Genomic DNA, 66286 nt, shown 5'->3' on the forward strand with positions numbered 1-66286 from the left:
AAGATGTTCGGCAACGTATACTCAGTATTAAGCTTCCTAGCTCTATTAGCACATGTGCCTTGTATAGACTGTGGCGTATCCCTTGGCCTGTCGAGGGAAGCGCCTAATGAGGGACACTGTTGTACTATACTTTCTTCTTAATGAAAATTACACTTACCCAAAAAAAAAAAAAAGAAACTTACATTTACCAAAAAAAAGAATATTGGACTACTAATGGATTGAGTACGGTTGCTAGCGGAGTGGGTAGACCTCTTTACCCGGATGCAATAACGAGAGCATGCACGAGATTGGATTTCGCCCGTGTATATGTGATGATTGATGTTGCACAAACGTTGCCAAAACATATCATAGTCATGACAACGGATGAAAATGGAGGGGAAAGACCTTGTAAAGTTGATGTTGAATACGAATGGCTCCCTCCAAAATGCACAAATTGTATGATTTTGGGGCACATGACAAAGGATTGTCCGCTGAACAAAATTCACAAACAGAGTAAACCACCAGTAGCTATGTATGTGGCAAAAACAAACACTCCTCTACCACAACCAAACAATGAAAAGAGCAGAAAACCGATGAGACAGAGTTGCTAGCGGAGTGGGTAGACCTCTTTACCCGGATGCAATAACGAGAGCATGCACGAGATTGGATTTCGCCCGTGTATATGTGATGATTGATGTTGCACAAACGTTGCCAAAACATATCATAGTCATGACAACGGATGAAAATGGAGGGGAAAGACCTTGTAAAGTTGATGTTGAATACGAATGGCTCCCTCCAAAATGCACAAATTGTATGATTTTGGGGCACATGACAAAGGATTGTCCGCTGAACAAAATTCACAAACAGAGTAAACCACCAGTAGCTATGTATGTGGCAAAAACAAACACTCCTCTACCACAACCAAACAATGAAAAGAGCAGAAAACCGATGAGACAGACAATGGTTGACATACCAAGACGTGAGGAGGGAGAAGTGCTTAGGGAACGCAAACCTGACAAACACGATGATAGGGGTAAGGCATTGGTTATTTATAATGCCTTTGATGCTTTGCAATTAATTGATGATGCAGGTGAATCCTCGAGGGGTCCTAACACAAGCAGCCCCATTAATCATGATCCATGTTGAACCTAGCAGTGTGGAATGTCCGTGGGGCTGAACAAACGAGACCATCAACTTTTTTTTTTTGGGTAAATGTAAGTTTCATTAATAAAAGGAAGTAAAGTACAACAATCATGTGGTGGCTCCCCCGACAGACCAAGGGATACGCCAAAGTCTGTAGAGTGCACATGTACTAATAGAACTGGAAAGATTAATACTAATAATCCTCTGTTTAACGTCTTCTATGATGCAAGTAGCTAATACACTTTCCGACCGATGGGTTTGCTCAAATCGTCTCAAGTTCCTCTCTCGCCATAAATGGTATATGCATGCACCAAGTAATGCTCGATAGGCAACATTGACAATATGCTTCCCCCTCCACTTCCTCGATGCCCATTCCACGTCTCTTGTCCACTCACAATTTGGCCAAGCAAATCGAATATGTTGTCGTATAGCTTCAAGGCATCCTCTGCTAAACCGACATCGGAAGAACATGTGAGTGTGTGTCTCCACTGTACCCTCGTCACACAGAATACATCCCCCTAGATGGGTCATCCATGGTTTATCAGTTGTCGGTAGCTTCTCCTGAATTGCTAACCATAGGATGAAGTTATGTCGGGGAATCTTCAAAGTACCAGAAAGTAGTGAAGACCATCCTACTTTCGGTCCAGGTGGACAGAAAAGTCTGTATAGGGATTGTGTAGTGGGTCATCCCTCTGAAAACCGCCAGTTGATCATGTCATCCCCTCCATGAATCTAAGGTAAAGTGTAAATGATTTCCATACATTCCAAATCAGTAATGAAAGGCCACTGCCATTGTCCCTCATCAATGACTACTTGAAGTTTGGCGGATTCATCAAGTCCTAGGAGGCTCGGTCCTCGTGGGAATCTAGCAATAAGTGGGCCCAAGTGGTGCCATGGATCCTTCCACAAGTAGAATGATCTCCCCTCTCCAATAAGGAATTCCGTCATAGGTAGGATAGAGCTGCGATGTCGGAGCATTTTTCGCCATCCCCATGATCCTCCCTTTTCATTAATAGTCCAAATTGAAGTGTTGTGCAATTGTCCCTGCTTCAACCACTCAACCCATATAGATGTTCGGTCACATTTGATGACGTCACATAACTTTTTTGCTATTAAGGAACGGTTAAGGATACCGATGTCCTTAATTCCTTGGCCTCCTTCATTAAATGGTTTACACACATCCTTCCACGCTACCTTGGCGTATCCCGACGTAGAAGTGCCTTTCCATAGAAAAGTTCTGAAGCGTTTCTCAATTTGTTTAATAATAGCCTTCGGTAGGATGAATGCAGACGCCCAATAGATGCTCATTGCTGATAGTACGGATTTAATGATTTGTACATTAAAGGACCTTGTCTCAGAATTCAGGTTACATTTCTTGGGCATACTTGAAACGCGTGTTCAACAGAATCATATTATGCATATACAGTCCTATTTGCTACCTCAATGGAACTGGTTTACTGATTATAATTTCATTGGAAATCGTATATGGCATGGGATGAGAATTTTATTGATGTCCATGTACTTGACCTGGGTGATCAATTCGTGCACTGTCGTATCACTAGTAGAGCTGCCAATGAAACTGTCTTTGTTACTATTGTATATGGTGCATCTGAGGTGATTGACCGTCGGATTTGTGGACTACACTGGAGACACTCGCACAGCAGTGCTCAGACATCCCGTGGCTGGTGGGAGGGGGACTTTAATGCAGTGCGAGAACTTAATGAGGTATGTGGCATTTCAGGAGATATAAGGATGGCCACAGAAGAATTTAACACCGGAATTCTGGAGGCGGGCCTGATTCCACTTCCAATGCAAGGTGAATGGTTCACATGGCATAATTGCAGTACAACCGCGCGAAGTTTATGGAAGCGGTTGGATCGGATCCTTATTAATGATCGTTGGCTGACAAGGTTCCCTACCTCATCCTATCACAGCCTTACACCACGGACGTCTGACCACTCGCCACTGGTTCTACATGGGGATACACAACAACATAATGGAGGGGGTATGTTTCGATTTGATAACTATCTGGCCCGTTCACCTAATTTCATTCCCAATGTGCAGAACATTTGGCATCATGAGGTTGTTGGTATACCTATGTATGCCGTAACCCGTAAACTGAAGGCACTTAAACCGGTCTTCCGACTACAGAGGAGGAATAAGGGGGATCTGACTCTGAACGTCCAATTAGCAAAAAGTTTTCTCGATGAGGCACAACAATTGGTGAGCTCTAACAGACAGAATGAGCTCTACTTACTCCTGGAACATTGGTATCGAATAATTTATGCTAAAGCAGCAAAACTCGAACAAATTATGTTGCAACAAAGAGCTAAGATGCAGTGGATGAAAGATGGAGACCAATGTTCCCGGGTTTTCTTTCGTAAGATCGCTCAGAGACGAGTAATGAGGAGAATCTTGCAGATCAATGATGAGAATGGTACCACACACATGGATCAAGGAGAGGTCGCCCATGAGTTTGTCTCATACTTTCAGAACCTTTTAGGAGGTACCAGACGACAGGTCACAGTGGATATTCGATACCTTAGACCATGGGCGAGGCACTGTATTACTGATGAGGAAGCTAGCCACTTACTGCTACCATTCTCACCGGATGATGTGAAGCAAGCAGTGTTTGATATCGCTGAAGACAAAGCGTCGGGACCTGATGGTTACTCGTCAGGGTTTTTCAAGGCGGCTTGGCTTGTGGTGGGGGAAGAAGTAACGAGGTAAAACAGATCAACTCCACGATTTTGACTCTAATACCAAAGGTACACACTCTTATGTCGGTTAATGATTTTAGACCGATTTCATGCTGCAATGTTTTATACAAGATCATTGCAAAACTACTTGTTCAGAGACTGAATAGCTTGCTAGACAAGATTATTAGCCCCTGTCAGACAGCTTTTATTCCGGGAAGAAGCATTGGTGACAACATTACGCTAGCCCAGGAACTATTCTCAGGCTATAACCAGATGCGCCTACCTCCCAGATGCGCGCTTAAAGTGGATATCAGAAAGGCCTATGATACGGTGGAATGGGACTTCTTGTTAGCAGTTTTATAGTTATTCGGATTCCCAACTAAGTTCACAAGGTGGATCGAGGAGTGTGTTTTCACGACATCATTCTCGATTGGTCTCAATGGAAAACCTCATAGGTTCTTTACTGGAGCAAGAGGATTACGACAGCGAGACCCACTATCTCCTTACCTGTTTGTTGTGTCGGCGAGCAGATGAGGGGGGACTTGGCTTCAAGGACATTTCTACCTTGAATCGCGCATTAATGAGCAAGAAATTATGTGATATTATCCAGTGTGACAGGACATCCATCTGGGTTCAATGGCTTTACCAAGACCGGTTACGGGACACATCAATTTGGACTGTCCGTGAACATGGAGGTTCTTGGGGATGGCGGAAAATACTCAGGCTCCGTCCTTTTCTTCGCTCTATCGTGGATTATCAGATTGGAAATGGAGACAGATTCTTTATTTGGCAGGACCCGTGGCATCACTTGGGTCCACTTATTGAGCGGTTCCCTCGTGGACCACGCCATCTTAGACTTGAAGAATCAGCAAAACTCAGTTCGGTGATTTCAGCCAGAGAATGGCAATGGCCTACCATCACGGACTTTGAGTGTTTACCACTTATTCTTGGAGGTGAGGATCGGGTGATATGGAGATGTGACGAAGGGCAACCTACTACTCAGACACTCTATCGATTATTTGACCCCCCTGAGCCAAAACTAGGATGGTCTTCACTACTTTCGGGCTCCATGAAGATTCCTCATCATTCATTCATCTTATGGCTCGCAATCCTCGGCAAACTACCTACCATGGACAAACCGTGGCTATCCCACCTGGGGGTATGCATATTGTGCGATGAGAGAGCTACGAAATCTCATTCACATTTATTCATCCGATGCAGATTTAGTCGTCAGTGCCTCTTTGAGATTCGCAGATGGATTCGTTTTCACTGGCCCAACAGGGATTGGACGCGGAAATGGAGGGAAAGAAACTTGAGGAGATTTGAACACACTGCGCGGACACCGGCCACTTTGAGTATCCTAATCGTAGATGACGTCAGGCAGAGGATTCTTAGTGTTGATTTAGCTTCGTCAGTCAGTACACGAGCATTGTATAGATTATGGCGTATCCCTTGGGTTAAAGGAGAAACCATTTGATGATCACATGTTATACTGTACCATTACTCTTTATTAATGAAATTTACATTTACCCAAAAAAAAAAATTATAATTACGCTTAGAAATTTAACACACAAATTCTTGGATCTAGACCTACGTTTGGGTCAAGTTTCGTCGAATTCTGAGAATGCTCAAAATTTAGCTGTTTTGCACGGTTTTATTAAAACAAGTTTGTTTCCTTTTTATACTAACTTGTAGTCATTATTACGCTTAGCAAATTACAACACATATGCTTTGGTCTAGACCAACGTTTGGGTCAAGTTTCATCGAATTTTGAGACCGTTCAAAATTTAGTTGGTTTGCACGGGTTTATTAAATCAAGTTTGTTTCCTTTTATACTAACTTGTAGTCATTATTACGCTTAGCAAATTTACAACACAAATGCTTGGGTCTAGACCAACGATTGGGTCAAGTTTCGTCGAATTCTGAGTACGTTCAAAAGTTAACTGTTTTGCACGGTTTTATTAAAACAAGTTTGTTTCCCTTTTATACTAACTTGTAGTTATTATTGCGCTTAGAAAATTTAACACACAAATACTTGGGTCTAGACCTACGTTTGGGTCAAGTTTCGTCGAATTCTGAGAAGGCTCAAAATTTACCTGTTTTGCACGGTTTTATTAAAACAAGTTTGTTTCCGTTTTATACTAACTTGTAGTTGCTATTATGCTTAGCAAATTTACAACACAAATGCTTGGGTCTAGACCAACGTTTAGGTCAAGTTTCGTCGAATTTTGAGAACGTTCAAAATTTAGCTGTGTTGCACGGTTTTATTAAAGCAAGTTTGTTTCCATTTTATACTAACTTGTAGTATTATTATGCTTAGCAAATTTACAATACAAATGCTTGGGTCTAGACCTGCGATTGGGTCAAGTTTCGTCGAATTCTGAGAACATTCAAAAGTTAACTGTTTTGCACGGTTTTATTAAAACAAGTTTGTTTCCTCGTCGAATTCTGAGAATATTCAAAATTTAGCTGTTTTGCACAGTTTTATTAAAGCAAGTTTGTTTCCATTTTATACTAACTTGTAGTATTATTATGCTTAGCAAATTTACAATACAAATGCTTGGGTCTAGACCTGCGATTGGGTCAAGTTTCGTCGAATTCTGAGAACATTCAAAAGTTAACTGTTTTGCACGGTTTTATTAAAACAAGTTTGTTTCCGTTTTATACTAACTTGTAGTTGCTATTATGCTTAGCAAATTTACAACACAAATGCTTGGGTCTAGACCAACGTTTAGGTCAAGTTTAGTCGAATTTTGAGAACGTTCAAAATTTAGCTGTGTTGCACGGTTTTATTAAAGCAAGTTTGTTTCCCTTTTATACTAACTTGTAGTATTATTATGCTTAGCAAATTTACAATACAAATGCTTGGGTCTAGACCTGCGATTGGGTCAAGTTTCGTCGAATTCTGAGAACGTTCAAAAGTTAACTGTTTTGCACGGTTTTATTAAAACAAGTTTGTTACCCTTTTATACTAACTTGTAGTTATTATTACGCTTAGAAAATTTAACACACAAATACTTGGGTCTAGACCTACGTTTGAGTCAAGTTTCGTCGAATTCTGAGAAGGCTCAAAATTTAGCTGTTTTGCACGGTTTTATTAAAACAAGTTTGTTTCCGTTTTATACTAACTAGTAGTTGCTATTATGATTAGCAAATTTACAACACAAATGCTTGGGTCTAGACCAACGTTTGGGTCAAGTTTCGTCGAATTCTGAGAATATTCAAAATTTAGCTGTTTTGCACAGTTTTATTAAAGCAAGTTTGTTTCCCTTTTATACTAACTTGCAGTATTATTATGCTTAGCAAATTTACAATACAAATGCTTGGGTCTAGACCTGCGATTGGGTCAAGTTTCGTTGAATTCTGAGAACGTTCAAAATTTAGTTGTTTTGCATGGTTTTATTAAAGAAAGTTTGTTTGCCTTTTATACTAACTTGTAGTTACTATTACGTTTATCAAATTTACAACACAAATGCTTGGGTCTAGACCTGCGATTGGGTCAAGTCTCGTCGAATTCTGAGATTGTTCAAAAGTTAACTGTTTTGCACGGTTTTATTAAAACAAGTTTGTTTCCCTTTTATACTAACTTGTAGTTATTATTACGCTTAGAAAATTTAACACACAAATTCTTGGGTCTAGAGCTACGTTTTGGTCAAGTTTCATCGAATTCTAAGAATGCTCAAAATTTAGCTGTTTTGCACGGTTTTATTAAAGCAAGTTTGTTTCCATTTTATATACTAACTTGTAGGTAGTATTACGCTTAGAAAATTTATCACACATATTCTTGGGTCTAGACCTACGATTTGGTCAAGTTTCGTCGAATTCTGAGAACGTTCAAAAGTTAGCTGTTTTGCACGGTTTTATTAAAACAAGTTTGTTTCCCTTTTATACTAACTTGTAATTATTATTACGCTTAGCAAATTACGAACACAAATTCTTGAGTCTAGACCAACGGTTGGGTCAGGTTTCCTCGAATTTTGATAACGTTCAAAATTTATCTGTTTTGCACGGTTTTATTAAAGCAAATTTGTTTTCCTTTTATACTAACTTGTAGTATTATTACGCTTAGCAAATTTACAATACAAATGCTTGGGTCTAAACCTGCGATTGTGTCACGTTTTGTCGAATTCTGAGAACGTTCATATGTTAGCTGTTTTGCACGGTTTTATTAAAACAAGATTGTTTCCCTTTTACACTAACTTGTAGTTATTATTACGCTTAGAAAATTTACCACACAAATGCTTGGGTCTATACGTTTGGGACAGGTTTCGTCGAATTTTGAGAACGTTCAAAATTTAGTTGTTTTGAACGGTTTTATTAAAGCAAGTTTGTTTCCCTTTTATACTAACTTGTAGGTATTATCACGCTTAGAAAATTTACCACACATATTGTTGGGTCTAGACCAACGATTGGGTCAAGTTTCGTCGAATTATGAGAACGTTCAAAAGTTAGCTATTTTGCACGGTTTTATTAAAACAAGTTTGTTTCTCTTTTATACTAACTTGTAGTTATTCTTACGCTTAGCAAATTTCCAACACAAATGCTTGGGTCTAGACCAACGTTTGGGTCATGTTTCGTGGAACTCTGAGAACGTTCAAAATTTACCCGTTTTGCACGGTTTTATTAAAGCAATTTTGTTTCCCTTTTATACTTACTTGTAGTTATCATTACGCTTAGCAAATTTGCAATACAAATGCTTGGGTCTAGACCTGCGATTGGGTCAGGTTTCGTCGAATTCTGTGAACATTCAAATGTTAGCTGTTCTGCACGGTTTTATTTAAACAAGTTTGTTTCCCTTTTACACTAACTTGTAGTTATTATTACGCTTAGCAAATTTACCAAACAAATGCTTGTGTCTATACCAACGTTTGGACAAGTTTTTTTTTTTTTTGGGTAAAGAACTTTTGGGACAGGTTTCGTCGAATTTTGAGAACGTTCAAAATTTAGTTGTTTTGCACGGTTTTATTAAAGCAAGTTTGTTTCCCTTCTATACTAACTTATAGGTATTATTACGCTTAGAAAATTTACCACACATATTCTTGGGTCTAGACCTACGATTGGGTCAAGTTTCGTCGAATTATGAGAACGTTCAAAATTTACCCGTTTTGCACGGTTTTATTAAAGCAATTTTGTTTTCCTTTTATACTAACATGTAGTTATTATTACGCTTAGCAAATTTGCAACACAAATGCTTGGGTCTAGACCTACGGTTGGGTCAAGTTTCATTGAATTCTGTGTACGTTCAAAATTTAACTGTTTTGCATGGTTTTATTAAAACAAGTTTATTTCCCTTTTATATTAACTTGTAGTTATTATTACGCATAGCAAATTTACCACGCAAATGCTTGGGTGTAGACCAACGTTTGGGACAGGTTTCGTCGAATTCTGAGAACGTTCAAAATTTAGTTGTTTTGCAAAATTTAGCTGTTTTGCACGGTTTTATTAAAGTAAGTTTGTTTTCCTTTTATACTAACTTGTAGTTATTATTACGCTTAGCAAATGTATAACACAAATGCTTGGGTCTAGATCTACGTTTGGTTCAAGTTTCGTAAAATTTTGAAAACGTTCAAAATTTAGGTGTTCTGCACGATTTTATGAAAGCAAGTTTGTTTTCCTTTTATACTAACTTGTAATTATTATTACGCTTAGAAATTTAACACACAAATTCTTGGATCTAGACCTACGTTTGGGTCAAGTTTCGTCGAATTCTGAAAATGCTCAAAATTTAGCTGTTTTGCACGGTTTTATTAAAACATGTTTGTTTCCTTTTGATACTACCTTGTAGTCATTATTACGCTTAGCAAATTACAACACTGATGCTTTGGTCTAGACCTGCGATTGGGTCAAGTTTCGTCGAATTCTGAGAACGTTCAAAAGTTAGCTGTTTTGCACGGTTCTATTAAAACAAGTTTGTTTCCCTTTTATACTAATTTGTAGTTATTATTACGCTTAGCAAATTTACCACACAAATGCTTGGGTCTAGACCAACGTTTGGGACAGGTTTCATCGAATTCTGAGAATGTTCAAAATTTAGCTGTTTTGCACGGTTTTATTAAAGCAAGTTTGTTTCCCTTTTATTACTTGTAGTTATTATTACGCTTAGCAAATTTACTTTACAATACCTTGGGTCTAGACCAACGTTTGGGTCAAGTTTCGTCGAATTCTGAGAACGTTCAAAATTTAGTTGTTTTGCACTGTTTTATTAAAGTAAGTTTGTTTCCCTTTTATACTAACTTGTAGTTACTATTACGCTTAGCAAATTTACAACACAAATGCTTTGGTCTAGACCTGATGTTGGGTCAAGTTTCGTCGAATTCTGAGAACGTTCAAAAGTTAACTGTTTTGCACGGTTTTATTAAAACAAGTTTCTTTCCCTTTTATACTAACTTGTAGTTATTATTACGCTTAGGAAATTTAACACACAAATTCTTGGGTCTAGACCTACGTTTGTGTCAAGTTTCGTCGAATTCTGAGAATGCTCAAAATTTAGCTGTTTTGCACAGTTTTATTAAAACAAGTTTGTTTCTGTTTTATACTAACTTGTAGTTGTTATTATGCTTAGCAAATTTACAACACAAATGCTTGGGTCTAGACCAACGTTTGGGTCAAGTTTCGTCGAATTTTGAGAACGTTCAAAATTTAGCTGTTTTGCACGGTTTATTGAAGCAAGTTTGTTTCCCTTTTATACTAACTTGTAGTATTATTATGCTTAGCAAATTCACAATACAAATGCTTGGGTCTAGACCTGCGATTGGGTCAAGTTTCGTCAAATTCTGAGAACGTTCAAAATTTAGTTGTTTTGCATGGTTTTATTAAAGAAAGTTTGTTTCCCTTTTATACTAACTTGTAGTTACTATTAGCTTAGCAAATTTAGAACACAAATGCTTGGGTCTAGACCTGCGATCGGGTCAAGTCTCGTCGAATTCTGAGAATGTTCAAAAGTTAACTGTTTGAAACGATTTTATTAAAACAAGTTTATTTCCCTTTTATACTAATTTGTAGTTATTATTACGCTTAGGAAATTTAACACTGAGAGGTTAGGCACATTCTGAATAATGAGGAATCTACCGCTTTACTGTTACCGTTCACACCAGTAGACGTTAAACAGGCGGTTTTTGACATTGCTGAGGACAAAGCCCCAGGCCCGGACGGATACTTATCGGGCTTTTTCAAAGCAGCATGGCCTATTGTTGGACAGGAAGTGTCTTCGGCAGTACTGGACTTCTTTCGTACAGGCCGACTTCTGAAGCAGATAAATACTACACTGTTGGCGCTCCTCCCAAAAGTACATTCCCCTATGACGGTTAGTGATTTTCGGCCCATAGCATGCTGTAATGTGCTATATAAGATCATTACAAAGCTCATTGTCCAAAGGCTGAGTGTGATAATGGACAAACTGATCAGTCCATGCCAAGCAGCATTTGTGCCGGGACGCAGCATTGGAGATAACATCATGCTAGCACAGGAACTCTTTACGGGTTATAACCAGACTCGTGTACCTCCGAGATGTGCTCTGAAAGTTGACATCCGGAAGGCATATGACACAGTGGATTGGGACTTCCTGATAGTAGTTATGGAGATGTTTGGGTTCCCTAGTACTTTCGTGAAGTGGATTGAGGAGTGTGTGACAACACCTTCATTCTCTATTGGGCTAAATGGGAAGCCCCATGGATTCTTTCGAGGAGCCAGAGGACTTCGGCAGGGTGACCCTCTATCACCCTACCTTTTTGTACTTGTGATGGAAGTCCTCCATTTGGGCTTCTTGCAGTTGATTGATCAGGAGGAGAGATTTTCCTATCATTGGAAATGCGAGGCAGCCAGGCTCTTTCAGTTGGGATTTGCTGATGATGTGATATTATTTTGCCGTGCTGATATGGACTCTCTAAGAATCTTTAAAGCAGGTCTGGATCGTTTTGCCGAATGGTCGGGTCTCAGACTGAACGTGCAGAAAAGCCACCTGATTATATGACGTTCAGCACAAGCACTACGTGAGGAGATGTTGGCGCTACTTGGATTTCAGGAAGGGATTCTTCCAATGAGGTATCTGGGGTTACCACTTATATCGTCGCGACTAACTATTGCAGATTGCCGGCCACTATTACTGAAGATTGACAAACGGATTGCTGGTTGGGATGGTACCACTTTGTCTTATGCTGGTAGAGTACAAATTATTAAATCTGTACTCACAACAATGAGTGTTTATTGGGCATCGGCATTTATATTACCCAAGAAAATTATTAATGAAATTGAGAAACGGTTGCGAGCTTTCTTGTGGAAGGGAATGACGAATAGTGGTTACGCCAAGGTTTCGTGGAAAGATATATCCCGACCAAAGGAGGAGGGAGGACTTGGGTTCAAGGACATCAGTACCTTGAACCGTGCATTGATGACAAAAAAACTATGTGACGTCATTAGATGCGACAGGACATCGATCTGGGTTGATTGGCTGCACCAGGGACGCCTACAACATACCTCCATATGGACGATTACGGACCAAAGAGGCTCATGAGGATGGAGGAAAATCCTCCGATTACGGATTTTTCTCCGAAATATGGTGGACTACCGGATTGGAGATGGAAGGAGATTCCTCTTGTGGCAGGACCCATGGCACCACCTTGGCCCTCTTTGTGAATCTTTCCCACGAGGACCGAGGCTACGTGGAATAGATGAGTCATCCAGACTCAACACGGTGATTCATGAAGGAGTTTGGCAATGGCCCCTTATCACGGATCTTGAGTGTTTGGAGATCACACATGCACTCCCCAATATTCTTGGAGGGGAAGACCGTATAATTTGGAGATTTGAGAATGATCGACCAACAGCACAGGCTATTTATGAGTTATTTGACCCACCAGGATCGAAAGTAGACTGGTCTTCACTACTTTCGGGATCACTTAAAATTCCACGTCACAACTTTATTCTATGGCTTGCCATCCAAGGCAAGTTGGCTACGACAGATAAACCATGGCTTGCTCACCTTGGCCCATGTATCCTATGCAATGAAGATTTGACAGAGACACATGCACATTTATTCTTCCAATGCAGATTTAGCCGACGATGCCTCACGAAAATTCGAAGAACGATACGGTTCTTGTAGCCCAATAGAGAGTGGAAAGATGACATTACATGGGCTTCACGGAGATGGAGGGGTAAACACATCATCAACATGTCTTATAAAGCATTAGTTGCATCATGTGTGTACCACATTTGGAAAGAAAGAAACCTGAGACGATTCGATCACACCGAGAGGACGCCTACCACCATTGCATTACTGATCATGGAGGACATAAGATAGCGAATCCATAGCATCACACTATCTAGATCAGTCAGTACACGTGCATTATTTTGATTATGGCGAATCCCTTGGCCTGTCGAGGGATAAACCATTTTGGGACCATACTGTTGTACTGTACCAATTTTACTTAATGAAACTTACTTTTATCGAAAAAAATTTAACACACAAATTCTTGGGTCTAGACCTACGTTTGGGTCAAGTTTCATCGAATTCTGAGAATGCTCAAAATTTAGCTGTTTTGCATGGTTTTATTAAAGCAAGTTTGTTTCCCTTTTATACTAACTTGTAGGTATTATTACGCTTAGAAAATTTACCACACATATTCTTGGGTCTAGACCTACGATTGGGTCAAGTTTTGTCGAATTCTGAGAACGTTCAAAAGTTAGCTGTTTTGCACGGTTTCTTTTTGTTTTTTTTTTTGGGTAAATGTAATTTTCATTAAGATAAAAAAAAATTCAATACAACAAACTAGCAATCAGTTGGTTTCTCCCTCGACTGGCCAAGGGATACGCCAAAGTCTATACAAAGCTCGTGTACTGACGGAGGTAGCTAATGTGATACTAAGAATCCGCTGCCTGACGTCATCAACTATCAATTTAGCCATGATGTTTGGTGTCCTTTCAACGTGCTCGAATCGTCTCAAGTTCCTTTCTCTCCAAATGTGGTAAACACGTGATGCTAGTAGTGCTCGATAAGCAATGTTAATGATGTGCTTTCCCCTCCATCTCCGAGAAGCCCACTCAATATCTCTTGTCCAGTCTGTATTGGGCCAATGGAATCGTAACACCCTCTGGATTGTTGTGAGACACTGTCGACTAAATTTGCACTGGAAGAATAATGGGCGTGCAGAATATATGGCAACATAACATTTTTGGTACGCCTATGTATGCTGTGACACGCAAACTCAAAGCATTGAAACCAATCTTCCGAGAGCAAAGGAGGAATAAGGGGGATCTATCGCACAATGTCCAAATGGCGAAAGGGTTTCTTGAAGCAACACAACTACTTTTTTTTTGGGTAAATGTAAGTTTCATTAAGTAAAATAATTGTACAGTACAACAATGTGATCATCAGTTGGTTTCTCCCTCGACAGGCCAAGGGATACGCCATAGTCTATATAATGCTCGTGTACTGACTGATGTAGGTAGAGTAATGCTAAGGATTCGCTGTCTAATATCCTCAACTATCAATAAAGCCATGGTGGTAGCTGTCCTCTCGGTGTGCTCGAATCTTCTCAAGTTTCTCTCCCTCCAGATGTGATAAACGAAGGCTGCTAATAGTGCTCGATAAGACATGTTAACAATGTGTTTACCCCTCCATCTCAGGGAAGCCCACTCAACATCCGTTTGCCAGTCTCTATTGGGCCAATAAAATCGTACCATTCTGCGGATTGCTACAAGACACTGACGACTAAATCTGCACTGAAAGAATAGGTGTCCATGTGTCTCTATCGCTCCCTCGCTGCACAGAATACAAGGGCCAAGGTGTGTTAGCCATGGTTTGTCCATCGTGGCTAACTTGCCAAGAATAGCAAGCCATAAGATGAATAAATGGCGTGGAATCTTCAGAGATCCCAAAAGTAGTGAAGACCATCCTACTTTTGGTCTTGGGGGATCAAATAATCTGTACAGAGCTTGAGTTGTGGGATGTCCTTGCTCAAATCACCAAATAATACGGTCCTCCCCTCCATGGATCGTGGGTAATGCATGTGTTATCTCCAAACACTCAAAATCTGTGATAAGAGGCCACTGCCACTCTCCTCCACTAATCACCGTATTGAGTTTAGCTGATTCCTCCATTCCGAGTAGTCTCGGTCCCCGTGGAAATGTGTCACTTAGAGGGCCAAGATAATGCCACGGGTCTTGCCAAAGATAAAATCTCCTCCTGTCCCCTATCCGATAGTCGACCGTAGGCCGGAGGAAAACCCTTAGATGTAGGATTTTCCGCCAACCCCATGAACCTCCATGCTCCCGAATCATCCAAATAGAGGTGTCTCGTAACCGACCTTGGTAAAGGCATTCAACCCATATTGAGGTCCTATCGCACCTGATGATATCACATAGTTTCTTCGTCATTAGTGCACGATTCACGTTAGAAATATCCTTGAATCCTAGTCCTCCCTCATCTTTCGGCCGACATAGATCCTTCCATGCTACCTTTGCATAACCACTAGTTGTAGTCCCCTTCCACAAGAAAGTTCGCAGTCTCTTCTCAATTTCGTTAGTAACTTTCTTTGGTAATATGAATGCCGAAGCCTAATATAAACTCAACGACATGAGTACAGATTTTATGATTTGCACCCTACCGGCATCTGAAATAGCCATACCCTCCCAACCAGCAATACGTTTATCAATTTCCCCCATCGTCTGTTTGGCAGCAACACAACTACTTGGTAGCTCAAGAAGGCGAGATGAGCTATACATACAACTAGAACACTGTTGTCGACTCGTACTGGCCAAAGCAACAAAATTGGAGCAGATTATGTTAAATCAACGAGCGAAGATGCAGTGGATGAAGGGAGGTGATCAGTGCTCCCGAGTGTTCTTTCGGAAGATTGCCCAACGAAGAGCATCAAGGAGGATCTTCCAGAGCAACGATGACCAAGGATCCACTCACACTGATCCAGAAGAAGTTATTAATGAGTTTGTCACATACTACCAAAACCTGCTAGGAGGAGATAGACGAAGAGCAAGTATTGACATTCGGTTTCTCAGACCGTGGGCTAGGCACATTCTGAATAATGAGGGGTCTACCGCTTTACTATTACCGTTCACACCAGCAGATGTCAAACAGGTGGTTTTTGACATTGCTGAGGATAAGGCCCCAGGCCCGGACGGATACTCATCGGGCTTCTTCAAAGCAGCATGGCCTATAGTTGGACAGGAGGTGACTTCGGCAGTACTGGACTTCTTTAGTACAGGCCGACTTCTGAAGCAGATAAAAATACTACACTTTTGGTGCTCATACCAAAAGTACATTCCCCTATGACGGTTAGTGATTTTCGACCCACAGCATGCTGTAATGTGCTTTATAAGATCATTGCAAAGCTCATTGTCCAAAGGTTGAGTGTGATAATGGACAAACTGATCAGCCCATGCCAAGCGGCATTTGTGCCGGAACGCAGCATTGGAGATAACATCATGCTAGCACAGGAACTATTTACGGGATACAACCAGACTCGTCTACCTCCTAGATGTGCTCTGAAAGTTGACATCCGGAAGGCATATGACACAGTTGATTGGGATTTCTTGATAGTAGTCATGGAGATGTTTGGGTTCCCTATTACTTTCGTGAAGTGGATTGAAGAGTGTGTGACAACACCTTCATTCTCTGTAGGGCTAAATGGGAAGCCCCATGGATTCTTTCGAGGAGCCAGAGGACTTTGGCAAGGTGACCCTTTATCACCCTACCTATTTGTGCTTATGATGGAAGTCCTACACTTGGGCTTCCTACAGTGATTGATCAGGAGGAGATATTTTCCTATCATTGAAAATCCGAGGCCGCCAGGATCTTTCAGTTGGGGTTTGCGGATGATGTGATATTATTTTGCCGTGCTAATGTGGACTCTGTAAGAATCTTCAAAGCAGGTCTGGATCGTTTTGCCGAATGGTCGGGTCTCAGACTGAACGTGCAGAAAAGTCACCTGATTATCTCACGTTCAGCGCAAGCATTGCGTGAGGAGATGTTGGCGCTACTCGGATTTCAGGAAGGGGTTCTTCCAATGAGGTATCTGGGGTTACCACTTATATCGTCTCGACTCACTATTGCAGATTGCCGTCCACTATTAATGAAGATTGACAAACGGATTGCTGGATGGGAAGGTACCACTTTATCTTATGCTGGTAGAGTACAAATTATTAAATCTGTACTTATAGCACTAGGTCTTTATTGGGCATCGGCATTTATATTACCGAAGAAAGTTATTACTGAAATCGAGAAAACATTGCGAGATTTCTTGTGGAAGGGAACGACGAATAGTGGTTATGCCAAGGTTGTGTGGAAAGATATATGCCGACCAAAGGAGGAGGGAGGACTTGGGTTTAAGGACATCAGTACCTTGAACCGTGCATTGATGACAAAAAAACTATGTGATGTCATTAGATGCGACAGGACATCGATCTGGGTTGAATGGCTGTACCAGGGACACCTACAACGCACCTCTATATGGACGATTACGGACCAAGGCGGCTCATGGGGATGGAGGAAAATCCTCCGATTACGGATGTTTCTCCCAACCATGGTGGAATACCGGATTGGAGATGGGAGGAATTTCTTCTTGTGGCAGGATCTGTGGCACCACCTTGGCCCTCTTTGTGACACCTTCCCACGAGGACCGAGGCTTCTTGGACTAGATGAGTCATCCAGACTAAGCATGGTGATTCATGAAGGAGTATGGCAATGGCCGCTTATCACAGATCTAGAGTGTTTGGAGATTACACATGTACTGCCCACTATTTTTTTTTTTTTTGGGAAATGTAAATTTCATTAATAAAGAGTAATGGTACAGTACAACATGGGATCATCAAATGGTTTCTCCCTCTACCCAAGGGATACGCCATAATCTATACAATGCTCGTGTACTGACTGACGATGCTAAATCAACGCTAAGAATCCTCTGCCTGACGTCATCGATGATTAGGATACTCAAAGTGGCCGGTGTCCGCTCGGTATGTTCAAATCTCCTCAAGTTCCTCTCCCTCCATATGTGGTAGACACACGATGCAAGTAGTGTACAGTAAGCTCCATTGATAATGTGCTTACCTCTCCATTTTCATGTCGCCCATTCAATATCTGTTGCCCAATCTCTATTGGGCCAGTGAAAGCGAATCCTTCTGCGAATCTCAGAAAGGCACTGACGACTAAATCTGCATCGGAAGAATAAATGTGGATGAGATTTCGTAGCTCCCTCATCGCACAATATGCACACCCCTAGGTGAGATAGCCATGGTTTGTCCGTGGTGGGTAGTTTGCCAAGGATTGCGAGCCATAGGATGAACGAATGACGAGGAATTTTCAAGGAGCCCGAAAGTAGTGAAGACCATCCTACTTTCGGCTCAAAGTGATCGAATAATCAGTAGAGGGCCTGAGTAGTAGGTTGCCCTTCATCACATCTCCACACTACCCGATCCTCACCTCCAAAAATAAGCGGTAGGTTATGTGTGATCTCCAAACATTCAAAGTCTGTGATGGTAGGCCATTGCCATTCTCCTACTGAAATCACCGAACTGAGTTTTGCTAATTCTTCAAGTCTAAGATGGCGAGGACATGTTTGTTTCCCTGTTATACTAACTTGTAATTATTTTTTTTTTTTGGGTAAAAGTAAATTTCATTAATAGAGTAATGGTACAGTACAACATGTGATCATCAAATGGTTTCTCCCTCAACCGAAGGGATACGCCATAATCTATACAATGCTCGTGTACTGACTGACGAAGTTAAATCAACGCTAAGACTCCTCTGCCTGACGTCATCGACAATTAGGATACTAAATGTGGCCGGTGTCCGCTCAGTGTGTTCAAATCTTCTCAAATTTCTCTCCCTCCATATGTGGTAGATACACGATGCAAGTAGTGTACGGTAAGCGCTATAAATAATATGCTTACCTCTCCATTTCCGCTTCGCCCACTCAATATCTGTTTGCCCAATCCCTGTTAGGCCAGTGAAAACGAATCTAACTTGTAATTATTATTACGCTTAGAAATTTAACACACAAATTCTTGGATCTAGACCTACGTTTGGGCCAAGTTTTGTCGAATTCTTAGAATGCTCAAAATTTAGCTGTTTTGCACGGTTTTATTAAAACAATTTTGTTTCCCTTTTATACTAACTTGTAGTTATTATTACGCTTAGCAAATTTACAACACAAATGCATTGGTCTAGACCAACGTTTGGATCAAGTTTCGTCGAATTTTGAGACCGTTCAAAATTTAGTTGTTTTGCACGGTTTTATTAAATCAAGTTTGTTTCCCTTTTATACTAACTTGTAGTTATTATTACGATTAGCAAATTTACAACACAAATGCTTGGGTCTAGACCTGCGATTGGGTCAAGTTTCGTCGAATTCTAAAAACGTTCGAAAGTTATTTGTTTTGCACGGTTTTATTAAAACAAGTTTGTTTTCATTTTATACTAACTTGTAGTTATTATTACGATTAGCAAATTTACAACACAAATGCTTGGGTCTAGACCTGCGATTGTGTCAAGTTTCGTCGAATTCTGAGAACGTTCATAAGTTAGCTGTTTTACACGGTTTTATGAAAACAAGTTTGTTTCCCTTTTATATTAACTTGTAGCTATTATTACACTTAGAAAATTTAACACACAAATTCTTGGTTCCTGACCTACATTTGGATCAAGTTTCGTCGAATTCTTAGAATGCTCAAAATTTAGCTGTTTTGCACGGTTTTATTAAATCAAGTTTGTTTCCCTTTTATACTAACTTGTAGTTATTATATGATTAGCAAATTTACAACACAAATGCTAAGTATTATACGATTAGCAAATTTACAAAACAAATGCTAAGCATTTGTGTGGTAAATTTGCTAAGCATAATAATAACTACAAGTTAGTATAAAAGAGAAACAAACTTCGTTTAATTAAACCGTGCAAAACATCTAAATTTTGAACGTTCTCATAATTCCACGAAACTCGTCCCAAACGTAGGTCTAGTCCCATGCATTTGTGTGGTAAATTTGCAAAGCTCAATAATAGCTACAAGTTAGTATGAAAGAGAAACAAACTTTGAACGTTCTCAGAATTCCATGAAACTCTACCCAAACGTAGGTCTAGTACCATGCGTTTGTGTGGTAAATTTTCAAAGCGCAATAATAACTACAATTTGTATATAAGGGAAACAAACTTGGTTTAATAAAACCGTGCAAAATAGCTAAATTTGGAACGTTCACAGATTTCCATGAAACGTGACCCAAACGCAAGTCTAGACCCAAGCATTTGAGTGGTAAATTCTCTGAGTGTAGTAATAACTATACGTTAGTATTAAAGAGAAACAAACTTGCTTTATTAAAATCGTGCGAAACATCTAAATTTTGAACGTTCTCAAAATTCCACGAAACTTGACCCAAACGCAGGTCTAGACCCAAGCATTTGTGTGGTAAATTTGCTAAGCTTGACGTTGAGTAAATGCTTTGGCGAGATGCAAAAATTCTCTCACTAAAAATTCTCTCCCTACTACACCACCAATAACACACACTATTGTCTTCCCCATGAAAACTCCGGCCGGCGACGACTTTGGTGGAGAGGATGACGACAGCCGTCCGGTGGCCGGGGATGGAGGGGAGGAAGATGAACAGTTGCTGCGCAAAGAAGAACTCGCCATGGAAGAAGAAGAGCCGGCCTTCTCTGATCCGGCGACTGAAGGTGTCTCCCATGGCAGCCCAACGCCTGTGGAGGTGGAAGGAACGTCGGTGACGAGAAATGGTGAAGAAAGGGGCGGTGAACAGCCGGATCTGGAACTGAGGTCTCGCGCTGTCAACAATGGCGGAAATGGGTCTTCGTCTTCATCTCCACGCGACTTCAACTTGGACGAGTTCCTCACTCTCGCACACAAGGTAATCGACCATGGCGACTCACAGGCCATGGATGCTCTGAACGAACTGAAACGACGATGGGAGGCTCGATTTGGGATTGAGAAGTCGCGGTTGCCGGCGGAAAGCTTGATTGTTGACGAACATCCGTTTGCTCGCGAGCTGAAACAGGTATGCCGGAGACGTACAACACAGGCGACAACGAGTATTGGAACCGGAATGGCAGCGACACTTCAGCGTCGACCGGCTGTGCTGCAAGTGCTGAGGCTTGCTTGGAACACAATGCTGACATCAGCCCTAGTAGGGCTGATGTCATCTATGATGCAAGTGCTGAGGCTTGCTTGGAACACAATGCTGACATCAGCCCTAGTAGGGCTGACATCATCGCTGCTGCTAGGGCTGACATCATCACTGATGTTAGGGCTGACATCATCGCTGCTGCTAGGGCTGACATCATCGCTGCAGCTAGGGCTGACATCATCGCTGCTTCTAGGGCTGACATCATCGCTGCTTCTAGGGCTGACATCATCGATGCTGCTAGGGCTGACATCATCGCTGACACAGGTGCATCTAGGGCTGATGTCAGCAATTACACTATCAAAGCTAGGGCTGACATCATCGATGATACAAGGAAAGCTAGGGCTGACATCAGCACTGACACATGCAAAAATAGGGCTGATGTCAGCAATTCTGTGGAAAGAAAACAAGCTATGCATGATGCTCCTGTTCCAACGGGATTGTACGTTGGAAACATCCCGTTGCACGCATACCCGGATACAATTATCGACGACAAAATAGCGCATGCATTTAATCATTCGACCCGGAAAACCTTATCATTCATTGCCCCAACAATGCAGAACGGAGAGGTTGTCGTGCGACCTTCTTTAGATGCGGTACGTAATGGGTCTAAACGTTGGAAATCTACTGCAGTTGGCTATTTCTTGGGCAAACGGCCATATTATCATCACCTTAAGGAGTTTGCACATTCGGTCTGGCCAGCGCTAAGGGAGGTGACAGCGACCACAAACGGATTCTTCTTTTTTCAATTTAAAACAGTTTTTGATATGGAGGAGATAATTGAGGGAGGCCCGTGGTTGTTCCAAGGGCAGCCGATAGTTCTTCAAAAGTGGGAACCGGGGATGGCCATGAGAAAGTTGAAGCATACACAAGTGCCCGTCTGGATTAAATTACGACACCTTCCGATGGAATTTTGGACGACAGAAGGATTGAGCACTGTAGCAAGTGGTGTGGGGAAGCCCCTTTACCCCGACGCGATTACAAGAGCATGCACGAGACTGGACTTTGCTCGTGTATGTGTGATGATTGATGCCACACAAAAGTTGCATAAACATATTATTGTCATGGCACCTGATGAAGAAGGAGGGGAGACACCTTGCAAAGTTGACGTTGAGTATGAATGGCTCCCGCCAAAGTGCACAGCGTGCATGTCATTGGGACATTCGGATAAGGATTGTACACTAAACAAAACCCGCAAACCGACGAAGCCAACAGTAAATGTGTATGTGCCGAAAGTCAATGTAGCACAACCGCAACTTCCGACTAAGGGACGTAAGACGATGAAACCAGTGGTTGAAGATATACCCAAAGCAAATGCGGGAGATAGACATTTGGACCAGAACCACTCCAAGCAAGAAGAGAGAGGTAAGGCAATTGTTATTTATAATGCTTTTGACGCTTTGCATTTAATTGATGATGCAGGTGAGCATTCAGGGGGTCCTAACCCAAGCAGCCCCATGGACGATGATCCATGTTGAACATCGCTGTGTGGAATGTCCGTGGATTGAACAAACGAGACCATCAGCTCGCTTTGAAGGACTTGGTCTCTGAATACAGGTTACACTTCCTAGGCATTCTTGAAACTCGTGTTCGTTTGAATAATGTTATGCATATTCAATCGTTTTTACTTCCACATTGGAAATGGTTTGTCGATTATTCTTCTGTTGGTAATCGCATCTGGCTAGCTTGGGATGAGAATATTGTTGATGTCCATATCTTAGACTCGGCAGATCAATTTATTCACTGTCGGGTTACTAATATGGCTGACAATGAATCTGTTATTATCATTGTTGTTTATGGGGCATCTGAGGTGATTGATCATCAGAATTTATGGACGGCACTGGAGACGCTAGCTCAGCAATGCTCTGACATTCTGTGGATGGTGGGAGGGGATTTTAATGCAGTACGTGACCTTAACGAAGTATGTGGCATCTCAGGAGATATAAGGATGGCCACCGAAGAATTTAATGCTGGTATTCTGGAGGCGGGGTTGATCCCACTTCCTATGCAAGGTGAATGGTTCACGTGGCATAATTGCAGTACGTCTATGAGGAGTTTATGGAAGCGGCTGGATCGGATGCTTATTAATGACCGCTGGCTGGCAAGGTTCCCGAGCGCATATTATCACAGCCTTACTCCACGGACATCTGACCACTCTCCACTGGTTTTACATGGGGATATACAACAACATAATGGAGGCATGTTTCGATTTGATAACTATCTTGCCCATTCACCTGAGTTTATCCACAATGTGCAGAATATTTGGCATCATGAGATTGTGGGTATTCCTATGTATGCTGTGACACGTAAACTGAAGGCACTTAAACCAGTCTTTAGACTACAAAGGAGAAATAAGGGAGATTTGACGATGAATGTCCAACTAGCCAAAGGTTTTCTTGATGAGGCACAACAGTTGGTGAGCTCTGACAGACAAAATGAGCTATATTTACTTCTGGAGCATTGTTGTCGAGTCGTTTATGCTAAAGCGGCAAAACTTGAACAAATTATGCTGCAGCAGAGAGCCAAGATGCAGTGGATGAAAGACGGAGACCAATGTTCCCGGGTTTTCTTTCGTAAAATTGCACAGAGACGAGTAAGGAGGAGAATCTTACAGATTAATGATGAGAATGGTTTCACACACACGGATCTAGGGGAAATCGCCCATGAGTTTGTCTCATACTATCAGAACCTCTTAGGAGGCACCAGAAGACGGCTGTCAGTGGATATTCGTTATCTTAGACCGTGGGCAAGGCACTGTATCACTGATGAGGAAGCTAATCAATTACTCCTTCCACTCTCGGCGGATGATGTGAAGCAAGCAATGTTCGATATTGCTGATGACAAGGCACCGGGACCTGATGGCTACTCGTCAAGGTTTTTCAAGGCGGCTTGGCCTATGGTGGGGGAAGAAGTTACGAGGGCGGTACTAGACTTCTTTTCTACCGGAAAACTTCTGAAGCAAATCAACTCCACGATCTTGGCCCTGAGCCCAAAGGTACATACGCCTATGTCGGTTAATGATTTTAGACCAATTTCATGCTGCAATGTTTTATACAAGATCATTGCGAAACTTCTTGTCCAAAAAATTAGTGTGCTACTGGACAAGATAGTTAGCCCATGTCAGACAGCTTTTATTCCGGGAAGAAGCATGGGGGACAACATTATGTTAGCCCAGGAATTATTCTCCAGATATAACCAGATGCGCCTACCCCCGAGATGCGCACTTAAAGTGGATATCAGGAAGGCCTATGATACGGTGGAGTGGGACTTCCTGTTAGCAGTTTTGCAGCTGTTCGGGTTTCCACCTACGTCTACAAGGTGGATTGAGGAGTGTGTTACCACGACATCATTCTCGATTGGGCTCAATGGAAAACCTCATGGGTTCTTTGCTGGAGCGAGAGGACTACGACAGGGAGACCCACTTTCTCCTTATCTGTTTGTTCTTGTTATGGAAGCCTTACATCTGGGATTCTTGCAACGAATTGAACAGGACATGCAATTCACTTATCATTGGAAGTGTGAGAGTTCTAAGGTTTTTCAGATGGGATTTGCAGACGACCTCCTCTTACTGTGCAAAGCTGACTTAGACTCCATCAGAGTCTTCAAAGAGGGATTGGACTGGTTTGCGGAGTTGTCGGGCCTTCGGCTGAATGTCCAAAAAAGTCACTTAATCATTTCACGTTCGGCTCAAAATTTGAAGGACCAGATGCTGGATATTTTGGGCTTTCAGGAGGGCCACCTTCCAATGAGATACCTGGGTCTTCCCTTAATCTCGTCTAGGCTGACCATCTCTGATTGCCAACCGCTTATCTCAAAAATTGATGCACGTATTAATGGATGGGAAGGGATTTCATTATCATATGCTGGGCGGGTACAAATCATCAAATCTGTGCTCTCAGCATTGAGCTTATATTGGGCTTCTGCATTCATATTACCTAAGAAAGTCATCAGTGAAATTGAGAAGAGGTTGAGGACTTTCCTATGGAAGGGTACGACGTCCAGTGGGTACGCTAAGGTAGCCTGGAAAGATGTGTGTCGACCGATGGATGAGGGGGGACTTGGGTTCAAGGACATCTCCACCTTGAATCGCGCATTAATGAGCAAGAAACTATGTGATGTTATCCAGTGTGACAGGACATCCATATGGGTTCAGTGGCTCTACCAAGACCGATTACGTGAGAGATCGATTTGGACTATTCGTGAACATGGAGGTTCTTGGGGATGGCGAAAAATACTCAGGCTACGTCCTTTCCTTCGCACTATCGTGGATTACCAGATTGGAAATGGAGACAGATTCTTTGTTTGGCAGGACCCGTGGCATCACTTGGGTCCACTTATCGAGCGATTCCCTCGAGGTCCCCGCCATCTTAGACTTGAAGAATCAGCAAAACTCAGCTTAGTGATTTCAGCAAGAGAATGGCAATGGCCTACCATCACTGACTTTGAATGTTTGGAAATCACACATAAACCGCTTATTTTCGGAGGAGAGGATCGGGTGGTGTGGAGATGTGACGAAGGGCAACCTACTACTCAGGCCCTCTACCGATTATTCACTCACCCCTCAGCAGGAGAATGGCAATGGCCTACCATCACTGACTTTGAATGTTTGGAAATCACACATAACCTACCGCTTATTTTCGGAGGAGAGGATCGGGTGGTGTGGAGATGTGACGAAGGGCAACCTACTACTCAGGCCCTCTACCGATTATTCACTCACCCCGAGCCGAAAGTAGGATGGTCTTCACTACTTTTGGGCTCCTTGAAGATTCCTCGCCATTTGTTCATCTTATGGCTAGCAATCCTTGGCAAACTACCTACCACAGACAAATCATGGCTATCTCACCTGGGGGTGTGCATACTGTGCGATGAGGGAGCTACAGAATCTCATCCACATTTATTCTTCCGATGCAGATTTAGTCGTCAGTGCCTTTATGAGATTCGCAGAAGGATTCGCTTTCACTGGCCCAATAGAGATTGGGCAACAGATATTGAATGGGCGACACGGAAATGGAGAGGTAAGCACATTATTAATAGAGCTTACCGTACACTACTGGCAGCGTGTGTCTACCACATATGGAAGGAGAGGAACTTGAGGAGATTTGATCATACTGAGCGGACACCGGCCACATTGAGCATACTAATCATCAATGACGTCAGACAGAGGATTCTTAGCGTTGATTTAGCATCGTCAGTCAGTACACGAGCATTGTATAGATTATGGCGTATCCCTTGGGTAGAGGGAGAAACCAGTTGATAATCCCATGTTGTACTGTACCATTACTCTTTATTAATGAAATTTACATTTACCCAAAAAAAAATTTGCTAAGCTTATTAATAATTATAAGTTAGTATTAAAAAGAAACAAACTTGCTTTAATAAAATTGTACAAAACAACTAAATTTTGAACGTTCTTAGAATTCCACAAAACTTGACCCAAACGTAGGTTTAAACCCTAGCATTTATGTGGTAAATTTGCTAAGCGTAATAATAACTACAAGTTAGTATAAAAGAGAAACAAACTTGGTTTAATAAAATCGTGCAAAACAGCTAAATTTTGAACGTTCTCAGAATTTCAAAAAACTTGACCAAACGTAGGTCTAGACCCAAGCATTTGTGTGGTAAATTTGCTAAGCGTAATAATAACTATAAGTTAGTATAAAAGAGAAACAAACTTCGTTTAATAAAACCATGCAAAACATCTAAATTTTGAACGTTCTGACTCGACCCAAACGTAGGTCTAGTCCCATGCATTTGTGTAGTAAATTTGCAAAGCGCAATAATAAGTACAAGTTAGTATGAAAGAGAAACAAACTTTGAACGTTATCAGAATTCCACGAAACTCGACCCAAAAGTTGGTCTAGTCCCATGCGTTTGTGTGGTAAATTTGCAAAGCGCAATAATAACTACAATTTAGTATATAAGGGAAACAAACTTGGTTTTATAAAACCGTGCAAAACAGCTAAATTTGGAACGTTCACAGACTTCCATGAAACGCCACCCAAACGCAAGTCTAGACCCAAGAATTTTTGTGGTAAATTTTCTAAGAATAGTGATAACTATACGTTAGTATTAAAGAGAAACAAACTTGCTTTAATAAAACCGTGCGAAACATCTAAATTTTGAACGTTCTCATAATTCCACGAAACTTGACCCAAACGCAGGTCTAGACCCAAGCATTTGTGTGGTAAATTTGCTAAGCGTAATAATAACTACAAGTTAGTACAAAAGAGAAACAAACTTGGTTTAATAAACTGGTGCAAAACAGCTAAATTTTGAACGTTCTCAGAATTTCACGAAACTTGACCCAAACGTGGGTCTAGACCCAACCATATGTTAGGTAAATTTGCTAAGCGTAATAATAACTACAAGCAAGTATAAAAGAGAAACAAACTTCGTTTAATAAAACCGTGCAAAACATCTAAATTTTGAACGATCTCAGAATTCCACGAAACTCGACCCAAACGTAGGTCTAGTCCCATGCGTTTGTGTGGTAAATTTGCAAAGCGCAATAATAACTACAAGTTAGTATATAAGGGAAACAAACTTGGTTTAATAAAACCATACAAAACAGCTAAATTCGGAACATTCACAGACTTCCATGAAACGTGACCCAAATGCAAGTCTAGACCCAAGCATTTGTCTGGTAATTTGCTAAGCGTAATAATAACTACAAGTTAGTATAAAAAAGAAACAAACTTGGTTTAATAACATCGTGCAAAACATCTAAATTTTTAACGTTCTCAGAATTCCACGAAACTGGACCCAAACGTGGGTCTAGTCCCATGCATTTGTGTGGTAAATTTGCAAAGCGCAATAATAACTACAAGTTAGTATAAATGGAAAACAAACTTGGTTTAATAAACTCGTGCAAAACAGCTAAATTTTGAACATTCTCAGACTTTCATGAAACGTGACCCAAACGCAAGTCTAGAGTCAAGCATTTATGTGGTAAATTTCCTAAGCGTATTAATAATTATATGTTAGTATTAATGAGAAAGAAACTTGCTTTAAAAAAAATTGTACAAAATAGCTAAATTTTGAACGTTCTTAGAATTCCACAAAAACTTGACCCAAACGTAGGTCGAAACCCAAGCATTTATCTGGTAAATTTGCTAAGCGTAATAATAACTACAAGTTAGTATAAAAGAGAAACAAACTTGGATTAATAAAATCGTGCAAAACACCTAAATTTTGAATGTTCTCAGAATTTCACGAAACATGACCAAACGTGGGTCTAGACCCAAGCTTTTGTATGGTAAATTTGCTAAGCATAATAATAACTACAAGTTAGTATAAAAGAGAAACAAACTTCGTTTAATAAAATCGTGCAAAACATCTAAATTTTGAACGTTCTCATAATTCCAGAAAACTCGACCCAAACGTTGGTCTAGTCCCATGCATCTGTGAGGTAAATTTGCAAAGCGCCATAATAACTACAAGTTAGTATGAAAGAGAAACAAACTTTGACATTCTCAGAATTCCACGAAACTCTACCCAAACGTAGGTCTAGTCCCTTGCGTTTGTGTGGTAAATTTCCAAAGCGCAATAATAACTACAATTTAGTATATACGGGAAACAAACTTGGTTTAATAAAACTGTACAAAACAGCTAAATTTGGAACGTTCACAGACTTCCATGAAACATGACCCAAGGAGAGTGGCAGTGGCCTCCTATCACAGATTTTGAGTGTCTGGAGATCACACATGGTTTACCCACAATTCATGGAGGGGAGGACCGAATTATTTGGAGATTTGATCAGGGTAAACCTACAACCCAGGCTCTATATAGGCTTTTTGATCCCCCAGGACCGAAAGTAGGCTGGGCTTCACTACTTTCGGGATCACTGAAGATTCCACGTCATTTGTTCATCCTGTGGCTTGCTATTCTAGGCAAATTGGCTACAACGGACAAATCATGGTTAGCGCACCTTGGCCCATGTATTCTATGTAATGAGGGAGCGACAGAGACACATGGCCACTTATTCTTTCAGTGCAGATTTAGTCGACAGTGTCTCACAGCTATCCGGAGAATGGTACGATATTCTTGGCCCAATAGAGACTGGAAAACGGATATTGAATGGGCTTCCCAAAAATGGAGAGGTAAACACATTGTCAACATATCTTATCGAGCACTACTAGCATCATGTGTTTACCACATTTGGAGGGAGAGAAACTTGAGAAGATTCGAGCACACCGAGAGGACACCTAGCACCATGGCTTTATTGATAGTTGAGGATATCAAGCAGCGGATCCTTAGTATCTCTCTACCTAGATCAGTCAGTACAAGAGCTTTATATAGACTATGGCGTATCCCTTGGCCTGTCGAGGGAGAAACCAACTGATAACCACACTGTTGTACTGTACTACTATTTCATTTTACTTAATGATACTTACATTTACCAAAAAAAAAAAAAGTCTAGACCGAAGCATTTGTGTTGTAATTTTCTAAGTGTGGTAATAACTATACGTTAGTATTAAAGAGAAACAAACTTGCTTTAATAAAACCATGCGAAACATCTAAATTTTGAACGTTCTCAGAATTCCACGAAACTTGACCCAAACGCATGTCTAGACCCAAGCATTTGTGTGGTAAATTTGCTAAGCGTAATAATAACTACAAGTTAGTACAAAAGAGAAACAAATTTGGTTTAATAAAATCGTGAAAAACAGCTAAACTTAGAACGTTCTCAGAATTTCACGTAACTTGACCCGAACGTAGGTCTAGACCCAACCATATGTATGGTAAATTTGCTAAGCGTAATAATAACTACAAGTTAGTATAAAAGAGAAACAAACTTCGTTTAATAAAACCGTGCAAAACATCTAAATATTGAACGTTCTCAGAATTCCACGAAGCTCGACCCAAACGTATGTCTAGACCCAACCATTTGTGTGGTAAATTTGCAAATTGCAATAATAACTACTAGTCAGTATAAAAGAGAAACAAACTTTGAATGTTCTCACAATTCCACGAAACTCGACCCAAATGTTGGTCTAGTCCCATGCGTTTGTGTGGTAAATTTGCAAAGCGCAATAATTACTACAAGTTAGTATGAAAGAGAAACAAATTTTGAACGTTCTCAGAATTCCACGAAACTCGACCCAAACGTTGGTCTAGTCCCATGCGTTTGTGTGTTAAATTTGCAAAGCGCAATAATAAGTAAGAGTTAGTATGAAAGAGAAACAAATTTTGAACGTTCTCAGAATTCCACGAAACTCGACCCAAACGTAGGTCTAGTCCCATGCGTTTGTGTGGTTAATTTGCAAAGCGCAATAATAACTACAAGTTAGTATATAAGGGACACAAACTTGGTTTAATAAAACCGTGCAAAATAAAACAGCTAAATTTGGAACGTTCACAGACTTCCATGAAACGTGACCCAAATGCAAGTCTAGACCCAAGCATTTGTGTGGTAAATTTTCTAAGTGTAGTAATAACTATACGTTAGTATTAAAGAGAAACTTATTGCTTTAATAAAACCGTGCGAAACATCTATATTTTGAACGTTCTCAGAATTCCACGAAACTTGACCCAAATTCAGGTCTAGACCCAAGCATTTGTGTCGTAAATATGCTAAGCGTAATAATAACTACAAGTTAGTACAAAAGAGAAACAAACTTGGTTTAATAAAATCGTGCAAAACAGCTAAATTTTGAACGTTCTCAGAATTTCACGAAACTAGACCCAAACGTTGGTCTAGACCCAACCATATGTGTGCTAAATTTGCTAAGCGTAATAATAACGACAAGTTAGTATAAAAGAGAAACAAACTTGGTTTAATAAAACCGTGCAAAACAACTAAATTTTGGAACGTTCACAGACTTTCATGAAACGTGACCCAACCGCAAGTCTAGAGCTAAGCATTTGTGTGGTAAATTTCCTATGCGTATTAATAATTATAAGTTAGTATTAATGAGAAAGAAACTTGCTTTAAAAAAATTGTACAAAACAACTAAATTTTGAACGTTCTCAGAATTCCACAAAATTTGACCCAAACGTAGGTCTAAACCCAAGCATTTATATGGTAAATTTGCTAAGCGTAATAATAACTACATGTTAGTATAAAAGAGAAACAAACTTGGTTTAATAAAATCATGCAAAACAGCTAAATTTTGAACGTTCATAGAATTTCACGAAACTTGACCAAACGTAGGTCACCCAAGAATTTCTGTGGTAAATTTGCTAAGCATAATAATAACTACAAGTTAGTATAAAAGAGAAACAAACATCGTTTAATAAAACCGTGCAAAACATCTAAATTTTGAACGTTCTCGGAATTCCACGAAGCTCGACCCAAACGTGGGTCTAAACCCAACCATTTGTGTGGTAAATTTGCAAATTGCAATAATAACTACTAGTTAGTATAAAAGAAACAAACTTTGAACGTTCTCAGAATTCCACGAAACTCGACCCAAACGTAGGTCTAGTCCCATGCGTTTGTGTGGTAAATTTCCAAAGCGCAATAATAACTACAATTTAGTATATAAGGGAAACAAACTTGGTTTTATAAAACCGTGCAAAACAGCTAAATTTGGAACGTTCACAGACTTCCATGAAACGCCACCCAAACGCAAGTCTAGACCCAAGAATTTTTGTGGTAAATTTTCTAAGAATAGTGATAACTATACGTTAGTATTAAAGAGAAACAAACTTGCTTTAATAAAACCGTGCGAAACATCTAAATTTTGAACGTTCTCATAATTCCACGAAACTTGACCCAAATGCAGGTCTAAACCCAATCATTTGTGTGGTAAATTTGCTAAGCGTAATAATAACTACAAGTTAGTACAAAAGAGAAACAAACTTGGTTTAATAAAATCGTGCAAAACAGCTAAATTTTGAACGTTCTCAGAATTTCACGAAACTTGATCCTAACGTAGGTCTAGACCCAACCATATGTGTGGTAAATTAGCTAAGCGTAATAATAACTACAAGTCAGTATTAAAGAGAAACAAACTTCGTTTAATAAAACCGTGCAAAACATCTAAATTTTGAACGTTCTCAGAATTCCACGAAACTCGACCCAAACGTAGGTCTAGTCCCATGCGTTTGTGTGGTAAATTTGCAAAGCGCTAATAACTACAAGTTAGTGTATAAGGGAAACAAACTTGGTTTAATAAAACCGTGCAAAACAGCTAAATTTGGAACGTTCACAGACTTCCATGAAACGTGACCCAAATGCAAGTCTACACCCAAGCATTTGTCTGTTAAATTTGGTAAGCGTAATAATCACTACAAATTAGTATAAAAGAGAAACAAACTTGGTTTAATAAAATCGTGCAAAACAAAAAGGTAAGTTTCATTAAAAAAGAAGTATAGAGGAAGTAGTGTGTGTAGTAGGGAGAGAATTTTTAGTGAGAGAATTTTTAGTGAGAGAATTTTTGCATTTTTTGTGTAAACACAAAACACACACTATTGTCTTCCCCATGAAAACTCCGACCGGCGATGGAGGAGAAGCGCCGGCCGGCGACGACTATGGTGGAGAGGACGCCGACAGCCGTCCGGTGGCCGGGGATGGAGGGGAGGAAGATGAACAGTTGCTGCGCAAAGAAGAACCCCAACTCGCCATGGAAGAAGAAGAGCCGGCCTCCTCTGATCCGGCGACCGAAGGTGACTCCCATGGCAGCCCAACGTCTGTGGAGGTGGAAGGAACGTTGGTGATGAGAAATGGTGAAGAAATGGGCGGTGAACAGTCGGATCTGGAACTGAGGTCTCGCGCCGTCAACAATGGCGGAAATGGGTCTTCGTCTCCACGCGACTTCAACTTGGACGAGTTCCTCACTCTCGCACACAAAGTAATCGACCATGGCGACTCACAGGCAATGGATGCTCTGAACGAACTGAAACGACGATGGGAGGCTCGATTTGGGATTGAGAAGTCGCGGTTGCCGGCGGAAAGCTTGAATGTTGACGAACACCCGTTTGCTCGCGAGTTGAAACAGGTATGCCGGAGACGTACAACACAGGCGACGACGATACTAGGGACCGGAATGGCAGCGACACTTCAGCGTCGACCGACTGTGCGTGGGAGAATAATCACACCTTCTCCGCCGGCGGTTTTGCACAGCAACAACGCAAACCAAATATCGGCGGCGGCTTTGAGAAACGCGAACCAGACCTCGCCGGCGGCTTTGCACAGCAGCAACGCGAACCAGACTTCGCCGGCGGCTTTGCACAGCAGCAACGAGAACCAGATCTCGCCAGCAACCATTGGAATTCCGACGAAGGATGACGTGCGCAATGTTGCTGACATGGACGCCTCGGTGGACAACGTTGGAGCTGATGTGGCGGGGGATGTGAGTGACATGGAGGCTTGCTTGGAACATACTGCTGACATCAGCCCTAGTAGGGCTGACATCATCGCTGCTGCTAGGGCTGACATCATCACTGATGCTAGGGCTGACATCATCGCTGCTGCTAGGGCTGACATCATCGCTGCTGCTAGGGCTGACATCATCACTGATGCTAGGGCTGACATCATCGCTGCTGCTAGGGCTGACATCATCGCTGCTCCTAGGGCTGATGACACAGGTGCATCTAGGGCTGATGTCAGCAATTACACTATCAAATCTAGGGCTGACATCATCGATGATACAAGGAAAGCTAGGGCTGACATCAGCGCGGACACATGCAAAAATAGGGCTGATGTCAGCAATTATGTGGAAAGAAAACAAGCTATGCATGATGCTCCTGTTCCAACAGGATTGTACGTTGGAAATATCCCGTTGCACGCATACCCGGAAACAATCATTGATGACAAAATAGTGCATGCATTTAATCATTCGACCCGGAAAACCTTATCATTCATTGCCCAAACAATGCAAAACGGAGAGGTTGTCGTTCGACCTTCTTTAGATGCGGTACGTAATGGGTCTAAACGTTGGAAATCTACTGCAGTTGGCTATTTCTTGGGCAAACGGCCATATTATCATCACCTTAAGGAGTTTGCACATCCGGTCTGGCCAGCACTAAGGGAGGTGACAGCGACCACAAACGGATTCTTCTTTTTTCAGTTTAAAACAGTTTGTGATATGGAGGAGATAATTGAGGGAGGCCCGTGGTTGTTCCAAGGGCAGCCGATAGTTCTTCAAAAGTGGGAACCGGGGATGGCCATGAGAAAATTGAAGCATACACAAGTGCCCGTCTGGATTAAATTACGACACCTTCCGATGGAATTTTGGACGACAGAAGGATTGAGCACTGTAGGGAGTGGTGTGGGGAAGCCCCTTTACCCCGACACAATTACAAGAGCATGCACGAGACTGGACTTTGCTCGTGTATGTGTGATGATTGATGCCACACAAAAGTTGCATAAACATATTATTGTCATGGCACCTGATGAAGAAGGAGGGGAGACACCTTGCAAAGTTGACGTTGAGTACGAATGGCTCCCGCCAAAGTGCACAGCGTGCATGTCATTGGGACATTCGGATAAGGATTGTACACTAAACAAAACCCGCAAACCGACGAAGCCAACAGTAAATGTGTATGTGCCAAAAGTCAATGTATCACAGCCACAACTTTCGACTAAGGGACGTAAGACGATGAAACCAGTGGTTGAAGATATACCCAAAGCAGATGCGGGAGATAGACATGTGGACCAGAACCACTCCAAGCAAGACGAGAGAGGTAAGGCAATTGTTATTTATAATGCTTTTGACGCTTTGCACTTAATTGATGATGCAGGTGAGCATTCAGGGGGTCCTAAAACAAGCAGCCCCATGGACAATGATCCATGTTGAACATCGCTGTGTGGAATGTCCGTGGGCTGAACAAATGAGACCATCAGCTCGCTTTGAAGGACTTGGTCTCTGAATACAGGTTACACTTCCTAGGCATTCTTGAAACTCATGTTCGTTTGAATAATGTTATGCATATTCAATCGTTTCTACTTCCACATTGGAAATGGTTTGTCGATTATTCTTCTGTTGGTAATCGCATCTGGCTAGCTTGGGATGAGAATGTTGTTGATGTCCATATCTTAGACTCGGCAGATCAATTTATTCACTGTCGGGTTACTAATATGGCTGACAATGAATCTGTTATTATCACTGTTGTTTATGGGGCATCTGAGGTGATTGATCGTCGGAATTTATGGACTGCACTGGAGATGCTAGCTCAGCAATGCTCTGACATCCCGTGGATGGTGGGAGGGGATTTTAATGCAGTACGTGACCTTAACGAAGTATGTGGCATCTCAGGAGATATAAGGATGGCCACCGAAGAATTTAATGCCGGTATTCTGGAGGCGGGGCTGATCCCACTTCCTATGCAAGGTGAATGGTTCACGTGGCATAATTGCATACGTCTATGAGGAGTTTATGGAAGCAGTTGGATCGGGTTGTTATTAATGACCGCTGGCTGGCAAGGTTCCCGAGCGCATATTATCACAGCCTTACTCCACGGACATCTGACCACTCTCCACTGGTTTTACATGGGGATATACAACAACATAATGGAGGCATGTTTCGATTTGATAACTATCTTGCCCATTCACCTGAGTTTATCCACAATGTGCAGAATATTTGGCATCATGAGATTGTGGGTATTCCTATGTATGCTGTGACACGTAAACTGAAGGCACTTAAACCAGTCTTTAGACTACAAAGGAGAAATAAGGGAGATCTGACGATGAATGTCCAACTAGCCAAAGGTTTTCTTGATGAGGCACAACAGTTGGTGAGCGCTGATAGACAAAATGAGCTATATTTACTCCTGGAGCATTGTTGTCGAGTCGTTTATGCTAAAGCGGCAAAACTCGAACAAATTATGCTGCAGCAGAGAGCCAAAATGCAGTGGATGAAAGACGGAGACCAATGTTCCCGGGTTTTCTTTCGTAAAATTGCACAGAGACGAGTAAGGAGGAGAATCTTACAGATTAACGATGAGAATGGTTTCACACACACGGATCTAGGGGAAATCGCCCATGAGTTTGTCTCATACTATCAGAACCTATTAGGAGGCACCAGAAGACGGCTGTCAGTGGATATTCGTTATCTTAGACCGTGGGCAAGGCACTGTATCACTGATGAGGAAGCTAATCAATTACTCCTTCCAATCTCGGCGGATGATGTGAAGCAAGCAATGTTCGATATTGCTGATGACAAGGCACCGGGACCCGATGGTTACTCGTCAAGGTTTTTCAAGGCGGCTTGGCCTGTGGTTGGGGAAGAAGTTACGAGGGCGGTACTAGACTTCTTTTCTACCGGAAAACTTCTGAAGCAGGTCAACTCCACGATCTTGGCCCTGATCCCAAAGGTACATACGCCTATGTCGGTTAATGATTTTAGACCAATTTCATGCTGCAATGTTTTATACAAGATCATTGCGAAACTTCTTGTCCAAAAAATTAGTGTGCTACTGGACAAGATAGTTAGCCCATGTCAGACAGCTTTTATTCCGGGAAGAAGCATTGGGGACAACATTATGTTAGCCCAGGAATTATTCTCCAGATATAACCAGATGCGCCTACCCCCGAGATGCGCACTTAAAGTGGATATCAGGAAGGCCTATGATACGGTGGAGTGGGACTTCCTGTTAGCAGTTTTGCAGCTGTTCGGGTTTCCACCTACGTCTACAAGGTGGATTGAGGAGTGTGTTTCCACGACATCATTCTCGATTGGGCTCAATGGAAAACCTCATGGGTTCTTTGCTGGAGCGAGAGGACTACGACAGGGAGACCCACTTTCTCCTTATCTGTTTGTTCTTGTTATGGAAGCTTTACATCTGGGATTCTTGCAACGTATTGAACAGGACATCCAATTCACTTATCATTGAAAGTGTGAGAGTTCTAAGGTTTTTCAGGGGATTTGCAGACGACCTCCTCTTACTGTGCAGAGCTGACTTAGACTCCATCAGAGTCTTCAAAGAGGGATTGGACTGGTTTGCGGAGTTGTCGGGCCTTCGATTGAATGTCCAAAAAAGTCACTTAATCATTTCACGTTCGGCTCAAAATTTGAAGGACCAGATGTTGGACATTTTGGGCTTTCATGAGGGCCACCTTCCAATGAGGTACCTGAGTCTTCCCTTAATCTCGTCTAGGTTGACCATCTCTGATTGCCAACCGCTTATCTCAAAAATTGATGCACGTATTAATGGATGGGAAGGGATTTCATTATCATATGCTGGGCGGGTACAAATCATCAAATCTGTGCTTTCAGCATTGAGCTTATATTGGGCTTCTGCATTCATATTACCTAAGAAAGTCATCCATGAAATTGAGAAGAGGTTGAGGACTTTCCTATGGAAGGGTACGACGTCCAGTGGGTACGCTAAGGTAGCCTGGAAAGATGTGTGTCGACCGATGGATGAGGGGGGACTTGGGTTCAAGGACATCTCCACCTTGAATCGCGCATTAATGAGCAAGAAACTATGTGATGTTATCCAGTGTGACAGGACATCCATATGGGTTCAGTGGCTCTACCAAGACCGATTACGTGAGAGATCGATTTGGACTATTCGTGAACATGGAGGTTCTTGAGGATGGCGAAAAATACTCAGGCTACGTCCTTTCCTTCGCACTATCGTGGATTACCAGATTGGAAATGGAGACAGATTCTTTGTTTGGCAGGACCCGTGGCATCACTTGGGTCCACTTATCGAGCGATTCCCTAAAGGTCCCCGCCATCTTAGACTTGAAGAATCAGCAAAACTCAGCTTGGTGATTCCAGTAGGAGAATGGCAATGGCCTACCATCACTGACTTTGAATGTTTGGAAATCACACATAACCTACCGCTTATTCTCGGAGGAGAGGATCGGGTGGTGTGGAGATGTGACGAAGGGCAACCTACTACTCAGGCCCTCTACCAATTATTCTCTCGCCCCGAGCCGAAAGTAAGATGGTCTTCACTACTTTTGGGCTCCTTGAAGATTCCTCGCCATTCGTTCATCTTATGGCTAGCAATCCTAGGCAAACTTCCTACCACAGACAAATCATGGCTATCCCACCTGGGGGTGTGCATACTGTGCGATGAGGGAGCTACGGAATCTCATCCACATTTATTCTTCCAATGCAGATTTAGTCGTCAGTGCCTTTATGAGATTCGCAGAAGGATTCGCTTTCACTGGCCCAATAGAGATTGGGCAACAGATATTGAATGGGCGACACGGAAATGGAGAGGTAAGCACATTATTAATAGAGCTTACCGTACACTACTGGCAGCGTGTGTCTACCACATATGGAAGGAGAGGAACTTGAGGAGATTTGATCATACTGAGCGAACACCGGCCACATTGAGCATCCTAATCATCAATGACGTCAGATAGAGGATTCTTAGCGTTGATTTAGCATCGTCAGTCAGTACACGAGCATTGTATAGATTATGGTGTATCCCATGGGTAGAGGGAGAAACCAGTTGATAATCCCATGTTGTACTGTACCATTACTCTTTATTAATGAAATTTACATTTACCCAATAAAATCGTGCAAAACATCTAAATTTTGAACGTTCTCAGAATTCCACGAAACTCGACCCAAACGTGGGTCTAGTCCCATGTATTTGTGTGGTAAATTTGCAAAGTGCAATAATAACTACAAGTTAGTATAAAAGGAAAACAAACTTGCTTTAATAAAACCGTGCAAAACAGCTAAATTTTGAACACTCTCAGACTTTCATGAAACGTGACCCAAACGCAAGTCTAGAGCCAAGCATTTGTATGGTAAATTTTCTAAGCGTATTAATAATTATAAGTTAGTATTAAAGAGAAAGAAACTTGCTTTAAAAAAATTATACAAAACAGCTAAATTTTGAACGTTCTCAGAATTCCAAAAAACTTTACCCAAGCGTAGGTCTAAACCCAAGCATTTATGTGGTAAATTTGCTAAGCGTAATAATAACTACATGTTAGTATAAAAGAGAAACAAACTTGGTTTAATAAAATCGTGCAAAACAGCTAAATTTTGAACGTTCTCAGAAGTTCACGAAACTTGACCAAACGTAGGTCTAGACCCAAGCATTTGTGTGGTAAATTTGCTAAGCATAATAATAACTACAAGTTAGTATAAAAGAGAAACAAACTTCGTTTAATAAAACCGTGTAGAACATCTAAATTTTGAACGTTCTCAGAATTCCACGAAACTCGACCCAAACGTAGGTCTAGTCCCATGCGTTTGTGTCGTAAATTTCCAAAGCGCAATAATAACTACAATTTACTATATAAGGGAAACAAACTTGGTTTAATAAAACCGTGCAAAACAGCTAAATTTGAACGTTCACAAACTTCCATGAAATGTGACCCAAACGCAAGTCTAGACCCAAGCATTTGTGTGGTAAATTTTGTAAGTGTAGTAATAACTATACGTTAGTATTAAAGAGAAACAAACTTGCATTAATAAAACCGTGCGAAACATCTAAATTTTGAACGTTCTCATAATTCCACGAAACTTGACCCAAACGCAGGTCTAGACCCAAGCATTTGTGTGATAAATTTGCTAAGCGTAATAATAACTACAAGTTAGTACAAAAGAGAAACAAACTTGGTTTAATAAAATCGTGCAAAATAGCTAAATTTAGAACGTTTTCAGAATTTCACGAAACTTGACCCAAACGTTGGTCTAGACCCAACCATATGTGTGCTAAATTTGCTAAGCGTAATAATAACTACAAGTTAGTATAAAAGAGAAACAAACTTCGTTTAATAAAACTATGCAAAATATCTAAATTTTGAACGTTCTCAAAATTCCACGAAACTCGACCCAAACGTAGGTCTAGTCCCATGCGTTTGTGTGGTAAATTTGCAAAGTGGAATAATAACTACAAGTTAGTATATAAGGGAAACAAACTTGATTTAATAAAATCGTGCAAAACAGCTAAATTTGGAACGTTCACAGACTTCCATGAAACGTGACACAAATGCAAGTCTAGACCCAAGCATTTGTCTGGTAAATTGTTAAGCGTAATAATAACTACAAGTTAGTATAAAAGAGAAACAAACTTTGTTTAATAAAATCGTGCAAAACAGCTAAACTTTGAACATTCTCAGAATTTCACGAAACTTAACCCAAACGTAGGTCTAGACCCAACCATTTGTATGGTAAATTTGCTAAGCATAATAATAACTACAAATTAATATAAAAGAGAAACAAACTTCGTTTAATAAAACCGTGCAAAACATCTAAATTTTGAACGTTCTCAGAATTCCACGAAGCTCGACCCAAACATAGGTCTAGACCCAACCATTTGTGTGGTAAATTTGCAAATTGCAATAATAACTACTAGTTAGTATATAAGAGAAACAAACTTTGAATGTTCTCAAAATTCCATGAAACTCGACCCAAATGTTGGTCTAGTCCCATGCGTTTGTGTGGTAAATTTGCAAAGCGCAATAATAACTACAAGTTAGTATGAAAGAGAAACAAATTTTGAACGTTCTCAGAATTCCACGAAACTCGACCCAAACGTTGGTCTAGTCCCATGCGTTTGTGTGGTAAATTTGCAAAGCGCAATAATAACTCCAAGTTAGTATATAAGGGAAACAAACTTGGTTTAATAAAACCGTGCAAAACAAAACAGCTAAATTTGGAATGAATTGGCGCGTGTACCACAACCCCAGTCCAACGGGGTATTTTGCCTATTCATTTTTCCAAAGAGGGTTCTTTTGTTAATTTATTTATTACAAGGGGGTCTTTTTTATCTTTTTTGACAACACATTGGAATGAATTGTTTTTTACACTATTATATCTTATACCTCGTTTAATATATTAGTGAGTTTGACACATTCTATGTGCGTGCATAATTATTATAAAATATTTAAAATAAAATATTTTTCAAAATTATATTATTTATTTTTTATAGAGTTAAAAATTATCTAAAATATATAATATAATATATATTTAAACTATAAATGAATGAGAAAAAAACACTACCAAAAGGTAGTTATGAAAAGTCATGATGAGCGGGAAAGTTAAAAATATTTATTTAGTATAAAAAGAAAATAAAAAAGTAACACATCAATAAATCGAAAATGTCAATAGGATGCTCTTCAATTATATATACTATAAATACTCACTACGTCTCATTTTTCTTGATATAGAATAAATAACATAATTTTTATATACTAAACAAAATAGAAAATACAATATAATTTGAAATAGAAAATTCAAATTCTACAGACCTGCATCATATACCACGGGCTTAGAGGAAACTTCCCAAGTTATTGTGGGACATAGCAAGATTATCAACAGTTGAATTTCTTCCAGACGATGAAATCTCTGATGGAAAGGGGCATATGGTGCAAGATTGCCATTGCTCCGAACAGATGGCCTAAGGAGAGCCAAGCAGGTGGATTCTGCTTCAGCACTGCGTCGACCGTCTTCTTCGCAAACTCTTCTGCAAGCGTTGATTTAATGTTCTGGGAAAGCATCGCTCTTGCTCGAATTGCTTCTTCAAATTTCTTGTACAACTTTGATTCTGGCAGCCTATTATATGTTGCTAAGGAAGAGTTTCCTATGTTGGACTTCACAACACCAGGTACAACATTGATCACATCGATCCCAAAGGGTCATAGTTCCAGTCTGCACAAATATTTACTGATTCTCAGTTGTCTTAATGTCCACTTGGACAATATGTTTTGCTAACTTTTACGATCATATTTTCGACATAACTCATGTAATTCTTATTATATGTCCATCAAATAGGATTTAAATGTGCAGCATAAATGATTTTTTATCTTCCTGAACTCATAATTAAGTAACAAAGAATGAGAGTGTTTGTGCTAGATCTACAGAGAAAGCAAAACACAGTAATAGTTTAGTATTTGGGCTCTTATAATTAGCAAGTATGGGAAAAATAGGTAGTGTACAGGCGAAAATATGAAAACAGTTGCAAATTGCGATAGTGAAAACCACAACAAGACAGAAGGGGTTAAAATGCTTCTTTTTCGAAATATTGAAACAAAAATATCGGGTAAATAGCAATTTACTCCCCTATGATATTGAAAATGAACACATTACCCCTCCTACAAAAAAAAATATAGTAATTTATCCCCCTATACTTTTTAAAATGAAGTAATTTACCTCCTTATAGAGGGAGGTAAATTGGTTCATTTTAAAAATCTTAGGGGGGTAAATTGTTATATTTTTAAAAATATAAGGAGGTAATTCGCTATTTATTTTTTCATAAGTGGTAATTTGCTCATTTGCGATATCACAAGGGGGTTGATTGCATTTTTCCCCAAAAAGATCAATCTGACTAGCATGTACACCAACTATCTTGGGAAGTGGATGGGCGGTGGCTGGTTTGGAGGTGGGTGAGTAGGGGGTTGGTTTTTTTATTTTTAATTTTAAATAAAAATGTAGATATTATAAATATTATATATTATATATAAAATAGTATATTTATTCTTTTTATAATTATTTTATATTTTATATATTAGATATTTAATATATTATATAAAAATAACTTTTTGGAGAAAAAACTATGCACACTCACAATAGGAGCGAGTGTACTACACACGCCTTTCTAAAAGGATAAATTGCATTATGTTTAAAAACACAGAGAGATAATTTGATAATCTTTTTTTTCACAGGGAAGATATTTTGCACATTACCCATATCACAGGGGATCAAGGGTATCTTTATACTTGTGCAGTTCTGCATCAAATGTTATAAGGTTTTACGAACTTTAAATGGGGTAATTGTGATTTTCAATGGAATTGAGATGTATACTAATTGAGCCAAACCTCATGAGATGTAAATATGATTTACCCTATAAGGCTACTCAAGTGATCAAGCTATTGTCTTTTCGTTGCTTACACAGGAGGAAGGTGTTTCGTATATTGAACAGAAATGGAAGCTCGGACAAAACATTATAGATGAATTTGGAGATAGGAAACATTCAAACAGACCTGAGAGTATCAGTAACTGCATGTAGAGCAGCTTTGGGTGCAGTATAAGCACCTGCCCATGGCAAAGGAGCCAAAATCGTGACGCTTCCAACATTAACGATTTTGCCCTTCTTCCTGGATGCCATGTGAGGTAGTACAGCTTGAATCAGCCTTAATGCACCTTAAAATTAAGAGGAATACAGACATTATCATCAGGCAAAACAGACAACTACACATGCTAGAATCCATCGAAATGCAAGCACCACAAGACAAAGGGCTACAAGCGAAGGAACTTATTATAATGAAATAGTGAAAAAGCTTAAATATATCCTACATCCTTAACAACAATATTGATCAAGCAAACTTACCAACCAATTTTTAATTAGATTATTCTCTTTTTTATGTAGTTAAGTTGGCAAAAGTACATTGTTGGGCATGTAATTTTGGAGGGTCGACCTTTAAATATCCAGATGACAAATAGTTACTAGATTATATTTTCAATTTTTTGTGTAATTTTAGTCCATGGCCCATTGAGAAGTTGGGGATTTTGCCATTTTGGAGGGAAAATTCGCTTTGTTTTTTGCACGTGAGTATTCAATTTCATGTTCAATAAATTAAGAGACAATACTAATTTCAATGATACGAGGAATTCAATGAACAACAATTTCAATAATTACATATAAAAAAACAAGCAAATTTCCCTCCAAAACAAAAAATCCCCAAGTTCTTTCGCTCAATCTACCAAAATCTATCATCACAATCCAAGAATTTGGACCCGTGCTAAAATCACATGCATCAATTGGCATCATCTGTGGGAAATTGAGTTGAACACATGAATTATCATGGAAACCCCCAGCAACCCCGCTAACTACCAAAAGTGCATGGAGACAACCAACAATAATCATCCTTTGCAGGTCATTGCAGGAGCCTCCCTGGACTTGATTGGAGGTGGATGCGCCCCAGGCTTTCCTGCATCAATACCACCTCCCAGAGTGGTGGACCCTTTGGTCGATCCTTCAAGATGAAGCACTTCCTCATACAACACCTTAGGAGAGCTTTTCCCAGCTTTGCTGGGTGCAATTTAACAGGTGGTCGCAACAGTAATTCAGGAGCAGATGGCAGTGCTGGTTCCTGCCCGCTCAGCCCCTGCTGTGGAAGCAAGCATCCCCGAAAAAGGAGTAGAAGGAAACCTATAGGAAGGAGACATTCTTGCACCAAGGACTCATCGATTGAGAGACAAAGGCTCCCTCCAGCGGCTCCTCAGGACCTCCCAGACAATGGCTGGCACAACTGGAATGTCTCCACAAGGGTCTCCAAGATTTATAGCATCAGATAATAGGGACCCTCAAAGATGAGCAATAGGATGTCCTCTTCATGGAAGCGGTGATGGTAGACGAACTCCCAACGAGTCACTGTACCCCCACTATTACTAAGTATGATGGGACGACTAACCCTCAAGAGAATCTCTCACATTTTGAGAATGTGGCTCTTTCACATAGGTACACGAACGGAATCAAGTGTCGCATTTTTATCACCACCTTCGTCAATGCTGCACAACAATGGTTCAACCAATTGCCTGCTGGAGCCATAGGAAGTTTTCAAGAATTTCGGTATCTCTTCCTGCACCAATTTGCTAGCAGTCGAAAACTTCGAAAGACGGAGCTCAGTCTTTTTGCCATATGCTAAAAGGACAATGAATCATTGAAGGAGTATCTTCAAAGACTCAACACTGTGGCCTTGGAGGTACCCTCAGCCACTACCCTCCGCCACTCAAGAGGTGAGTGCTAGTTCTTTCTCACAAGGACTCCTGGATGGATACTTATTCAAGTCCCAAGCTAAAAATCATGTGTTCAAGTTCAACGCACCTAGCCAGTGCAGGCAAGCATATCAACATGGAGGATGCCCAAGCTGCTAAGAAGGAGAGTCCTGGAAGAAGAAGAAAGAAGTGCGGGAGGTGGCCCCTTTCAAGAAGCCTCGGACTAATTTTCGGGACAAGAAGGCACGCTTCCAAAGGGTTAATGTAGTCTACACCCCCTTGATGGTACCAATCATCCAAGCCCTTATAGCAGTCAAAAGAAAAGGCTTGCTAGCTCGCCCTCTGTCATGGAGAGAGCAGCCTCAACATCCTAACTTCGAAAAAGTTTGCCGTTTTATAATGATTATGGCCACACCACGGAAGAGTGTTGACATTTGAAGAATGAGATTGAGAGGCTCATCCAAAATGGATACCTACAGGAGTACGTCTACTGGGAAAAAGCCCGAGGGACAGGACCATACCGTAAACAAGAAACAGACAAAGGAAAAGAAGTAAAGGTTTCCAGTCCTGACTCTTACCAGATGAAGAACACGAAATACCTTTGGAGGAAAGGCTGAAACTAATGATCCTCCTTGTAAAGTGGAGGTGACTCCCATCATGCTAGAAAAGCCCAGGTTAGAGAAGCACACAACATAACTATAAAGGAGATATGGGATGTTGGGGAGACGGAGGACGCTCCACTCATCCAGTTCCAAGGGCAGAAAGATCAGGTCCTAAGAGCTCTCGTAATGGTGCTCTAGTCATCACGGTGCTGCTAGCCAACTACGAAGTACGATGTGTCTTTATAGATTCGGGAAGTTCTGCAAACATATTGTTCAAGAAACCCACGGAAACTACTGTCAGGCCGTATTGAACTCTATTTAAAATTTTAAGTATGTCAATTATATAATATAATCAAGATATTTAAATTAGAGTGTGAATTCTATTTTAACCCTACACTATTACTACTAGCAATTTATGGCACACTCTATGTGTTCGTATATTCTATAATACTATTTAAAATAAAATATTTATAAAATAGTTAATATTAATACATTTTGTAAGAAAATTGTGATAAAAAATGCATGTATATATATATAAGTTAAATTAAATAGTAAAAGAATAGATCAAAAAAATAAAAACATCAGAAAGTATTCTCCTTTAATATATAATATAGATATGACACTTGCACACGGAGCTAAGTCAATCAATTTTCATTTTTTATAGAAAAAAGATGAACAATTTATAGAACAATAGATATGTTTTAAGGATATTTTGAGGATATACATCTTCTCTCATCTTATATCTATATATTAATACTATTTATCGAATATTTATCATCCTGGCTACCACGATTCGTCGACTAATATATTTTCAAATGTAATTACTTTTTAGGCAAAATAATTATCTTTGTTAATAGACTTTTATTCGGAGAGTGCTTGAGGTGATTGTTAGATGCTTATCATACCCCGTTTGCTTGCCGTGAATAGGTCATCGTATTACGGCTGTGATTTTTGACTAAGATGCTTGTGATTTGTAAATAATTATCTACCTTATTAAAAATCGAACCAAAACTTCAACTAAATTTAAAGACATGTAACAAAATAAAATAGGCAGGATGATATTTATCTTTATCTTTGTTGACATTGATATTGCTGATAGAATTCTCTGAGTTCTTTGAGTTAATATTTACGATTGTTATCGCTTATTTTGTTTGATGTTGAATCTTATTACTCTCAATCTTTTTGGATACTGCAAGGAAGAGATGGAAGTTCTTTCTGTCGTATTTATTGAATTAATAATAGCTGCCTAGTAATTGAAGGAGTGTCTAAGAAAATTAGTGATTTGTCCCATGTTTAACTTATCATATGTGATTGGAAGTAACACTTCAGTTGATGAATTTATAATTTTTACACCAAAAGCACAAATGGAAGTTCTGAGATCATTTTGGATAATCAAGGGGACAAGTTACAGGTTTTATTAAACTTGAGTATACCTTCCATTAATATTATATGATATTTTTTAAAATGAATACATGAGGTGAACAAGTTAGTTGTTTCTCATTTTGCCACTTATGATTATAAATTTTAAATATTTAATGATGAATTACAATTTAAATTTAATGGTCACTTAACTATTTTCTTTTATGAATGTGTCCCATCTATTTACCATTATGTTTAGTATTATGCTAATATATATTGTAGTTATTAATTGATTTTGCTAATATGGTTAGTTACTAATTAATCTTTTTTATTAATAATTAATCCAACTTATATGAACATTAGATAGATAAATTAGTTTTTCTCTATTTTAATCTCTTTATGTTACTATCTATTAGTTAAAATGTGAGTTGTTGAAAGGACTCTCTATCTCTCCCTCTCTTTCTCTTAGATTTTATGTCCCAACTATAATGATATTCTAAATGGTATTTTGTGGTGAAAATAATAAATGAAAATTTACATTTATCTTAATAGATTTATTATTGATAGTTTAGAGTAGTATTTTAATTTATATCACCATTAGTTAGCGTTCTGAAAAATGGCCCATGAATTTATTGATAGGCCAAGCCCATTGCTGGGACCTCACACTTGTTGGCTCAGCCCATTCACCACACCCAGCCTACAGACCTGACCCACTTGCCCGACCTGGTTTGTATTATACTTATACCCCAAAATCCTAATCCTAATTCATTATGCCCCCTCGTTTCTTCCGTAGCCTTCTCTCTGACCTCTTCTCTCTCTCTCTCTCTCTCTCTGACTTCTCTCCACTGATTCTCATGTCCTCGGAAATCCTTCTATACCGCCTCTCTCTCCCTCCATCTTCAATGTTGTACCTCTATAAAAGCCTCCGATGGCTTCTAACCTATGCTAGCCGGTGTAGAAATACTTTTCTCATTCTTCCTATTCTACACTGTTTGAAACGTTCATTGTGAACCCATCTTCTGTGTAAGAAACCTTTGTGGTTTCAAGTGGGTCATGCGGCCTAAGTTTTCTAGTTCTTTTTGTTTGAGTACTGAGCAACCGTAAAAGGTTGGCGGTCTTTGTGGCAGTGGGCTTTTTCTCTTCGGATTAGGCTCTCTGAGCCAAAAAACCCTTTTGCTGTTTCTGTAATATTATTTGTAGGTCTGTAATATATATTCTTATATCTCTGTATATTGATTTGTAATCTTATAGGTTTTTGTAACCCATTATTCTTTGTAATAGTTGAGTTAGGAATATGTTTCTCTGGGCTCACTACTGAAGGGGTTTACTCCCAACAATGGTATCAAAGCATTGATTTTCTTTAGTGGCGTCTTGGTAAGATCTAAACCTTACTACTTCCATTTCTGTTGAAATAATATTTAGGGTAAAAATTGCTTGGTGCTATAATTTTCTGTTGTGTGCGCTCTATGTAAATATTTTTTAACTATTGTGTGCAAGTTCATTTTCTCCAAACCCTTTGCTAATCCCTTACCTAGCCTTCCAGAATCAACTCTCCATTTATGTGTGGCAAAAGCTCTTCTTTAATCATTATTCAGGTATTAAAGATGGCCCTTCAATAGCTATCTCTTGTGGGCTTAGTGTACCAAACAACATTCCAATGCTGGTTACAACAAAGACATAGGGGATGTCAAACATCTAAGCTCCTCATCAATCTACTACTACTGAATCTTGGATAGCTTATCTCTAGATAGGAATCCAATTCTTATATGGAGGATTTTATTAACAATATTCGTATTTAGAGTCCCATAACATCTTTTTATCTTTCCAAGTGATCAAAGTTGTTTTTAACATCTAAAATATTAGGAACACAATTGAGCTCCCACTAACCTTCCACCTTGTTCTTGACAGAGTCATGTACCTTATGAACTTGTCAAAACAAGCATCCTAGACACAGGACATTCAAACCTAGTTCGAACTCCATAGCCAATTTCTATGGCTCCAAGCCAAATAATTCGAATTAATGTCTTACATCACTTTTCCTTTCCGGTCAAATTAAAAAACTCGTACCTTTCAGGTAACTGGAGCTTTCTGATCATCCTTTGGAGAACCTAAATACGGTCAGAGAAGTTTTGATTATAAATAATGTTTGCATTAATTGATAATGAACCTGTATAAATTAGACTCTAACTGATTATAAATAATGTTTGCATTAATTGATAATGAACCTGTATAAATTAGACTCTAACTCTAATTTGCCTCCCACTAGTTCTTTTGATGTATGCGGGACCATTCTTCATACTCAAGACCTTTTGTAGGACATAGGTTTTCCAATCCGTATCAAATATGGTGTCTGGATTGCGACCTTAAGAAACCGCCATGTTTTTCGACTTAACGGTTTTTGAAAGTCCATATCCAAATGGTCCAGGTAATTTTGTGAAACACTGATCAAACCATGTCCAATCAAGGTTCAATTTCTTCCTTACTAGAGACAGTTCAACATCGTCTCTTCCGGAGGAATTTCATTGAGTGAGAATTTCATTCTCATTTGGATATTTCAAGAACTCCCACTAAATACGTACCACCTCGATCCCATTGAAGGGTTTGTCTCCGCAACCAGTTTGGTTCTCCTCCTTAAGTTTAACTTCTCCGAACTTTCCAGAAGTCCTTAGACTTGTGAACCCTCTACTAGTATTTGTGTATTTAGTAACTTATAGATGTCTATCTTGGATCTAATCCAATACATTATTTTTTACAAGCATTCTTTGTCCCATAAAGTGCTTTCATGGCTTTCTTACTTCTCAGACGTTTTCCGGAATTGCAACTATCCATTGCAAAGAATTCGGTTCTACGTCTAAGTTAGCATAGGGAACATATCTAAATAGCTATAAATAATTTTACTTGTTTCTTTCTCTTGTTTGAGACAAGTTGTGAAGATAGAATATTCTATTCCTTTACAGTGAAAGAAGTTGGGACGAAGTTGTTAATAATAGATTACCTAGAGAAATAGGTAAAAGAAATTTCCATCCAAGATTTAATAGTGGGTCCATTCTCAGTCTCGGTAAAGTCCATCTTGTTGCAATAGAAATGAACAAGAACAAATAAGTTTTAGCTAATGTAATAAAGATACTGATGATTGTTCCAAAAACTTGACTTATACATTTTTTATTTGAGGTGAATTTGAAGAAATTGTTCGAATTGTGTAATCGTCAATTATTGACACCGGTAACCGACCTAAAGCAATTTGATTATAATTCAATTCGTGACGATCATAAGTAGAAAGTTCATATTCTTCAGTCATTGATAAACAATTTGTTGGACAATACTCAACGCAATTACCACAAAATATACAGATTCCAAAATCAATACTGTAATTAAGTAATCGTTTCTTTCGAATATTAGTCTCCAATTTCCAATCAACAATGATTCATAAGTTAGTAAACTCAAATCGTATATTGTTAGACTCTTTGAATTTACCAATCTACTTATACTAACTAGAGGGATATGGCCTACTCATGCATGCCATTCTCTGTAAGTTTTTTTCTTAAACCGTTTAGTCATTTATTTTGAGCTTGCATAATTCAATTATGACATGAAGTACAACAATTTAATAACTCAGTAGACTCAAAAGAATATTTTATTGATCAAGTTTGTACTTGATCATACTGGGTTACATAATTGCATATTATTAACATGAACACTAATTGTTAAGTTCACTTATTCTTATATCTTTTGCAGTAATGGCCTAGTCATCCCCTAACTTTAAGACTATATGTCTTAATGTTTTATTCTTTTTCATTTCTGCAAACCATTTGCAGAAATGCGCTACGATAGCAAGTGTCCAATATGTGAGAATATGAATAGTAATCATGTTTGCTCAATCAAATGCCATAGCTCGGTGAAGGAGAGTTCACACTACTCCCTCTTCCAATCTCTCTGGCAATTTTATGTAAACATCCGATGTGAATTTTAACTGCAGAACCATTTTTTATTTTCTTTTACCCTTGCCCAAGGCTACAGTAGCAGTGAAAGCTCTTGCATTGGCTAATTTTGCTCCATCCTTCTTCCTCATTCGGCGTTCGACACCCTTGCCTTTGGCTCTTGAGGGCAAAGTCTCCAAATTCAACACCGATGGCACAGATTCTTTAAATCAATGCCTCATGTTGGAACGTTTTTATCAACTCAAATATGGTCTTTTTAAGCCTATTTAGAGTTCATGATAAATAGGTAGAAAGGAGGGATGAAGAGACTGAAGGGTTACTCAATGTACATCACCTTTTAAGATCAACATTGAGGTTTTAGAGCTTCTTCATACGAGATTGCATCTTAACCCAATGTTTAGTTACAGACGAGCTTCACTCATCTTGGCTTCAAAAAATGCTTCCATCGCGGCATATCTAATGTGCCAGTGCGGTGCCGCATAGATTTGATTTATGTGGAGCATTTATTAAACCAACGTCCAGCCTATCATACCGGTCATGGATGATAGAAGCAGGTATGATGTTGCGGACCTTACGATTGTCCTTATCCCTTAATCCCGAACATCAAAACGTTCTTTTTAAAGCAAGGACTCATTTTTCAATTCCAATGGAAGTGGCTTATCCATGAAATAAGTTAGGTTCGAAAATCGAGTATAATCCTATGACTTTCCAGCTAATTTAATTATTTAAGTTCCATTAAATGAAATAAATCTCAAAAATAAATTAGAAAACGAATCTAAGACATGCATTCTAAATGCAGATCAGAAAGAATAAGTAGATTATTGCAATATTGTTTTGAGTTAAAGACTTGGTCTTTTTAGTCGTTAAATTCTCCCACTATTTCTACAAAATCCCACCACTCTCAAGTCGGATTTTGTGAAATCCTTTCCTAGTGGGCTTGGGATCCACAAGAACAATTTATCATGCCATGCTTTTACGACTCACATGGAAAAGACCTTGTGGGAGGCAACCAATGCTATTCTCATTCCATGAGATTCCCCCAAGATGTTTTGCCTCACTTCTTTACATGATTTTGAGGACTCTAAGCGAATCATGCTACTCAGTGTTAAGCCCGACCCATAAAGCAAATCACACCTCAATTTTTGCCCGCCACGACTCATGAGACAGGGAAACGAGCGTGTTCCTTTATTAATAACAATAATTCAGTTCTATTCCAAATATGCCATGACTCATGAGACCACACTTGGATAGCAGTAGCTTCCTCATGATATTCTTATGGATGGAAGGCCTGGAGAGATCTAAAAGTCATTTCGATCCAAGTCTATTATGGGCTTAATATTTAATTAGTGTCGAGCTCAACCTATAACTAAACCACACCTCAGCTATCGCCCCCCACAACTAGTGAGGCAGGAAAACAGTGAGCGCATTCCTTTGTTCACAATAATAGTGCAGCTTGCCTCTAATCCAAATGTGCCACAACTTGTGAGACCACATTTAGTTGTGAGACCATATTTGGGTAGTGGTAGCTTTCTCACCACATTATTGTAGGTGGAAACCTTAGACATATCAAACCATCTTAATCCAAGTCTATTTGGTCCCTAACACTTTAACTTGGTCCAATCAAGTGAGAGTTAAATTTTTTATTATTTGACCGAGACCTCATCACAATAATGTTTGCATGCACAAATATCAAATATTTAAACGCATTTAAATGAAAGCATTAAACACATCGTATGCAACAAAATTAAGCATACCCCTGTTGGATGATTACAGCCCAACCTATGCAGTCCACTGAGCCCACAGTAAGTCTAAGGTTTGTCTAGGGTGGCCCTATGCTATATAGATGATCCTTGTAGGTCCCTTGTGGTGCCTCCTTCTCTGTGGGCTTCCTCCTTCATGGACCTTCTTCTCCATGGACTTGTTTTTGTAAAAATAAAAATCCTCACCAAAAACCTATTCTACTCAGATTACAACTTAAAAAGAAAACCTGATCAATAGTCGGGGGGAGTACATAGTGGGAAGGAAAGCAAACCTTATATTTCAAGGCAAAAACGAGAGAAATAGAGAGATAATGAAAAGGACACACGGGCCCACCCAACATAAACAGAATAATTAAACACATCCAAACAGACAAGGGCTCTATGATTATCCATTTTTATCCAACTAGCATAATAATCCAATTAAACACGCTAAACTGAAAAATAATACATTTTATGTATTGTAAAAATCATGATATTCGATATTATAAAAAAAAAGTTATATGCAGAAAATGCAAGTTTAAAATTGCAATCAAAAGAATGATCAAAATATGTGTATCCAATGCACAAATATCAACCATATTAATAAAGCAATTTAATTTAAAAATATTCAATTTAATTTAAAATTAAATCAGCAAAAATTAACAATTTTCATAGAATTTGTAGAAATTTAGAAAATTCAATTTTCCTGAGAAATGGTGAAAAATGGCCCAGCCAACCATCATCGGCATGCAACAACGCGCAGAGGGCCACGCGCCCAGCCTGCTTGGGTGGCCAACAGTGTGCTTATCCAATTTTTCTTGAATACTAAAATCATCCAATTAATCACAAAATTAAACAAGTTAATTTCTATACATAATTATCAATACAATAAGCAATTAAAATATGCTTCGAAAGCCGTTAAAACATGTTGCCATGCTTATGCTGGAATTGCTGACCAAAAGCCAATTGCATTGGCGGTTTTGAAAAATCATTCAAGCAATCTTATTTAAGAGATATTGTCCGAATATGGTAAGTATTCATCTTCAACACACGTATCTGTTGTGCTTATCAAATTACATAAAGCACTGCTTGGACGCCCCAACAGATGCCCACATACCATTTTAACAACCGTACAACAATTGGACTGCGCATTGGATGGCCGTCATGAAACCAACTGGTTAGGGTTGGGTTTGAAATATTCCAAGTCGAGGACCTTGAGACTGGGCATCGAGAGTCCTATTAAGACTTGCATTAAGAGTCACATTCATTCGATGAGTGCCGTGTTTTATCGACAACAGATGTGGGATGTCTAGGCGATCTTAATGGATTGATTAGCTAGATATCGAATTGACTAAACTGACTCGCGGGGATCATCATATGGAAGCTTTGGAAGCTTGGCCAGTATGACTTGAGTTCCCGACTCTGATAGTATGGGATTAGTCCTCAAACTTGAGGAATTATGGCAGTCACGTACATGCGATGATTGTATCTTAGATTTGTACGATAGGTGATCGTGTCTCAAATGTGGTCATCATAAGCCTTGTCTAGCGCAGTCAAAGTATGTAGTGAGGATGGTAAGTTTGAAGAAGATGATTCGTTCGCTGTCAAAACGTGATAAAAGTATCTCCTATGCACTTGGAGATGCATTAACGCTCTATAAAACGTTGCCACAGTCATTGGTCGAATAGGAAAAAGAGGTTCCTATGTCGAGCAGTTTGGTAAAGTGATCTCAAGTATTTAGTATGGACGCCTAGTCCAAGATGGGAACGGACACCCAAGTACATGCCCTGGACTAAGGTCGAGAGATAATAGACGGAAGGATGTACTTGGGAACCTAAAAATTCACATGTATATTTGCCTAGTTTCTAGTGTCATAGACCGTTGCTAAACGGCTACCCATGGTGACGGACTTTCTTGATCAAAGGATGGTGAAGAATTATTTATTAAATTATAATTAATAATAGTGTTTGACACTAATCCAAGTCGATCTGAAAGGTGAACCTAAAGAGTCGCACACAAATCATCAAGAAGGGACAAGAAATTAATTGGGAATTAATTCCGTAAGTAATTGGATTACTTATAAATAAGATGGATTACTTATAAATAAGAGGGATCCATTGGATGGATAAAACCAAAGATAAATTAATAGGATTAATTTATATTGGGTTTGTCCTTATTATTTAATAAGTTGGACTTATTAATTAATAAAGGCTTATTAGGCTCATATATTTAATTGGATTAAATATATGATGGACTTAATTTAGTGGACTTTAATTAAATTAGATTTAATTAAGATTGATTGAGCCTTGAATTTTAAATAATTAAAATCATCCCAAGCCTATTAATTAAGTTGGCGGAAATGATTAGAAAAAGAAATTATTGACTAACAAATTCACTTTTGGAAAGTGCCATGTTAGTCATCCGTTATTTGGAACAAAGGATTTTATTACCTTATGGATGGTTAAATGAACCTAGACATATTTTACTACATACATTCAAGGTACATATATGTGTATTAGTCATTTGGAATGATAATGAATACATAACAAAACAAGAAAGATAATTTCCTCTCAGTCTCCACCACTCGGCCTAACACCTCTCCTGCATACACACTCGGTGTGTATTTTTCTCCCTAATTTTTTTTCTAGCAAAGAGACTTGAGGGATTCCAATACATGTGTAATGTCAACACAACTTTAGAGAGCTTCTACGTTGAAGCCTCGCGTGAACGGGTCAAACGAAGGAGGTTCGAGTAAATCAAATGAAAGAGGTAATCTTGATTTATGATTTATGTACCTCTCACATTTCATTCAACCATTAGCCCCGTTAATTTTATTATTGTCGTTTATTAATATTAACTACATCGAACACCCAGGAACTCCCAAGGGTACACCCCTTGGAATTATTGTTTTATTGTGTTTCCATTTTAATTTATGCATTTTATTATTACCGCTTTCGATCGCGAGTTCCCAGGCCGATCCACTCTCACTTTCCGGTGCTTTCAGCTTATTCACATAAAACCGATAGTCTCTACATCAAATTGGGCTCTGATATCACTTGAAAGATCGCATAGTACGGGCCGAAAACACGCTAGCAGAAGCGATAAATATAAATGCATAATAATAAAATTGAAGTGTAGAAACAAACGAATCCAATGGGTGTACCCATTCCCGGGCATTCGATGTGTATGAATTATTTACGCAACGATAAAATATAATCATACGAGGCTATGGTTGGGAAAATAAAAGTAGAAGCTTTCTCGATGATCTGTGTGTGACTCTTTAGGTTCACCTTTCACCTATATTTGGGCTAATGTCCAACACTATTATTAATTAAATGTAATTTAATTAATATTTCTTGATTAACCCTTAATCAAGAAAGCCCGTCACAATGGGTGACCGTCTAGCAATGGTCCATGACACTAGAGATTAGGTGAATTTTCGTGTGAACATTTAGGCTCCCGAGTCCATACGGATATGGTCCTTCCGTCTACCGTCTCCTGGCCTTAGTCTAAGTATGGACTTAGGTGTCAGTTCCCATCCTGGACTAAGCATCTATGCTTAATACTTGAGACCATGTTACGCCAGAACCTCCTTTTCCTATCCATTCAACGACTATGGCCACCGATTAATAGAGCGTGAAAGCATCTCCAAGTGCATAGGAGATACTTCTATCACATACTGATAAGGGATGGATTCTCTTCTTAGAACTTACCGTCCTTGCTACATACTCTGATTGCACTGGACAAGGCTTGCGATGAACATGTCTGTGATACAATTACCTCTCGCACAGATCCAAGATACAGTAATCGTATGTATGTGACTGTCGTGATTCCTCAACTCTGAGGACTACTCCCGTACTATCGGAGCCGGATACTCAAGTCATACCCACCAAGCCTCTAAGGCTTCCATATGACGGTCCGCACGAATCAGTTTAGTATAATTTAATGATAATTTTATGTGCAAAATACTAAAATACATTAAAAGATTTTCATCCAACCAAAAAGCTATGCTATATTTGTTAGTTTAGAGAATTAATGTTACATCAATGATAATTCATAACAGAATGTATTTAGCACTTATTTCTATTTGAGAAAAATGTTAACTTCTCTCTGTTACTTTTTTAATTGAATTATTAAAATTTTAAAATATAATTAGAGAAATTTACTTTTTAAAAATGATAAATGAAAAATTATAATTATAATTAGTTTGATTATAAACTTTAACCGCAAAATTTAAATTTTGGTAATTAAAATTTCAAAATAATAATAACAACTTACATAATGAATAAAATATATATGTACATAAAAATTAAAGAACTTTATTTTTATAGTAATACTAAATTATTTTTTTAAAACTATTATTGCCATTATTGTTGGGACATATGAAATTCAAACGTATAATAAAAAAGGTGGAAATAAAATAAATATAAAATCGGTGAATCATTTCAAGTTCTTTATTTTATTTAGTAATTATTTCTTTTTTACTTTTGAATTCGACTTATGTTAATAAATAAAACTAATTTATCCATCTCGATACACAGTGCGATATCACCATATAAATTGACTATATAATAATTATGAATAAACAATATCAATTAATAATAAAATATAGAATTAATTATATTTTATTATAACAATCATCCAAAATATATCTGTTCTTACACTTTGTCATCTAAATTTATTTTATTTTTTTTTGTGTAACTTACCATCTCTACCTTATAAAATCTTGAACTTTGCTTTTAATAACTATTTTTCAACTAATTTTTTTCGAAAAAACATAAATTTCAGTGGACATGTGATATTTTAAGGGTTACATGATGTGATATTTTTACATGTACAAAGTATGTGATATTTTTTCGACAAAAAGATCAACAAAAAAATAATTATATATAACAGCTGCAAATTTTACAAAGTTAAAATGGTAAATTAATAAGGTGTTAAAATGGGCATAATTCAAATGACAAAATATAATTTACCCTATTATACAACAGGGATATAGCTAAAACGAAACACAATAAAAATAACTGAGCAGGTACAAAAATTTGTCACCCATAATTGGTACAAACCTGAAAAGATAATTAGTTATTGGCATTAATAGAATTAAATAATTTATTTTTGTATGAATAGTAAATATTTCTTAGATAATAAATATAATTACTTGTATCCCATATAAATATTGAAGTATTTTTTGATTTAAAATATTTAATAAACCAACATAAATTATTTAATAAAGATTATTTTTTAAAATTACAAGATCAGAGAAAATTTAGCTTTATCTAAATAATAAATAATTTTTCAAGTAATAATTATTTGTGGGTTTAAATACAATTTTACCCTCTAAATTATTTTGTAAAGAGTAACATTTACTTCCTAAGCAATCAAATGTTAAATTTATCCCTGGTTGAATAAATTTACCCCTCGACTTGAAAAATAATATTATTCCCAATATATTTTAATATTTTATACATTAAATAAATACATAACAAGTTTAATATCCTAAGAACTCCATATATAAAATTGAAAAGAAACTGACAGTAAATATATATATATATATATACATAAGTAAAATAATCCAATTGACTACTTTGACTCCTTAAAAGAACCCAAGAGAACCTCTCTCTCCTTAATTCTCAACTTAGCCTCTCTCTCCTCTAACCCTCTCTCTCTCGCGATCGGGAAGAAGAAATTGAGCAGATCGTTCGCTCGCTTGCAGAAGGCTCCACATTATCGGCAAAACTTTTCTCCGACGACATTATAACAAGTAAATTTTGTTCTTTGTAATTTTTTTTACAGTTTCTGGGAGAAATTCGAATGCTTTCAAGGTGTTTGTTAAACGGCCTGATTGAACATGCCCTATGTTCTTGATAGAAATATTATCGAAAGGCAAGGATTAACAGAGATCGAAGTTGATGGTTGCATAATAGATCGTGTGGTGATGGAACAAAAAAGCATTTGGGAGATCACACGATAAGATAGTTAGATCGAATATGTCCCATTGTGGCTTGATGACTTCTCTATCGAGTCGGGCGGATCTAGATCCGACCCGCAAATTGACCCGAACAGATGTTCACCCCTAAAGCTGCTTAGTCATTGCATGCATGGCCCTGAAGGTGACACCTGTTCAAGAGTGGGCCCACAACCCCACTGCCTATAAATACTCCTACTTGCAGAGATAGAAAGTATGCAACACATTTCACCTACACATTCAGATCGCTACTTTTTTTCTTTCGATCCTCATCTGACTTAAGCTTCGGAGTGTCGTCGTTAGGACGAACCCGACTAGCTTAATTTTTCTTTTATTTCCAGATCGTAGGTTTTGGGTCGGTGACGTTTAACCCCTTCATATTTATTTTTTTAAATATGACTTATTATTTCGTTTCAAACTTAAACTAAATTTAACTTATTTGTAATAATCAGAATTCAAATTTACAATAATAGTGTTAACATAGATAATACCACTCAAAATATTATTATTGTTGGCACAAAATGTCCCCTCTCTATAATTTAATAAATTATTTGTTTTTATTACTTTTTAAAATGGTATTATTAAATTTTTGCTAAAAATAATACCACAAAGAAAATAAGAAGATGTTATATTTATGGAGAAACAGATCATCTTGCAAATAGATGCAGAAACAAAAAAGCTAGAAGGCTAAAAAAGAAAATAAATAATCTTAATTTACAAGAAGAAGAAAAACAAGAAATACTCAATGTAATATTTTCGGAAAAAGAAGAATCCTCTGAATCAGAAGAATCGAAAGAGCAAAGTGAACTTAAAAATATTGAAGAAAATTTTGAGTATTCATCACTTACCTTATAAACCTCACGTTCTTGTTATTTAGAAACATCCTCTATGTAGATTGCAAAATAGATAGACAGGTTATGCACAACACATACCTCACAAACCTCATATTCTTCTTGTTCCTTAGAAATGTCCTCTATATAGATTGTAAACTAAATAGACATGTGGAGTTAAAACAAAATAAGCAGAGATCAATGATCATCAATTGAAAAGCTGACTGCAATAATATAAAACAGCCCAACTTGTCTTTTGGCGTAAATATGATGTGTATCTAGCGCAGAAATACATACAATAAACAAATAATGTGGTAGAGAAAGCATCTAAACAATAAAACCAAATAACAGTGACAACATAACTATGGACATGATCAAAAGAAATTGACATGTGGGGTTAATGTAGGACCAGGGAGATTGATGATCATCGATAGAAAAGTTGATGACAATAAAATAAAACAGCCCAACTTATCTTTTGGCATATAAACATGATTCGTATCTAACTCGGAAGCACATACAACAAACAAATAATGTGTGAGAGAAAAGCATCTAAACAATAAAACCAAATAATTTGGCTAGTAGCTAATGAGTTTTATAGATAATTTACTACATCTGAAATCTTCCCAAGTAACCCAACTTGAAAGGACTATGTAATATAATTTTTAATTTATTATAAGATTAGTTTAGTCAAACTAAAAATTACAAGAAATGTTTAGTGCTATTCATACTTTATATAAATATAAATGTATATAGGTACAGATTTAGATATATAGTTCTATTTATACTAAGTTTATGATGGACTTACAGTCAACCCATATCCAATCTCTAATATTTGTTGCATCCAATCAGCCAAATCCAATCTCTATTATTTTTTAAATTTTTTTATATATCATGCACACATTTATGTCTTGTATATAAATATGAAAATATATGCATATATATATATATCTATATACAAATATAATATACAACAATAGTACTAATATTTTAAAAGCATGAAACATGAACATAAAGAGAACAAGCAAAGCCAGAAATTATGGACCATACTTTTTATCATTCCAATTCGTGATAAACTGAAAAATAAGAGGGCATACCATGAGGCCTTTGAATCATTAAGAGAAGCTCCAAATATAAAATTTTTGTATTGCACCACACTTACTTTATAAAACTCACAGTCTTGTTGTTCTTCAGGCACATCCTTAGTGTAGATTGTAAAATAGATCGACATGTAGGGTTAAAAAGGAACTAGGAAGATCCATCATAATTGATAGAAAAGCTGACTATTGTCCTTTGGCATATAAATTTGATGCGTCTCTACCTCAGAAGCACATATACCAAACAAATAACGTGAGAGAGAAAAGCATCTCAACAATAAAACTAAATACAAATGACATAAGACTTGTTACCGAAATGATCTAAGAATTTAAGAGGCTTCATGTGGCTCTCAAGATATTTGGTCAGTAGCTACTGATTTTCTTCTCAAGTAACGCAATTCGATGTAATAAAATTATTAAATTTATTATAAGGTTAGTTTAGTCACACTAAAAACTTCAAGAAATTGTTAGTGCTATTCATACTTTTTATATAGATGTAGATATTTAAGTAGATCTATTTCAGATAAAGTTTATGGTCATTCCAATAGATAAAGATTAGCGTAGCTTATCAAAATTCATTGTTTTGCTAAAAACAATGTAGAGTTCAAAGCGCAAACACATATATTACATCATAAGGATCCTATAATTTGTTGTATTGTAATTAGTGCATGGCCAAGTTTATACACTTAAATCACGCAATATAAAATTACATGCTATATATATGGGCTCTGGCACTTGATCTCTTCGGAGAGATAGCATAAATGCTTAAAGAGAACATAGTTTACAATAACATACCATGAGGCCTTTGAATCATTAAGAGTACCCGCGTGCAAAAAATTATCACAACAGTTACCTTATAAACCTCACTTTCTTCTTGCTCCTTAGAAACGTCCCGTGTGGATTGCCAAATAATTGAGGGAGATCGATGATCATCATCAAGGAAAAGCTAATTGCACTAAAATAAAATGGCCCAAATTGTTCTTAGGCATATAAATATGATGTGTACCTCAGAAGCACATACAATAAACAAATTATGTGGGAGAGAAAAACATCTAAACAATAAAACCAAATACGAGTGACATAAGATTTTTTACAGAAATGATCTAAAAGTCTTAGGGGCTTCATGCGGCTTTGAAGATATTTGGCCAGTATGTGGTGTGTTTTTATCTATAATTTAATACATGTGGAACCTTCTTATGTAACTCAACTCACAAGGATTACGTAATGTAATTATTAAAAGGTTAGTTTAGTTAAATGAAAACCGGTAAAAATTATTTGTCAAAAAAGACCTCCCGCTTGTTGAAAACAATGGGCCCAAGTAAAAATTCTCTCTCTAAAAATTCTCTCTCTAATTTTTCACACACTAATGCTTCATCTTCCTCACTTCCGGCCGGCGACGGCGACGGCGACGGCGAGGCTCAGGTCGACGGCGAGACTGACGGAACAGTGAATGGTCGGTGGAAGAAGGACGGCCATGGACGAGACGCGAGCAACCGAGCTGTGCGCGATGGAGAAGAAGAAGAGACGGGTCTCTCGGTTCCGGCTGAAAATGCCGTTTTGCCGCCGGCTGAGGGTAGTCCAAGGGTCTCCATGGGCGAAGACGGGCTGTCGACGACGAAAGGAGGGGAAATCGGAGCTGAAACCGCGATTACAGATCTGGAGGTTGGTGGCGGCGCGAGCTCGAAGGTCGACAATGGCGGACCGTCTTCCTCCTCCTTCAACCTGGACGAATTCTTGAAGCTTGCCAACCGGGTTATTGACCAAGACGATGATGTTTCCATGGCTGCCTTACGCGACCTTCAAATCCGATGGAAGACGCGCTTCGATTTGGAGGGAAATCGAGCTGTTACGCCAATGGTGGCGCGCGGGCAAGCGAGACCAGTGACCGGGAAACTCCTCAAGGCAAGGCGCTGCCTTCTCCCTTGCATTGCTGGGCAAACGGCGGTCGGAAATGGAGGTGAGACGGCTGCAAAGGTACAACTCCTGACGGCGGCGGCTGCTTGCGGTTCTTCATCGGAGACGGGCGGAAACGGAGGCTTTCCTGGACGACCGATGAGCACCGGCGGTCGGAAGGTTGCTGCGAACGTTTCTGTAGCGGCTGGATCTCCTTGCGCGTTTTTCCGGCGTGTTGGTGAGCGGCGGAAGTGGATGACAAGGTAGGTGAGGTGGATGAAAGGGCGGATGACATAAGCCCTACTAGGGCTGATGTCATGCATGATGCTAGGGCTGATGTCATCCCTGATGCTGGGGCTGATGTCATCCATGATGCTAGGGCTGATGTCATCCATGATGCTAGGGCTGATATCATCCATCCTAGGGCTGACATCACTTATCCTATGGAAAAAAAAACCGGCAACCTGGGGAAAGAATTGACGCCAGTTCCCTTATTTATTGGGAACATTCCGCTTCACACTGGTTCTAATGGGATGGTTAATGATAAAATTGCTGATGCATTCAACAATTCATCTCGAAAAACGCTATCTTTCATTGCCCCAACGAAGCAAAATGGGGAGGTTGTAGTTCGTCCTTCACTTGATACTGTGCGTGACGGAGCCAAACGATGGAAATCTACGGCAGTGGGATATTTTATGGGTAAGCGGCCGTATTATCACCATTTAAAGGAGTTTGCCCATTCGATTTGGCCGGCGCTACGTGAGGTCACAGCAACTGCTAACGGCTTCTTTTTCTTCCGATTTAAAACGGAAATCGATATGGAGAAGGTCATAGAAGGGGGTCCATGGCTGTTTCAGGGACAACGAATTGTGTTGCAAAAGTGGGAACCGGGTATGGCTATGAGAAAGATGAAGCATACACAAGTGCCGGTCTGGATAAAACTGCGACACCTTCCATTAGAATTCTGGACGACGGAAGGATTGAGTACTGTTGCTAGCGGTGTGGGTAAGCCACTATACCCTGATGCGATAACGAGGGCATGCACGAGACTGGACTTCGCTCGTGTATGCGTGATGATTGATGTTACTCAGAAATTGGAAAAACATATTATTATAATGACGCCAGATGAAGATGGTGGAGAAACCCCATGCAAGGTTGATATCGAGTATGAATGGCTTCCCCCTAAATGCACAGAATGCATGATGTTGGGCCACTCGGTGAAGGAGTGTTCGTTGACCAATCCTCAGAAACAGACAAAGCCTCCGGTGAAAGTGTATGTACCAAAAGCCAACGTCCCCCCCCACCAATTACCAAGGAGAGAGTAAAGAAACATAAGACCGTGGTTGTGGTGGATGATAAAGTGAAAGGAGATGAAGGTTCAAAACAGAATAAACGCTACACCTCATCGCAAAAAGAGAAGGGTAAAGAAGTGGTTACTTTTAATCCTTTTGATGCTCTGAACTCACTAGACGACGCAGAAGAGAACAATAGGGGTCCTAACACATGCAGCCCCTCTAGTAGTGATCCATGTTGAACCTTGCGTTGTGGAATGTCCGGGGGCTGAATAAGAGAGACCATCAGCTCGCATTAAAGGACCTTATCTCGGAATACAGGTTAGATTTTATGGACATATTAGAAACTTGTGTGCGTATTAACAACGTCATGCATATTCAGTCTTTTTTGCTTCCTCATTGGAAATGGTTTGTTGATTATGCAACTGTGGGTAACCGCATTTGGGTAGCGTGGGATGATAATGTTGTGGACGTCCATATACTTGATTTGGGGAACCAATTTATGCACTGTCGTGTCACTCATAGGGCAGATAGTGAATCCCTTATTATCACTATTGTTTATGGTGCCTCTGAGATGATGGATCGCAGAAGTTTATGGAATACCTTGGAGATATTAGCTCGTGAGCACTCGGATGAGCCCTGGATGGTGGGGGGGGGACTTCAACGCGGTCCAAGAAATGAATGAGGTGTGTGGAGCTTCTGGAGATATAAGGATGGCCATGGAAGAATTCAATGCTGGTATTCGGGAGGCCGGGTTAATACCCTTGCCTATGCAGGGGGAATGGTATACTTGGCACAACTGCAGCACGAACTCGCGGAGTCTATGGAAGAGATTAGATCGAATCCTTATTAATGATAGATGGCTTGCGAGGTTCCCTTCCTCATGTTATCATTGCCTTTTACCGCGGACTTCTGACCACTCGCCGCTTCTACTGCATGGGGATAGGCAAAATCAAACAGGAGGTATGTTTCGATTTGACAACTACCTAACACTCTCACCTGAGTTTATCCCCAGTGTGCAGAATATCTGGCAGAACACAATCTTGGGGGTGCCTATGTTTGCGGTAACACGTAAACTTAAAGCACTGAAGCCGGTCTTCAGAGAGCAAAGGAGGAAGAAGGGGGATTTGACTCTAAACGTTCAATTAGCTAAAGGCTTTCTAGATGAGGCATAACAGCTGGTGAGTTCAGATAGACAAAATGAGGCCTTTCTACTATTAGAACACTGTTGCCGCTTGGTTTATGCAAAAGTGGCCAAACTGGAACAAATCATGCTGCAACAGCGAGCCAAGATGCAGTGGATGAAGGGGGGTGACCAATGCTCCCGAATTTTCTTTCGTAAAATTGCCAAGAGAAGGGTGGCAAGGAGGATACTACAAATTAATGATGACAACGGGACCATTCACACTAAACCAGAAGAGATTATTTGTCTGTTACTATCAAAATCTCTTGGGCGGTCACAGATGTCAGATAACGCTAGATATTGGCTTTCTCAGACCGTGGGCAAGGCATATTCTTTCTAATGAAGAGGTTGGCCATCTTATATTGGCGTTTACACCGGATGATGTGAAGCAAGCAGTCTTTGACATTGCAGATGACAAGGCCCCAGGACCTGATGGATACTCATTAGGATTCTTTAAAGCAGCCTGGCCAGTGGTGGGACAGGAAGTTACAAAGGCGGTACTGGAATTCTTTAGTACCGGTAAACTACTTAAACAAGTCAACTCCACACTTTTGGCTCTAATCCCAAAGGTACACACTCCTATGGGCATATGATACTGTAGAGTGGGATTTCCTATTTGCGGTCTTGCAGTTATTTGGATTCCCCCAAAAGTTCACAAGGTGGATTGAGGAGTGTGTAACGACGGCGGCATTTTCGATTGGTCTTAATGGAAACCCTCACGGTTTCTTTGCAGGAGCACGTGGATTAAGACAGGGAGACCCTCTATCGCCGTATCTCTTTGTTCTCGTTATGGAAGTCTTGCATTTGGGATTATTGCAACTTATTGAGCAGGATCTGCAATTCTTTTACCACTGGAAATGTGAGCCGGCCAAACTCTTCCAGTTGGGATTCGCAGACGATCTCCTGCTTTTCTGTAGAGCTGACTTGAATTCACTCAGGACCCTCAAGAGGGGGTTGGACCGATTTGCAGAATGGTCGGGACTTCGGCTGAATGTACAAAAAAGTCATGTTATTATCTCTCGATCAGCACAAGGTTGGAAGGAGCAGATCTTATCAATTGTGGGCTTCCAAGAGGGCCAACTACCAATGAGGTACTTGGGTCTCCCTCTACTGTCTTCCAGATTGTCTATATCCGATTGTCAACCACTTCTACTGAAAATTGATGCTCGCATTAAAGGATGGGAGGGAATTTCATTATCATATGCTGGACGTATACAAATCATTAAATCTGTACTTTCAGCAATGAGCATTTATTGGGCGTCTGCATTCATCTTACCGAAGGCTATTATTAAACAAATTGAGAAACGGCTCAAAACTTTCCTTTGGAAAGGCACTTCTACGTTGGGATACGCCAAGGTAGCGTGGAAGGATGTGTGTAAACCAATTAAAGAAGATGGCCAAGGAATTAAGGATATTGGTATCCTTAACCGCTCACCGCTCATTCAAAGAAGTTATGTGATGTTATTAGATGTGACCGAACATCTATATGGGTTGAATGGTTGAAACAGACACGATTGCACAACACTTCAATTTGGACAATTAATGAGAAGGGAGGATCATGGGGATGGCGAAAACTGCTCCGACTTCGCAGCTCTATACTACCTATGACAGAATTTATTATTGGAGAGGGGAGGTCATTCTACCTGTGGAAAGACCCATGGCACAACTTGGGCCCACTTATTGCTAGATTCCCAAGGGGACCGAGCCTCTTAGGACTTGATGAATCCGCCAAACTACAAGTAGTCATTAATGAAGGACAATGGCAGTGGCCCTTCATTACCGATTTGGAATGTATGGAGATTATCTACATGTTACCCCAGATTCATGGAGGGGATGACAGGATCAACTGGCGGTT

At 39.3% G+C, this 66286-nt stretch overlaps 1 protein-coding gene and 1 pseudogene across 1 annotated transcript; one reads left to right on the forward strand and one right to left on the reverse strand.

Annotated features, from left to right (window-relative positions):
• The first annotated feature begins 22716 nt into the window (after positions 1 to 22716).
• LOC105179329 lies at positions 22717 to 24544 on the forward strand. Its single transcript, XM_011102931.1, has 4 exons — positions 22717 to 23121; positions 23215 to 23373; positions 23545 to 23952; positions 24512 to 24544. Exons 1-4 carry the CDS (start codon positions 22717 to 22719, stop codon positions 24542 to 24544), a joined length of 1005 nt encoding a protein of 334 aa, XP_011101233.1.
• Positions 24545 to 41133: 16589 nt separating this feature from the next.
• Positions 41134 to 60197, reverse strand: LOC105179330 (annotated as a pseudogene).
• Positions 60198 to 66286: the final 6089 nt, after the last annotated feature.

Source organism: Sesamum indicum, unplaced genomic scaffold (genome assembly GCF_000512975.1).
Source record: "Sesamum indicum cultivar Zhongzhi No. 13 unplaced genomic scaffold, S_indicum_v1.0 scaffold00142, whole genome shotgun sequence".
Taxonomy (NCBI): Eukaryota; Viridiplantae; Streptophyta; class Magnoliopsida; order Lamiales; family Pedaliaceae; genus Sesamum; species Sesamum indicum.

Bases quoted from the DNA above. Each gene is read 5' to 3' on its own strand.
- LOC105179329 (XM_011102931.1), top strand. From the start codon at position 22,717: ATGGCTGACAATGAATCTGTTATTATCATTGTTGTTTATGGGGCATCT. The intron at 23,374-23,544 runs GTGAGCTCTGAC...AAAATTGCACAG, and splicing joins TTGATGAGGCACAACAGTTG to AGACGAGTAAGGAGGAGAAT. The intron at 23,953-24,511 runs GTACATACGCCT...TGGGATTTGCAG, and splicing joins TCTTGGCCCTGAGCCCAAAG to ACGACCTCCTCTTACTGTGC.